At 40.7% G+C, this 60999-nt stretch overlaps 2 protein-coding genes across 4 annotated transcripts; one reads left to right on the top strand and one right to left on the bottom strand.

The window, feature by feature from the left end:
* Positions 1-9396: 9396 nt before the first annotated feature.
* gmip.S (GEM interacting protein S homeolog) lies at positions 9397-41042 on the top strand. 3 transcript variants are annotated; one of them, XM_041588836.1, is made up of 22 exons: positions 9397-12321; positions 12905-13042; positions 23471-23564; positions 23674-23743; positions 26462-26507; positions 27251-27376; positions 28765-28829; positions 29662-29772; positions 31006-31086; positions 31512-31694; positions 32521-32658; positions 33435-33625; positions 34598-34707; positions 37294-37395; positions 37488-37583; positions 37672-37835; positions 38129-38317; positions 38575-38712; positions 39234-39418; positions 39598-39938; positions 40053-40089; positions 40854-40945. In XM_041588836.1, exons 1-22 carry the CDS (start codon positions 12126-12128, stop codon positions 40858-40860), a joined length of 2808 nt encoding a protein of 935 aa, XP_041444770.1. In that variant the 5' UTR covers positions 9397-12125; the 3' UTR covers positions 40861-40945. The 3 variants fall into 3 exon arrangements, with proteins under 3 accessions (XP_041444770.1, XP_041444769.1, XP_041444771.1); XM_041588835.1 differs by having other exon boundaries at positions 11104-12321; positions 39598-39871; positions 40854-41042; XM_041588837.1 differs by lacking the exons at positions 9397-12321; positions 12905-13042 and adding an exon at positions 14302-14415 and having other exon boundaries at positions 39598-39871; positions 40854-41042.
* A 7826-nt stretch (positions 41043-48868) lies between these two features.
* LOC108705160 (zinc finger protein 2) lies at positions 48869-50120 on the bottom strand. Its single transcript, XM_018241967.2, has one exon. The coding sequence runs from the start codon at positions 50116-50118 to the stop codon at positions 49204-49206; it is 915 nt and encodes a 304-aa protein (XP_018097456.1). The 5' UTR covers positions 50119-50120; the 3' UTR covers positions 48869-49203.
* Positions 50121-60999: the final 10879 nt, after the last annotated feature.

The raw sequence follows: 60999 nt of genomic DNA, 5'->3' as shown, positions 1-60999 counted from the left end.
ATCTTCTCCACCCAAATGGCATTATTTCTATTGCAAACATCCCCTCCGTTTGCAAGCACCATTACATTTCCCTAAAACAAATAGCAGCTTTCTCCCAGGGCCAAACAACACATATGCGATGTAAAGTTCATGCAATTAAAGAATGCAGGCTAACACATGCAGAATTTACTATGATGACTAGTCCTGCTTGGATTGAGCACTGTAATGGTTACTCTGAGCTCAGGAGAGGGGGTTAGGATTTAATAATAGGATCAGACAGCTAGTGCAGAGTTTCTATGGGAACCAGTAATGCTAGCTCTTCACTGGCTATTAGACTAGAGGGTGTGTTTAGTAATCTGAGTTGAGAAGAACTGAGCATGCTCATGAGCCAACGGAAATTCCAGAGGGAGGGGGCTGAGTGGGTTAGAGGAGCAAAAGGAATCCTAAGTGATTAAGGGGATACTGCAGCCTTACTCTTAACCTTTGAACAACCAAAGTTGCTGGTATTTAGAGATTTCAAAGAGGCTCCTTGGTGATTACATTTTTTGCATGGTGGTTTACATGTCCTTTAACTTTTCTAAATTGATACATTTAGTTGATACATTTGTTATCTTTGTTGTATGTATCTAATTCATGTGATTTAGTTGTATAAAAACATTTACTTTACAGCGCTGCGAAATATGCTAGCGCTATATAAATACATGTTAATAATAATAATAAAATCTTTGTCCCTCCTGAGCAGAATCCCTGAGTTTCATTAAAGGCAGCTGTTAGAATTGATACAATAGTTGCTAATACTCCAAAGATGCTGCTGAGCAATGTATCAACATATGGGGTACTAATGCAAAAAACAATAAAATCCGAATTTTTAGTAGAGAAAAAAACTAGAATTTTTCGAGATTTATTATACCCTGAGGCTGCTAAAAGTCAGAATTGGAAAATACTAAAAAAAATACTTCAACCTGTCGAGGTCCTGTAGAAGTCAATGGCAGAAGTCCTATTCGCAATTTGAAGATATTATGGTCTGTGCTAGGTTTCTTACGATAATCCAATTATTTCTGGCTTTTCTGCTGATACCTTAGATTTCACGAAAAATTCTGACCTTTCAGGTGTCAAATCCGAAAAAATTTTGATATTCCACTCGACAATCCGAAAAAGTCATGCTTTTTCCCGATCTGGGTTTTTTTTCTGTTTTTAATGATAAAATATCAGAAGAATTTGGATTTTGATAAATGACCCCCTAAATGTACCTATTAATGTAGCAAACTGTAACAGTTCAGAATGCTCCTGGATCACTGAGCTGCCAGACTGACACTGAAACCCCAGAGACAAGAACATTAAACGTTAAACTTGAATTTTGGGAAAATGGTAAAAAAAGAAAGCAATTGAAAAAGTCTTTGTTTATGGTAAACAATCTAAAAACAACTCAACTGAAAAAAGTGTTTGGAAGGGAACAGCCCCTTTAACCACATTCTTATTTTTTTTTCCAAATCTCTGTTTATTGAAGTTTTCAAAAGAGAGGGGGGGAAGTGGGGATACAGAAAGAAAGAAAGAAGGGGGGGGGGACAATAAAAATTCACATTTACACTTCCATAATAATAATGAGTACAGGGTTATTAACAAGTCATTTCTCCAGTACAACGAGTCTGTTACAACAATGAAATCCTAGACTGGGAATAGTGAGCACAGTATAGCTATTGGGGAACATCCTTAGCAGGGTAAGACCAAGGAGATTTTCAGATCAAGTTGTTAAATTCTAACCAAGGTAACCAGGTCATCCTATATCGGTTCAGGGAGTCTTGTACCAACCCAGTAATCTCTTCCAGTTTCCTAGTCTCCTCTACTAAATTGGTCCATTCCCGAGTAGTGGGAGGGTCTTGTGACTTCCAATTCTTGGGGATAAGGGATATAGCTGCCCTTAGTAGGTGTTGAGAGAGGATATCTGGAATTAAACTATTGGATTTCCTGTCTAAGTGAAATAATAATAGAGTGTGGTCATCATGGCCGTATTTGTAGCCTGTAATATTGTAGATAAGGGTACAGATTTGCTCCCAATACTTAGTTATTTTTGGGCAGGAAAACCATATGTGTTTAAACGTCCCTACACCTGTCCCACACCGCCAACACTTATCCGTAGAGGAGGGAAAGATGCTGTGTAGCTTGGCCGGTACATAATACCATCTTGTTATGAGTTTATACTTCATTTCCCTTATCCTAGAAGCTCTAGATGACTTATGTACATTCGTCATTATTTTATGTCTAATAGTGTCAGGCAGGTTAATATTCAAATCACGTTCCCAATGATCAAAAAACGCGAGACTAGTAGACGCTTTATTGTGTTGTAATAATTTGTACGTCTGAGATAAAGGTCTCAAAAATGGAAGCTTAAGTTCCAAAAAGTTTTCCCAGACAGTAGGTTGTAATGGGTGTAGTCTATGATAGTTTTTATAGAGGAAGTTGTGTAGCTGATTATAACACCAGACGTCTCTCGGGTGGCACCCCCATTTCTTCTGAATGTCACCCAAGGGAACGACTTTCCCATTCTTGTAGAAATCTGAGAGTCTGGTTACCCTATTTCCGGATAAACCCCATCTGTCAAATGCTCTAGGCTCTAGGCTAGGAGGAAAATCAGGGTTGCTTAACAAGGGTTGTAAGGAAGGAAAGGGGCGTACCGACTGATAGATCTTACTGTATTTGTGCCATATCTCCAGGGTAGGCCGAACCGTAGGATGGGAGCAGACATCTTTGGGAAAGGTCCGATTTAGAGACCAAAGTAAATTACCTAACGGTATGTTAGTTAAAGCTTGTTCTATCTGTAGCCAAATTTTGTCTGTTTGGTTTAGGTACCAAAAGGAGGTGCGCACCAAGTGAACCGAGATATAATATAGGAAGACATCAGGCATGGCTAGACCACCTCTATCTTTCGGTAAAGTAAGTAAATCCTGTTTAAGTCTTGGTGTTTTATTATCCCAAATAAACTGGTTAAATAGAGATTTAACTTGCGAGAAAAATGACCTAGGAATCTTAATAGGTATTGTCTGCAGTAAATAGAGAATCTGAGGCATGATGGACATCTTGATGGCTTGGACTTTGCCAAACCAAGATAGGCCCAGGGTCTTCCATGAGGTCAATTGAGAAGTCAACTTACTCAGCAATGGGGGGAAGTTCGCCTGATAGAGATCGGACAAATTAGCAGTGATCTGTACCCCCAAGTACTTTATTTTCGTCGGGGCCCATTTAAAAGGAATGTTCTGTGAAATTGTCGACATTACTGAGTCAGATAAATTAATGTTTAGCGCTTCCGATTTACCTAGGTTGACTTTGAAGTTGGATAATTTACCAAATTTTGACAATAGGGGCATGACATTTGGGAGAGTAAGGATGGGTTTGGTTATGAATAACAGAAGGTCATCAGCAAAGGCTGCTATCTTATGTTCCGAACCACCAACGGTGAGACCTGCTATGTCTCTATTGTGTCTTATGTGGGCCAGGAGAGTCTCCATCACTAAAACGAAGAGTATAGGGGAAAGGGGGCACCCTTGTCTAGTGCCATTTCGAATCAGTATCGGGGGGGACAAAATATTATTAACTCTGACTCTGGCGGTGGGGTCTTGGTACAAAGCTGAAATTCTCCTAATTAAAATTTCTCCTAATCCTCAGAGTCTGATAAAGGAAGTTCCAAGATACTCGGTCGAAGGCCTTTTCGGCGTCGGTCGTCAAAAGCATTGAGGGAATATGATGCTGCTTAGCATAGTGGATCATCGAGATAACTTTATAGGTGTTGTCCTTACCCTCTCTGCCCCGGGTGAAGCCTGCTTGGTCCACATGAATCAGTTGGGGTAAAATATTTTTTAATCTATTAGCAATAATTTTAGCATATATTTTGATATCCACATTAATTAGGGAAATTGGCCGGTAGCTAGCACAATTCAGGGGGTCTTTGCCTTGTTTGGGAATAATCGTAATGTGAGCCTCCTTAGCTTGGTCAGGAAATTGATTATGATCATCAATAGACTGAAAGTAAGTCAACAAGTGAGGAGCCAGCTCAGTAGAATATGTTTTATAGTATAAAGAGCTGAAGCCGTCGGGGCCAGGGCACTTATTTGTGGGTAGAGAGTGAATAGTATCCAGAAGTTCTGCTTGGGTGAATGGGTCCTCAAGCTGTTGGTATTGTGATTGGGACAGAGAGGGAAGGTTAGCTTCTCTGATAAAGTTATCAATCTCCTGTCTGGACTTGGTGGGCAAAGTGGGGTCATCTAAACCATAGAGATCCTGGTAAAATTGTTGGAAACACTTAGCGATCTGAGGTGTCAAATGGCAAATTGATTGATTTTTATCTTTAATGGCAGGAATAAATGTGTTGGGTTGTAGTCTTTTAAGGATAGTGGCGAAATGTTTTGTGCTCTTATCTCCCAGATCATATGTTTTCTGTTTACATTTCAGGTATGCTTTGTAAGAGTATTGGTCTAAAAGTGTTTTTAACTGAATTCGTTTCTCCTCTAATAATTTAAAAGTGTTAACCGCTATTGATCGTTTGTGAGCCTGTTCCAAAGAAGCTATGTCTTCCAAAAAGTCCCTGACTTTCAATTCTCCGGCTTTCTTAATTCTAGAGCATAAAGCAATCAATTGGCCCCGGAGAACACATTTGTGGGATTCCCACAATATTGCTGGATTGGTGCCAGGTAAGTCATTTTCTTTAAAGTATAATTCTATCATTTTACGAATTGCCTCTTTGTTCTCTTCTCTGAGAAATAATGAGTTGTTTAATCTCCAGTTGAACTCTGGTTTACAAGAATTAGGAAAAGTAAAAGTTGCTGTGACCGGGGAGTGGTCAGATAAGGTCGCCTGCGAAATAGAAGCTTCTTTACAATACTGAAGCCAGCTGTGGGATACAAACACATAGTCTATTCTGGAATAGCACGAGTGGGTTTTTGAGTAATGGGAAAAATCCAGAGTGTGAGGATTCAAGCATCTCCACACATCTGCCAGTCTAGCTTCGTTGAAAGCCTTCTTAACCTTTTTCAAAACTTTGTAGGGTATATTGCACTTCTTAGTGGATGTGTCAAGTAGAGGGTTTAAAGGTAAATTAAGGTCGCCTCCCAAAATAATTACACCCTCAGCAAATCCCATTAAGGTATTCAGAAATTTACATAAAAATTGGATCTGATCAGAATTGGGGGAGTACACATTTGCTATCGTAACGGTGGCATCTGCAATTTTACCTTTCAGAATCAAATATCTCCCTTCTTGATCTTTCAATTGGTCCTTTAGAACAAAGGGTAAATCTCTATGAATCAACGTCATGACTCCAGTGCTTTTTTTGTTCGGATTATTGCTCGTAGCAATAATGGGAAAGTGCTTAAATTTTAAGTAAGGGAGTTTGCCCTCTTGGAAATGAGTTTCCTGAATTAAAGCAATCTTTGCCTTCAACCTGACACATTCAGTAATAATCTGTGACCGCTTTACCGGATTGTTTAATCCATTGACATTGTAGCTTATAGTTTTACACTCCATAATAAAACCTTTACAGAATGGTTTGCTAAAATATACCAGGGAAGCCCAGTCATAGAAACCTCTTTCAAGCTAGGACCACTCATTAAAACCCTTGTCCTAGGGAGGGGGAGGGTAGGGAGGGTGAGGTAGAGGAGAAAAAAAGGAAGGGGCAACAAAATCAAGGCCAAGCCAGAGATAGCAAGGAAGGAACTTCCCATCTGGCTAACACAAAAAGTGGCCGTAGCAATGTGGGGGAGAGATTGCCAGCCGAGGGACGGCGGAGCCGGTAGGAGCAAAGAGAGATAACCATGTCTGCACCGGGGGCTGAAATCTGATTCGCCTGTGGGAAAACATGTGCGACATGAATGCCAGGGACATAAACACATGCAAAACAATATAACGTATAACCAAGCAAGAGCAATATTAGAAATACTTTACGTATCCAATGAGCGAGCGATGTCATGGAATAAAGTGTCCAGAAATAACAGTCAAACCAAACTTCGGCTAACCAGGCCAAAAGTGAACTTCAGCAAGGAGCTATACATCTGCTGCATCTTGGGACTCACTTGACCCCTCCAACTGGTGAAGCGAATCTGTCCCTAGAGTTCGTAGGTCTTGGGGTTCTCGGAGTGCGTTTGGGTGTACACTGAGTTGACCAGTGCCCTTGTAGTTCAAAGTCCATGTTGTGCTGTGGGCTGGGTTCAGGCACCCATCCTGGAAGAGGCATCAGTGCAATCTGCAATTTCCGTAAAAATGGAATAGTATCATCAGGTTGTCTGAGAATTGCTTGTCCTCCATCTTTGTTGACGATAAGAGCAAATGGGAAACCCCATCTGTAGGGGATATTTTTTTCCCGTAGGATGTCAGTAATAGGTTTAAGTGATTTTCTTTTCAATAAAGTTGTTCGTGAGACATCTTGAAACAGCTTTATGGTGCATTCAGCAAAAGAGATAGTGGGCAGGTCCTTTGCCTTAAAGGGATACTGTCATGGGAAAAAAAATTTTTTCCAAAATGAATCAGTTAATAGTGCTGCTCCAGCAGAATTCTGCACTGAAATCCATTTCTCAAAAGAGCAAACAGATTTTTTTATATTCAATTTTGAAATCTGACATGGGGCTAGACATTTTGTCAATTTCCCAGCTGCCCCATGTCATGTGACTTGTTCTCTGATAAACTTCAATCACTCTTTACTGCTGTACTGCAAGTTGGAGTGATATCACACCCTCCCTTTCCCCCCCCAGCAGCCAAACAAAAGAACAATGGGAAGGTAACCAGATAACAGCTCCCTAACACAAGATAACAGCTGCCTGGTAGATCTAAGAACAACACTCAATAGTAAAAACCCATGTCCCACTGGGACACATTCAGTTACATTGAGAAGGAAAAACAGCAGCCTGCCAGAAAGCATTTCTCTCCTGAAGTGCAGGCACAAGTCACATGACTGGGGCAGCTGGGAAATGGACAAAATGTCTAGCCCCATGTCAGATTTCAAAATTGAATATAAAAAAATCTGTTTGCTCTTTTGAGAAATGGATTTCAATGCAGAATTCTGCTGGAGCAGCACTATTAACTGATTCATTTTGAAAAAAAAATTTTTTCCCATGACAGTATCCCTTTAAGGAGAATCTCTTCTTTGAGCCTGAAACGATTAAGACAGCAAAGCACATCTCTAGGGGCATTCAGAGGGGCCGCTTTTGGCTTCTGCACCCTATGTGCTCTTTCAATTTCCATTGTGGCATCTGGGTCTTTGCCTAGTATGCTGTTAAATATATGTAGCAGGGCAGGAAAGATTTCATCCGAAGAGACCGTCTCAGGTAGGCCTCTCACCCTGATATTATTCCTCCTCCCTCTATTTTCCATATCTTCCAGCTGCCGCTGGAGGTCTGAAATTGTGCGGGCCTGAGTGGAGACTTGGGAGTGGAGAGAGAGGTCATTTTGGACGAGTTTTTGTTGGTTAGATTCCAAATCATCAGTGCGCCTTGCCATGTGTGACATGTCCCTTTTGATATCTTGCAGCTCACCTGTAAGTGACGCAGTCATATTCTGCAACATCTCTTTGATATCCGCTCGGGAGGGGAGGTTAGCAAGGTAAGTGTGTATGTTTACCTCTTCATCTCCTTCCCCCTCACTCTCCGGATCCGAGGAGTCGCGCGCCATTTCTGCAAACTGTTCTCTGTCCGCATTAGCAGGCGCCATCTTGGAAAGTGCGCGATCTGCCTTTTTCCGCACAAACAGCGGTGCAAGTTCTTGTTGGGACAAAGTCTGGCGCCTGGAAGGTGCTTTCTCCTTTTCTGGTTTACTTTTACCGGTTTTCCCCATCTTCAACGGTCGGTTATAGCCCTCTTACAGTGCAGAACATACGGAGCTCTTCACAGACACAGCCGCATCACTCGGTGGCAAGCCACGCCCCCCCTTTAACCACATTCATAGTGAACAGATTTCTTTTGATAATTTGCCCACCCTTTGATTTCACGTTTCACCATCCACAGCTGTATAATAAGAATCCCATCAAAGGACTCAATACTGACAACAGGGAGCAGAATCTTTCCTCATTAATATTTTTCTCTTCCCTACAGGCACGGTCCATATTCCTACCATGAAAAGGAAGATTGTACACTCAAATGCAAAAAATATATCTATTTTATTACATCAAAAGTCTACAAAGTAAAAGACACTAGCCCTACACGGTTTGACCACAAGTGGTCTTCATCAGACTGGACAGTCATTCTGCTTTTCTTTTTTCTGTTTTTAAAATTTTTCCCTTGATGAAAACCAATTAAGGTTGAAACGCGTAGGACTAGTGTCTTTTACATTATCTTAATTGGAATTACTACAAGCCTTGGCGACTTTAATAGGGAGTCCCCTTTGGATTAGCAACACATATTTGCTTGATTTTGGTGTGCGCCTTCTAACTATTTTTTCATACATATTCCTACCATCAGCTAGGATATAAGGGACTGAAATTGTCAGTATTAATGATCCCTACCACTGTGTATCTGACCTACTTGCAGATACACAATGGTGGGGATCATTAATACTGTCAATTACTGACAATGCAACACTTTGACCTGCAATTCCAGCTTGATTGTGGGCAGTTGCACCCAATGCATCAATAAGAACATAGTAGCAAATTGAATGCAAGCTCAAGGTAACATTCTTACACGAAGCAGGGTTTTATATATGACCTGTTTTATGCAATATATTTTTATATAAACCTACATTGTTCAGGGGGTATAGATTTCCTTTAATTAGTTTAAAGGACCAGTAACATCAATTTTTTTATTTAAAATTCGTTAGTAAAAAATGAAAAAAAAAACACAAAGACAAATGAAACGTTTAAATCACTACGTCTTTATTAAGAAATAACCTAACAAAACTCGCTTGCGCTCTTTTTCAGAAAAGACGTCACGGGGATGATCCATCATGTGACGCTCGATTTCTCCTCCCTGGCTATCTCCTATAAGCAGTGTCGGACTGGGCCGGCGGGACACCGGGAAAAACCCCGGTGGGCCCCGGGCTCTTGTGGGCCCCGCCGGCCCAGATCCGCTACTTAGTGGGGCGGCGCGACCCCACTTTGTATGGGGTCGCGGTAGAATAGAATGGCTGCGCATGCGCACAAAGGTAGCGCTGCGCGCATGCGCACAAACGCGGCACCGCGCGCATGCGCACTAACCCCCTGCAGCACTCCGGAGCGGCAGCGGCGGCTGGAGGGGGGCCCTGGGGCAGTAGCCCCGGTGGGCCCCATGCCTCCCAGTCCGACCCTGCCTATAAGGATGGCAGGGAGGAGAAATCGAGCGATGCACGATGGATAGCCAGATCACCTTTTCTGAAGAGGAGCGCAAGCGAGTTTCGGTAAGTTATTTCTAAATAAAGACTTAACGATTTAAAAGTTTCATTTGTCTTTGTGCGTTTTTTTTTTTGTTCTATATTAACGAATTTTAAAAAAAAAATGATGTTACTGGTCCTTTAACTGAAGCCTGGTTCAGTGCATATTTTTGCCTTCTCCTTTGAATAGTCATGTAATAGATATTTACTCCAACCCATACGGCCGTGCCACTAGGTGTGTCGCTGAGCACAAATAAGGGAGGCGATGCTTACTTATTTATTTCGAAGCTCACTGGCCCCACCCACGATATTAAACCTTGATGATGTCATGAGAAAAGAATTAATTGCACCACTTAATAGTAGAAATAAATGCAGGCAGTTTGCTAAAGACATCTGTATTTGCAATAGCATAACAATATGTCATCCAAGCACAGCTTATTGCTTTCACCGAACAAGCAGAAAAGCAGGAGGGCAATATGTATTGTACCCTGCAAGGAATGTTCATTATCTGCATATGTTTTAATATTGAGTACAAAAATAATCATAAACATTATGATTGTTGCCTATAGAAAACATTTATTCATAGGATGTTCAGATTAATAGTAACAGACCAGGAAAAGAACAGACTGGGGTTGATAAAAGCAGTCCTTGGGGAGGGGCAGGGTTATGTAGTTAATTAACTGCCCTCTGCGGTTTTCCTCATTTTTCCTGCTGAGCAGGTTGCTTGCGATCACTTGGATAATACGAAACCAAGCCTGTTCTGGGAATGTTACTCTTTACTCTGAATATTAAAATAGGTGTGTATAAAAACAATAGGGGTCATTCAGGACCACAAGCACAGTTGCAGGCCTGCAAATTTCCCACAATCAGTTGCAAATAAAAGGATATTAAAGATACTTGCATCAACATGCACTCCTTATACTTGGCACCAGTAGAATAACTGTAGGGAAGCAGATCTGCAGTCACAAGGCAGCCTGGGGAACAGGGGGGTCCAGACTGCGGGGTCTGCTTCCTCTATAGCTAATAAAAAACCTCCTCCCCAGCCACTCTCTTACCTGTGGCGAGGAAGGTGGATGCAAATTTGGCAGGGTGGGGAGTGGGTCGGTGGTGGTGGTACATGGGCAGAGCAGAGACGGGAGGATGGGGATCAGAGTGCGCCGGGCCAATCTGAAGATTTTTTTGCAGGGGGGCCTGGCACACTCTAGTTACACCACTGCTTGGCACTACTACCTCCTGTTCCATATCAAGCGTTGCTATACGTATTGATGCAGGGCACCCCTGGAGCTACCGCCACCAACCAAATGGTAGCTCCCACAGCACCCTGCATAAATAGGCACAGCACAAACCTGCCAAAGATCTGAAGCACATGCGTCACTCTTGTGCCGGAAATGTAGTCAATCAGGCTTAGAAAACTTTCAGCACAATTGCGTTGAAGTGCAAGCCCAAGTGTGTTCATTTTGACACATCCAACACAACTCCGTCAGGCACAAAATGCTACATTGTGGAAAAAAGCCTTCTGCATGAGTATTCTCAAGGCCCCCATACACGGGCCCATAACAGCTACTGACAGACTGAGTCGGCAGTTTATCGACCCGTGTATGGGGCCATCCAACGGGTGTCCCCGATTGATATCTGGCTGAAAGTCCGGCAGATGTTAATTGGGCAGGGTAAAAAATCCAACTGTTCGATGCAGTGCCGCATTCCTACCGCACATATGACCTCCATTCTGATCCGATTCTTGGGCTCTAGGGCCAACGATCTGGTCAGCCCGATATCGCCCACCTCAATGTGGGCATATCGGGGAGAGATCCTCTCGTTTGGTGACCGCCAAACTAGCAGATCTCCCTGTGTATGGCCACATTTAGTGCTATTGAACTTCCAATATAAACTGTCATATTTGCAGTGTGGTCACTGACCAAAATTGTGCTAATTGTCCACTTATTTTAAAAGAATGGAACAAGGTACAAATGAATATTTCTAAGGGACTGGAGACCTTTGGTCAATCTGTTACTCCAATATTTATACATAATCTGAAATCTGCTTTTCGGTGAATTTAGTACTGCCACAATTCCATCCGTTCTATTGAAGTCTAAAATAATTTTATTGGCAGGAAATATTTTTACACAATACCACTTGTAAATATCCTGTATATATCCTTGTTTAAAGGGCTAGTTATGTAATACCAGCTATTGCTCTGCTCACCTCATTAATTATTTGGATTTTTAGACACAGCAGTGAGAGAGTTATTAGGGCGTCATTCCCTTCTCACACACCTTGCTTTGTTCTCCACCACCTCCCAAATCCAGAATCTGCCGGGTAGATCCCAGGATACAATACAAGATGTCGACAGACAGAGAGACGATGCATCAAGCCTTTTAGACTGAAGGCGAAAGGAAACTATGCAGGAATCATTGCAGATAAAGAAGGGGTTGGGAATAAGTTCTACATCTAAAAATGGGGTGTCTCTGAGAATTAATGTAAATAGTAGGGACACTAGAAGGGATCATCTCTGTAGTTCATTGCACGTATAGCACGTCGGTTGCTAGGTAGACCACATAACAAGTAAACTGTGACCTCTATTATCTGCCTGGGAATATAGAGGCAGGATAGATAATGCATAGGTAGAGAATATACATTCATAGAAGAACAAAAATAACATTTGTATCTAATTTGTGTTCTAAATTGTAAAGAAAGTCAGGATACATATAGACAGAAACTTTTTCTTGGGAATAGCAACGGTGCAGAAAAAGATCGTTCACAGATAGTCTCAGTGTCAGGGAACATCAAAGACCAGTGATTAAGTGACAACTCTTCCTGAACCCTTCAACATGAGCCGTTCTTCAGAGGCTTGGGATGCTCCACACAGTTGTGTAGGTGAGTGCTTTCTTTCAGCGCTCTGCCACTCATCATGGAGGGGAGGTCCTGGCCCACCAATGAATGCCAATGAATTGTTCCTCTTCTGCTCGCGACTCAGGACAGTAGACCAGAAGCTCAAGGAGATGAGAAGCATCTATAAGGGGCCAGGTGAGCTGGTTAACAATACAGATTGTGGATGGAGAAATGAATGGGATCATCAGTAATACTGATACATCAGTAGAATATCCATACGGAATCAAAGCAGGCAATAGTTGATGAAGCCTTTAAAATGTAAATGTAAGAAGCTGACTCTAGAGAGGGGGGACAAGCAGTTTAATCATGAGCAGGTTTAGAATTTGGACTCATAACTGTTAGAAATGTGTTTAGAAATAATAAAGTAGTAGAATATTGTAGAACAATGTGAAGTCATTGTCCTCACCTAATGTCATTACTTCTTTTCCGTATTCTTCTAAATCACCATTATTCTTTCTTTTTCCACCTTGAATTGTGCTGCATTCCCAACAGCAGTTAGGTAGCTTATAAATAGATATTAAACATTTAACTTTATGAATGTGTCTTTTTACAATCCAATTTACTACGGCAGATACTGATGTCTTTCATTCTTCTTTGCCTTGGCTCTTGTCCAGCTCACTAGTGTTCTACCACACCTTCCATACATTTCCTCACTGATCCCTGTCCTTTCATGTTGGACTTTTCATCCTAAACCCTCTTTTATCTCTCTTGCTCCCAGGTTTCCCCTCTTCTGACCAAGCCGAGGTGAAGTTATCTGAGTTACTCCAATCTGTTGTGTTCCTCCTCTACAAATATCCAGCTCTCAACTCCCATTGTGTACAAGAGGCCATGACTACCCTTATACACAGAGTGCGAGGTAAAGGGCTCTCTGTATTACAAGACAATATGATATCACTTGTGTTATGTATTTATTTATACAAGTGCCTGATTGCTTTCTTTTCATTCATGCTCTTACTCGTGATCCCTTTAGTGGCAAGAGAACTGCTTGCTGAACCCTGTGCTGCTAGGGTTGCCACCTGGCCAGTATTTTACCAGCCTGGCCGGTAAAATTATGGTTGATCCCAATGTTAATAGGGAAAAAAGATAAATATATAGGAAGGCCGGTATTTTTTTCCGGGAAATGTGGCAACTCTATGTGCTGCATAGTAGAACTTGGATTTACATTTACATTTGGAGGATCAAAATACAGGCACCTGCATTTCCAATTTGCTGCCCCTCCAAGGCCCGCTGATCATATTGATTAGTGGCTTTCTTCAGATGAGCAAAATAAGAAAAACAAGCAAAAAGTACATTCCCCTTTAATAGCTACATCATTTATTCAGTGTAGCAGCCAATTCAAGGAGTCCTGTTAGAGAGGTGTGGTTGGGTGGATCTGGGTGGCTTCAGTTTGATCAGAAATGGCCCAGATGGACATATATGGCCCATGAGTCCTCTTGCCTTCAACCCTGCCTAGAGCAGAGACACAACCGGTTCTGTGTATAATGTGCATGCTCTGTAAATAGTATTGATACAACCTCTGGCCTGTGTATATTAAAGGTATGCCTCCTTCTCTGTGTATAATATACATACACTCAAGCACTGTGTATACTGCAAATACATTCCCTGCTCTTTGGATAATGCTGAGACGCCTTCTCCAAGGTTCAACTTGGAAGGTGGGAAAATACTCCCTATCCCCATGGACCATTGCCTGCTTGGGATTGGGGCAGGGGGATCAGTTTGCTATGGTCATGGGGGTGGGTGATTGGGCAAAGGAGATGGGGGGTTGGGTAAAGGGAGGAGATGGGGGCCTCTGTTTCTGGTGTGGTGGGGGCCTTGAGGTCACAGGCCTGGACACCCCAATCAGACGAGGTGCATCCTCTGTGTATAATGCAGAGACACCTCCTCCTCTGTGTATAATACACCCTGTGTACTATAACGTATAATACAGGAAGAACTCAGACGTTTGTGTATAATACAGATATACATCCCGTGCATAATACTCATAAGTAAGATCATTGCTCTGTGTATAACACACATACCCCCGTTTTTTGGATCTAGTGCCCATGCTGTGTATAGTAGAGAGTGTGCTTGGCGGCTGCAGACTTATAAGGGTGAGTGCAATGCTCAGCACTCTCACTCTGCACTTCCTGATCTTCTCTCTCAGGAAGCTGTGGGTCTCTGCAACTTTTCATATGCAGACTTGGCTTCTCCAGCCTGGCCTGTGAATAATGGCTTCAAGTTTAGGAGGAGGTAAGATACCATGAAACCCGTTCCCTGTTAGTAAGTCCCTGCGTTTATGCAGTCTTTTTTTTATTTATTTATCTCTAAATCTTGATTTCATATTTAAATGAAAGTGTATCATGGGCAGTTGTGTGCTTAAATGAACTGATGGGTATGGTAATGTAGGCGTTTGTAGGTCTCTGAGTAACATGTCTCTATATTTTACACGGTGTAGCTCGTCTGAAGTATATACAGAATAATTTGTACCTAAATGGGTAGGACTTATATATATGGATATTAAACTGAGCATTGTTCCTTGGTGCAATGTGTAACGTATATCTGTATTATGCACAGAGTATTTACTGTTACAGGTAACAGATTCATTATTCAGAAACCCTTTATCCAGAAAGCTCCGAATTACAGAAACAGGGTTGGACTGGCCCGATGGGACACCGGGAAAAACTCGGTGGGCCCTGACCCTCATGGGCCCCCCAGTCCAACCCTGTACAGAGAGGTCATCTCCCATAGACTTAATTTTATCCAAATAATCCAAATTTTTAAAAAATGATTTCCTTTTTCTCTGTAAAAATAATACAGTACCTTGTTCTTGATCCAACTGAGATATAATTAATCCTTATTGGAAGCAAAATCAGCCTATTGGGTTTATGTAATGTTTACATGATTTTATAGTAGACTTAAGGTATGAAGATCCAAATTACGGAAAGATCCATTATCCGGAAGACCCCAAGATTTCTGGATAACAAGTCCCATACCTGTATACAAATCACTGTGCATAGTTATGTGTAACTAGTGTATCTGAAGAGTGAGATTTAGTACTTATAATAATGTATATCACACTGAGTAATATAAATGTGTATCTGTATTACAGCAGCACTTACCTTTTTGTCACAAATAATAAAGTGTGTTATTTAGTGAATAAAGTATCCCCTATTGTAAAATAAAAGGATATTATGTGACAGAGGAGTTCCATATAAAAGCACGATACAGAAGGAACTCCAAGATAATTTTCTTAATAGCCTCACATTTTCCAACGAGGGGTACTTTATTTATTTTAATACACAAATTTTAGTCAGTCATGTGAGAAAAATGACATCGCTAAGCTCTGTTTATAACTGATTACATCACTAAGAGCCGTTTATAAGGATATAATTTGCAGGATATTCATGATTTTTGTGTATTATATAACTATAATGGTACTGGTGTACTGTGTGTAGAGAATGGTGTGCCAAAGCATTACAAAAGTAGTATGTCTTATTGTGCAAGGTGTACCTTGATATACAGTAATGCACTTTTCTGAGTAGTGTGTTATAGGCGTGCATTAGAGTGACCACATTCCTGAGTAGTGTGTAAAAGATGTGCTTTAAGTATCCTGTGTGATACAACTTGTGTTCATTAGAGTGACCATGCCTTAAACAGTGTGTAATTTGTGTATTTTAAAATTTCCAGGATTCAGGTCAACGCAGTAATACAAAATAGGCCCTGACATTTCAAGTATACAAATGCCGTCCCACCAGACCAAAATATAGTGACTGTCTATGGCAATTTACAGTAGTCCGTGAAAACTAGGGATGCACCGAATCCAGGATTCGGTTCGGGATTCGGCCAGGATTCGGCCTTTTCAGCAAGATTCGGATTCGGCCGAATCCTTCTGCCCAGCTGAACCGAATCCGAATCCTAATTTGCATATGCAAACTAGGGACGGGGAGGGAAATTACATGACTTTTTGTCAGAAAACAAGGAAGTAAAAAATGTTTTCCCCTTCCCACCCCTAATTTGCATATGCAAATTAGGGTTCGGATTCGGTTCGGTATTCGCGAAGGATTCGGGGGTTCGGCCGAATCCAAAAAAAGTGGATTCGGTGCATCCCTAGTAGCAACAGAGTTCTTTCTTTTTACAACTTACAGTAGTCCCTCAGAGCCCACTGATTGCCAGTCCAACCCTGGGATTTCTGGTGGGCATTAGATTACCAAGGATCCTGGGTAGTGTGTAACTGGTGCACATTAGAATAACAAAGATTATTAGTTGTGTGTAAATCTTGGGAATAAGAGTTCCAAGGATATTGAGTGGTGCATAATTGGTGGACATTCAAGTGCCAAGGACCATAAGCATTGTGTAACTACTGGGAAACACAGTACCAATGATTATAAGTAGTGTGTAACTGTGGGCAATAGAGGACAAAGGATCATGAGTAGTTTGCAACTGGTGGGCATCAGAGTACCAAGGATCATAAAAAGTGTGTAACTGGTGTGCATTAGTGTGCCAATGATCCTCTGTAGTGTGTAATTGGTGGGCATTGAAGTGCCAAGGACCATAAGCAGGGTGTAAATGCTGGGAAATATAGTACCAATGATTATAAGTAGTGTGTAACTGTGGGCACTAGTGGACCAATGATCATGACATGAGTAGTTTGCAACTGGTGGGCATCAGAGTACCAAGGATCCTGAGTAGTGTATAATTGGTGGACATTAAAGTGCCTAAGTAGTGTGTAAACAGTGCAGAGGACCATAAGTAGTGTGTAACTGGTGGACACTAGAGTACCAAGCATCCTGAGTAGTGTGTAACTGGTGCTCATTAGAGTGATGGGGGTCATGAGTAATGTGTAACTAGTGGGTATTAGAGTACCAAAGATCCTAGCTAGTGTGTGAGAGCTGTGCATTTGATAAATAAGTATTTTCCTACCTGGGGCTACTCTGTAGAATAAGAATACTAAAAATCCCAGCATAAAGTGTCGGAGAATGCTGGGAGTTGTAGTCGTTAACATGTAAAATGTGACCTAGAACATGTGCATGACACCATTGTTGTTTACAATATGTCACACAGGAAATTTACTGCCTTTTGTATTTGGCTAAAAATAAGCTTTGCAATTTCTTCTGTGGGTATAACAGACCTTGCCCCATGAGAAAGAATAAAACTGTATGTTGATATCTACATGCAGCAACTGTGTAACGCTCTGTGTGGCCCAAGCTAGCCATATAGTGATTGCTCACCTGCCCAGGGTGGCTTTATTCACTGCCCAATGAAGTCCTTGGCCAATTAGGTTTTCATCTTGCCTGATGAGAATGGAGGAAAGGAATGTTTGGGCCCATAAATGGGTGAAACGTGGCTAAGACAGCAACCAATACTGTTTAATGTCTCTTAAAAGGAACAGTAACACCATCAACTGAAATTATAATGTAGTGTTGCCCTGCACTGTTAAAACTGGTGTGTTTGCTCTAGAAAGATAACTATAGTTTATATAAACAAGCTGCAGGATACACAGTAGATAACAGATAAGTACTACTATAGTTTATATAAACAAGCTGCTGTGTAGCCATGGGGGCAGCCATTCAAGCACAGGATACACAGTAGATAACAGATAAGCACTACTATAGTTTATATAAGCAAGCTGCTGTGTAGCCATGGGGGCAGCCATTCAAGCACAGGATAAACAGTAGATAACAGATAAGTACTACTATAGTTTATATAAACAAGCTGCTGTGTAGCCATGGGGGCAGCCATTCAAGCACAGGATACACAGTAGATAACAGATAAGCACTACTATAGTTTATATAAGCAAGCTGCTGTGTAGCCATGGGGGCAGCCATTCAAGCACAGGATACACAGTAGATAACAGATAAGTACTACTATAGTTTATATAAACAAGCTGCTGTGTAGCCATGGGGGCAGCCATTCAAGCACAGGATACACAGTAGATAACAGATAAGCACTACTATAGTTTATATAAGCAAGCTGCTGTGTAGCCATGGGGGCAGCCATTCAAGCACAGGATACACAGTAGATAACAGATAAGTACTACTATAGTTTATATGAACAAGCTGCTGTGTAGCCATGGGGGCAGCCATTCAAGCACAGGATACACAGTAGATAACAGATAAGTACTACTATAGTTTATATAAACAAGCTGCTGTGTAGCCATGGGGGCAGTCATTCAAGCACAGGATACACAGTAGATAACAGATAAGTACTACTATAGTTTATATAAACAATGCGTTTTTTGTGAATTTTGCTGAGTTCCGAAATATTTTTCAGAGTTTCGTGAGTTTCGTGAGTGGGAGAGATTCGCTGCCCCCATGGCTACACAGTAGACTATTTACATAAACTATTTAACTGTGTAACAGAGAACTTTTATAAGTGCAGGGCAACAGTACATTATATTTTAATTACTTTAAAAATACTTTCATTTTTTGGCGTTGCTGTTCCAAGCCATGCAGGGCACTGAGTGTCTTTGCTTAACAATGGTCAGTGTCTGAATAGAAACAGTATAATATTATCAGTGTATGTTTATATACAGTACATGTTTTATATGTGTTGAATGGTTATTACAAATGTATTTGTGTTCTACATGAGCACAGGCTGTTTATACCCAGGGAGGAGCAGCAGTATATGTTGAGATGAGAATATCTTTGTTAATAGTGCTTTACACATCATTGTGCTGAATTCTGACTGTGTTACTAAGAGATGAACTAACCACATCCTGTTTCCAAAAGCAACAAGACAGAATGATTTGTATTCATTGTTGGACAAAATTTTTAATGGGAAACAGAAAAGTTCTTGTACCCAAAATGGTAAAAAATAAATAAATATATACCCTTGATGCCCATTATGACATTTAGGAGGTTATTTATCAAAACCCGAATTTTTCAGATTTTTTTAATTAAAAAAGTCCTGCCAAACTAATTGGTTAATTGGTTCAGAGAAATACCCGGAAAAAAAACGTATGAAAAATCGCATCAGGGTTTTTCCTGAATTTTTTTGATTTTTGCCCAAAAAGTTTGAAATAGACGGATTTTCAGCTAATTTCAAAGAAACTTCAAAATAGGATAGGGACCTCTCTCATTGACTTATATACAACCTCGGCAGGTCTGAGATGCCGGATTTCTGGATTTGGACTTTTTCCATCCTCGGAGTATAATAAATCTAGAAAAATGTGCATTTTTTCACAAAAAATTCTAATTTATAGTAAAAAAAACAAAAATGTTTTCAAATTTTTGTTATTCGGAAAGACTCCACAAATGAACGCAATACAAATTCTGAACGGGCATGAAAACATAGTATGGTAAACCTGTAGCTACAGAGGAGCTAACAGTACCAGTGAAAGAACTAACATTCTGTCCAACAAAAGCAATAGACAAAAAAGAATTCTCCAATGACATGGAGGAATTTTTCTGAATCCCCTAAAATAGGCATCTAAAGAAGGTAAACCAGGGCACCCCATTGTCTCTGCCATAACTTTCTTGACACAACTATTTATGTTAAAGACAGCACCTTACATAACACCATATATATCGGAAACCTACAAGCAAACCAAGCTACCTGATATATGACAGTTTCCACCACACCAAACTAAACAGCCATCATCTATAGCCAGGCCCTCCACTACAAACAAATCTGTTCTAACACCTCTGAAAGGGACCAACACCTTGGAACCCTCATGAAAGACTTTATTAACAGAGGTTCTAACCCAAGGATTGTAGACCACAACATACCCAGAGCCACCAAGGTTACCAGGAAACAATGCTGAAATAGAAATAAAACAGAGACACAAATCAGGTACCACTTGTCACAACCTACAACCCACCGCTAAAGGCCCTTAGGAAAATAGTCAGAGAGCTACAAGGCCCGTTACAAAAAGATGAAGAGCTAAATAATATATTTCCAGATTCACCTCTTCTGGCACAACCTCCAAACCCGAGGAAACTTATTATAAAAAGTTCCCTCTCAGGACACATCAATGATGTTGGAAGGAAGAGATGCAAGACATATCCACACATCCTCTCCTCAGAAAAATTGCCAATTCCTGGCATACTAGAGGAATACAATATCCACAGGCAGACTGGCTCATCCAGCAATATGGTGTAGCGATATAGTAAATTGAGTGGCAACGTGGCTTACCATAATATATATTTGTGCTCCGGATGAGACCCTTTTCTCAGGGGTAAAGCCCTCGCAACGGTGTGGAGGCAGGGTGTTGTGCAACTGTAACAAAGTGCTATGCACAATAATTGGGCGCCGGTGGTTCTTTGGTTTTAAAGGGAAGAGTAAGTAACGAAGGGTAAGTATTGGAGTACAAATGAATGAAAACTCTCCAGAGAAGTGACTGAACCTGGGCCTTAGATTTATGACTAATTATGTGGATTAAGAACTACCAGCACCTGCTTTGGCCGACTAATCTCCGGGAAACTGCCTTCCCACTGTCTAGAATCTAAATCGCTGGCAGGATGGCACTTGGAGCACTTCGGTGACTTCGGAAAACAATTTAGATTCTAGCTGACGGGGAGACAGTTCGGGAGATTAGTTGCCCGAAGAAGAGCCGATTTGTCGCCAGGCGACTTATCTCCCCCCGAATCTCCACGTGTGTCTCTGTCCTAACTGGAGTGTGTAAATGATCATATGACCTCCTGTAAGCCAGTCACAGTATACATCAACGTATTCCACACATTTTTTGTGAGCCTATAACAAAAATTACAGCTAAGAGAGAAAGTATCTGGACCTTTAGAATTATCTGTATTTAGTTGAGCCCTGATCTGATCTTAGTAGGCATCTAGAGGCATGATTTCATTTCCCAGATTAGATGTACTTTTATCTCAAAAACAGAAGAAAAAAAATCAGCTTGCTTTAAGTTCGAATTCAATGGATGATCCAGGTGGGAATTTGAAGATGGCCATTTGAGACTTTTTGGTATAACAAGAAATATCATGTGTAGAGAAACAAAACTCAACACTTAAGCAAAAGAATCTCAAACATGAAGCACGGAAGTGGCCTTGCTTTGTACCTTCCGTACATGGATCAGAATTTTACAGAGAACAATATATTCCAGATTTTACCAGGGAATTCTAAAGCAGTGGTTCCCAAACTGTAGGTGTGTCCTCCCACTGGAGGGGATTGGAACAGTGGGGGGTTTAGCATGAAGCCAGTTAGGGTGGGAATTAGGGAGATTTGCCAAGCCCAAGTCAAAGGTCAATTCGAATGAGATTTGGGGTGAATATGTATTTGCTGTCTGTGATATTCTTGTAACAATGACTGACTCTGCAGAATTTTCCAATTGTACCCAGGGCCAGAATTAGGGGTAAGCAAAAGATGCAGCTGCCTAGGGTGCAATGATAGGGGGTGCTGGGCAGCTACCTCTAAAATTGTCTTCTGCCTACTCCTAGTCCCCACCCCTCAGTCTCACTCCCCTTCCTTCCCCCTGTCACCCACCACTCTGTTGCTGTGCCCTCCCTCCCTTCCGTCTGTGTCCCCTCCCTCCTCTCCCCTCCATTGATGTGCCCTCTGTCGGTCCCCTCCCACCTTTCCCCTCCGTTGCTGACCCCTACGTCGATGTCCCTTCCGTCATTGACCCCTCCCCTCCATCGCTCATCCTTCCCTCCATCTTGTCTCTCCCCTCTCTCCCCTCTCTCTCCATCACGCGGGGGTGGCTGGCTGGCTAGGGTTGCCTAGGGTGCCTGGCTGGCCAGGCCCGGCCCTGATTGTACCCATTTCGCAAGCTTATTGGGGCCCTGACCAAAAGATGGGTATTCATGGGGGCTTGAGTTGAAAAAGCCTGGCAACCATTTTTCCAGAGAATGTCATGGTGTTTGACCGAGTATGAGTTGTAAAGCATGAGTAGTATAACTATGAAGTCTAGGTCATGATATGTCTAGATGTCTCATAAATGCGCTGACATAGTGTAAAATCGTCACTTTTTTAATCCCAAAAAATAACATTAAAATCACACTCACAATGTTGCTGTTAAAATTTTCGCATTAAAACAAAAGTCACCAGTTCGGCATCTGTTGGAGTCACTTAGGCAGCCGGTGTAGATGTTTTTGCCGGCGTCTCGACCGCCTCGTGTATCCCAGTGCGCTCGTGGATGACGTCACATTTTACACTATGTCAGCGCACTGTTTTTAAGCTACAGAGGTTGGAGAGAATTGAGGGGATGACCGTCCAATTATCTTTCTAAACGCCCAAACTTCGTTTAAACGTTCGTGAGTATCCTCACATTAGACTCACCTATTGTGTGAAGTTTAAGCATGGCAAATAGCATATTCTGGAGAAGGCACCTTTTTTAGAAATATTTTAAATCTCACAAAAGGGTGGACTATATCTATGAAAAAATACTACACTATATGAGAATCAATTTCTTGCCCCTTTGTCTGTCTATACCTCGTGCTGGATGAGCGCTGGTTTCCCTTCGTAGCTTTGAATTGGATTCTTGTACAAGTCTGAGGGAGAACAGACATCTTTGGAAACCGGCAGAGGGAGTGAACCACCAAGACCTTTGATATCCTTTATTGTGTTATAGATGTCTCATAAGCTGAATACCTGATATGAAACATCAATTGTAACTGCATTATTATGTGGATTTAATGTAGCAGGATGCTAGGTCCTCTTAGTTAATTTTTAGTTAGAGTATTTTATTAAATAAGCACACATTCAATTTTTTCTAATGGTTTTCATTTTTGGAGGATCAATGCAGTTTGTTAACCAAATCACTCACTAGGGTTCCATTACACACAATGCTGGTCATACAATAAGGCTGGAAAAATTATCTTTATTTGCAGAATGTTAATAAGCTTTAGTCTTTGGGGGTTATGCAATAAACGGCAATAAACTGCGTTCCCCTGCATTGCGCTTTCTTGCGTTCAGCCACAGGGGATCGCAGGAGCAGACACACTCAATTATTGTGAAGGGGGCTGTACTCACACAGACGCATGTATGCACCGAACACAGGTGAAATGCAACATACTGTGTCCCACCTGCGTTTTGTACTTACATGCGCCCTTGTGTAAGCGCCCTTTAACTCAGGTCTTAGAAAAAGATCAGATTAATATTTATGGTAATATTTAATGGTCAGTGGCAGCCGTGGATCACCTGCTTTAAATTAAAGACAGCTTTCCAATGCTCTCAATTAGTCAAATATATGAATTCTATAAAAAAAAAAAAAGGGTTTGACTAGCTGTGTCTTACTCATATTGGCACCTGAAAGAGGGAGAAGCGATTTTCTGCTTCCAAATCTTATATTTCATCCCTTTGTGAAGCTCCAACAAACAACCACTGTAAAGTAACTCGTCCTTTATTTCAGATACCAGCATGCCAGGTGGTTCCACAGAGGGTCGGAAGAGATTCAGTGAAATATTCCGAGCTTTGGATGCACTGGAGATAAGCCTCGGAAATGAGTATGGCTGAGCAGGAGTAAAAAGGGCATGGAGTGGGGCTGGAAGAAGGGTTTAATAGTGTCAATATTGTTTTAACTTTAGTTACTAATTTCAATTATTTTTGGAACAGGACAGTGGATATGTTCTTGAATGATTCAGAGCATTTGGAACCCCATCCAGATGAGGAAGAGGAGTCAATGGTGAGAGAAAGGGCCTGTCGGTTGCTGTGGCAGGAAAAATAGCACTAACTTTGCCCCATTATTTATATATTGTAGGACTAAGCATTCTATGGCTGCTCGATGTTGTTTAAAGGGGATCTCCACCCAAAAACTGTTTTTGCATAATGAAAGAAAATATCATTTGAGGCAATTTTTCGAATTACAGGTATGGGATCTGTTATCCAGAAAGTTCCGAGTTGCGGAAAGGAAAGTCTCCCATAGACTCCATTTTATCCAATCCAAAATCTAATAATCCACATTTTTAAAAATGATTTACTTTTTCTGTGTAATAATAAAACAATACCTTGTACATGATCCAAAAAATATATATAATTAATCCTTATTGGTGGCAAAACCAGCCTATTGGGTTTATTTAATGTTTAAATGATTTTCGAGTAGACTTAAGGTATTAAGATCCAAATTATGGAAAGATCTGTTATCCAGAAAGCCCCAGTACCCGAGCATTCTGGATAACAGGTCCCATACCTGTATTATAAACATAGCTTTCCATAGCAATTCAAGTTCAAACTACTGAAAATATTTAAGTAAAGTTTATTGGAAAGTTGTTTCTTTTTTTTTCATTATACCAAAAAATTAAAAAGAACATCCACTATAAGTACAATTCTCATTAATGCCCCAACAACCAAAGATTTGTCAGGATGGTGATGGCCCTGTGCACTCGCTTGCAATATACAACCAGATCCGCTTGTTTGGGGAGGTCACGAAAAGCCAAATTGGTCTGATCATCGTTGGTGCTATTAGCAATCATCGGATCATCCTTTTGGGGTCTATGGAGACCTGTTGGATGATGCTAATGCTCTCCTGTCCAATTGATATCTGCTTAATTTTCATCCTGATAACAGTCAGGCGGGCCCTTTTGTGACACTTTCGTGATCCCCTTATTGGCCCAATAAGTTGCAGACTCGCTCTAGAGAGACCAATTTATATTTCTGTAAATAGACTTTCCTTTATTTTAATACGACATACTTGGTGCATACAATGGGACTGGTACTTATGAGATTACTCATAAATAATGACATCAGCTTCTGGAGCTACAATAGGGGGCACATTTACTAAGCTCGAGTGAAGGATTCGAATGAAAAAAACTTTGAATTTTGAAGTATTTTTTTGGGTACTTTGACCATCGAATAGGCTACTACGACCTTCGACATCGATTTGAACTAAAAATCGTTTGACTGTTCGACTATCCAACCATTCGTTAGTCGAAGTACTGTCTCTTTAAAAAATACTTTGACTACATACTTCGGCAGTTTAAACCTACCGAGGTACAATGTTAGCCTATGGGGACCTTCCCCATCAGTTTTCTAAGGTTTTTTTGATCAAAGAAAAATCCTTCGATCAATCGATTAAAATCCTTGGATCGATCGTAAAGATTTGCGGTAAATCCTTCGAATTCGATATTCTAGTTCGTAGGATTTTACTTTGAGGGTTGAATTCGAGGGTTTATTAACCCTCGATATTCGACCCTTAGTAAATGTGCCCCTAGCTGTTCCACTTCTACAAACTCCAAGCCTTTTCTGCTAATGCACTTTAGTGATAAAATACCTTACTGTTGGCTACTCACTTCTTCCCCTATATATTATTTTTAAGATATTAATCCCATATTAGGATTTATTATCACATTGATTGAGAGGCAAAGAAACATCTTAAAATTAAACTTTAAAAATGAATATGGATGTAAATGCCTCTCTATAACACTAATGATCCAGGCCTTCAAAGCTGTGCACAGGAGCTGCCAAATTTTGTTAGAAGTGTCAGTGACTCTGCACATGCTCAATGTGCTCTGGGCAGCTGTTAAGAAGTATACATAAACCTGGTTTTCCCTATCTCTAGAATTACTCTAAATAGTGCCCAGAATAACATACCTTTCTCCCTGCATTCAGTTTCATTTCGTTTTTAAATAACAGCAACTGAACTGACGCTCATCTCAGCTACTTTCTAGTCTAGCGTGAAGCTCCACCAATATTCCCTCTAACTCCTTCGCAATATGGTGGGCGCAGGTCAGAATTGATACAAAGTTGTGTGTTTTCAGACAAAATTCTTTGTGCGCACCGCAATTTTGTTGTGTGTTGGCCTCAAACTTTGTGTGTGCACGCAGCTCCGCCATTTTTTGGGAGCTGTCTTTCTCTCTAAGTAAGCATATGCAGTAGACCCCTTTTGGCCAAGTTCAGAATCAAAGAGAGAAGGGGGGCTCAGCAAAGGGGGGGGCAGAGCTTCATGCTAGACTAATAGCTGAGATGAGCTGCAGTTGTACTGCTTGTAATTTAGAAGTTGAATGAGTCTGAATGCAGGAAAAATTGTATGTTATTCTGGGTGCTGTTTTATGGGATTTTTTTAAAGGCTTAATCTTTAAAACCCACATAGCACCTGATTAGTCTTCCCTATTTCTCCAAGTCATTTGCAGGACTTTTAAATAGCTAAAGGGAACCTAAACATGCCAGCTCATACTACTTTATATTGCTGTAATAGAAATATTAATAAACTATTTCTGTCATTGGGCTTTCCCTTCCTTGTTAGACTATGACATACTGGTTACTGATTTGATGGTAAGCATGTAATGTCCCAGCCTTAATTGGGGAATTCTAGCATTGTGCTTTCTGTTCTGTTACACTGTAATATCCATTCACACAACTTTTGTATCTAAAATATGTTTAGTAAGGGTTCATTTTATTTCCGCAGATCAGCACACCGTTGGAGCTATCACGGGCGTCAGTTGATCAAGGAGGTCAGGCTATGTTCAGTAATTACTAAATGTATTATTTTCTAAATACTCATGCTTTACTCCCTATGCAAGTCCAAGGTCATAGTGGCCCTCTCCTATGGCCATAGGCATCCCACCTACCACTCTCTACTCATTCCTAAATTGAAATGGTAAGACAAGGCTGTGTTTTTCATCTACTGCGAGCTGCAGAGTGCAGCCAGATCATGGGCAGAAGTGCTCTCAGAACTAAGAGTTGCTCTCGTACTTCCCTGATTTCTTAGGACAGTGATACGTGACAAGATCAGAAGAGGAGGGAACAGTTTACTCTTATGTGGGCAACTGATCTCTTTCAAATTTTTTCCACTGGCTATAAAATGAATTGGGCAGTGGTAAAACATATGTATCACTTTGTTTTTCCAAAGTCCCCCAAAGTTGACTATAGAGGACACTATAGGGTAGGGGAGATCCCGTACCACATGTGGGGCCCAGTAAAATATATATGTGGGTTGCCTGGCTACTTATTGTTACACCACTAATGGTTACTCTGCTTTTATTTCACCTTGAGAAATAGTGATTGCTAGTAGTAGATCAATCAAAGCCTTTATACACTTGTCTTAGTCTTATCACCTTGTGCTGCTGACCATCTGTAGTTCTGATATAGGAGAGGACTCATTCTGGACCATTCTTAAAAATGTACTCCTATTTTCCATTAAGTAAAAATAAAATTATAAAGGTGGTCATACCTTTAATGTTGCGTTTCTTCACAGTTGAGGAAGCTGATGATATCCTGCTGCACACTGAAGGTGGAGTGGAGTCAGCGCTCAACTATGCAAAGCGTTGGTGCAAATATGTGAGGGAGGTGTTGGGGTATATGGAAAAAAAACTCAACAATGGTATGAACATTTTTAAGATATTTTCTCTCTCTCAAGTACTATTCCCTCCTTCCTCTTTGAAATTTTCACAAACGTATTCACCATTTCAGTCTAGAGCTTCAAAATACTTATTCATTACTGTATAGACATTCCCACCTAGTTTGTGGTCCCCCGTTCACTACTGTATAGCCGTTCCCACCTAGTTTGTGGTCCCCATGTTAAGTCCCCATAGAGAGCATGAGATGTGGATCTGGCATCTTTCTTGGTGATTCTCCCTCTGTGGCATGTCTACAAATGTTCTAAATGTTTTTTGCCCCTCGGTTTGTCCTGTTTCTGCACTCTATTTTTTTATTCGAAATCTCGAATAGAAGCAGGCACTCAAGGGCAAAAACTTCCACCGGGCAGATGTTCCAAAAGTGAAAAAGTTTATTGTGTCAAAACAGCCTGACGCGTTTCGTGTTCCAAACACTTAATCATAGGCCTATGATTAAGTGTTTGGAACATGAAACGCGTCAGGCTGTTTTGACACAATAAACTTTTTCACTTTTGGAACATCTACCTGTGGAAGTTTTTGCCCTTGAGTGCCTGCTTCTATTCGAGATTTCGGTTTATCCGCCCCTTGTGCTGAGGGCCCAGGGCAGTGCACCTTGATGTGGTGAGTAACCATTGTACTACTAAGAGACCCTACTATATAGAAGATTTTGTCTATTTTTTTATTGTTTATTTTGTTGTATTATTATAATTACTACTAATGATTATAATAATAATAGTAGGATACACAGGGAGGCCTTATTTATCAAAGTCCAAAATTTTCTCATTATCTCAATCTAAAAAGTCTGACCAAACTAGAATCCACGATTGGACCTTATTTATTGATAAAAAAAAATCATGATTTAATCGGATCAGGGACAAACACAAAAATGTTTTTCATATGTTTGCCCAAAACATTCTGAAATAGTCTGATTTTCGTTCAGTGCAGACTGAAGAAACCTCAAAATAGGATAGGGACCTCTCCCATTGATTCATATACAACCTCAGCAGGTCTGAGATGCCGGATTTTCCGATTCTAACTTTTTCCATCCTTGGGGTATAATAAAACTCGAAAAATTAAAGTTTTTGTCCGCTAAAAATTCACATTTTATAGTGAAAAAAACCTAAAATTTTTCTAGTTTTTGGCATTATGACTTTAATAAATAACCCCCTGTATGTATGGATACAATGTATGCAATAATTATACAAGCATAGCATATGACAGATTATGAAAAGTCCTTTCTAGCTCTAGTTGGTTTGTTCATTCTCCTGTATGTATTTCTATAAAAATCCAGACTAAATTATATTTTGCTGTTTGTGTAGTATATCATATTGTATCAAATAAATGGCACAGACTCATATCTCATCTCTTTCTCCAGAACTTGAATTTGTTAAGAACACCATTAAACTGGCCGAGTCCACCAGGCTCATCTTCACCCAACAGGTATTTAAGCAGACACCAAAGGGATTGAATTAAGGTGTGGGGGGGGAGGGGTCAATCTACAGAGAATTATGGTTGAAGGAATTTACCATTAATAGCTATAGTTTATCTACATTGTCTATGTTCTAGATAACTTGAGTTTACAAAATATAATATTGTTACTGCAGGCTGGAAGATGTTCTTGTTTGTAGCTGGACACTAAAAGCTGCATCTGTATGTGGAAAGTACATGCTGTAGACATCCAGTGGTCATTTATAAATATTTTAAGATTTCTTTAGACTGAGTTTCTAATTGCTATCCAGTACTCTACCACAAGAGAAAAATCGGCATATTGTGCAAGGCAGAGCTGATCAACTGGAGACCCAGGGTATAGTTCTGGCAGGGATAAGGCACTAGGCCAGGGATCCCCAACCTTTTGAACCTGTGAGCAACATTCAGAAAAAAATAAGTTGGGGAGCAACACTAGCATGAAAAATGTTCTTGCGTTGCCAAGTGCTGTGATTGGCCATTTGGTAGACCCTATGTGGATTGTCAACCTATATTGAGACTCTGCACCTGTTTTTTATACAACCAAAACTTGTTCCTAAGCCAGGAATTAAAAATAAGCTCCTGTATTGAGGCCACTGGGCGCAACAGCCAAGGGGTTGGAGAGCAACATGTTGCTTCGAAGCTACTGGTTGGGGATCACTGCTCTAGGCCATTAGCTGTCCCCAACAGGGCTCTACATATTAGAAAGTCAGGAAAAGTGTGATGAGTATTTTAATTAGCAAAAGCACCTGTCAGCACCCATGCATTATGTTTCCACTCATTGTGTATCTTATTTGGCCTCTCACAGGCATCCATGCCTTTACAATGTGTCCACCTCTTGCTCATGGACCATGAAACCCAGACAGCAAACGCTGCTCATGATACCTTGGCCCAGTTACAGTTGAAGAAATATTGCCAGGTAAAGAGAGAAACCTCTGCATAGGAACCAATCACAGCAGGAAATTTCTATTCAATATTACATTACTATACCTTCCTTTTATGTTGTACTAGTAAACCCACTTAAAGGGCCCTTTTCTAGTCACCGCACTCTTTTTCATGGAGTTTCTTACAACCAAGAGTTTCTCATAAACAAACTATGCAAACGACTTCCCCATAAAACCCTTATTCATTCTACAAAGAGCCTCTTCAAATATTCTTATACACTATACAGGGTCTCTTTATATTATACCCACACATTATGTACAGGGACTTTTTTTCTGGGTGCCATCTATAGTTTGTACATAGTCTCTCATAACCATATACAATAAACACAGGCACAGTAATAAGAGGTGGTCATACAAGGTCCGATAATAGCTTTCCCCGCAGACTGAGTCGGCAGCTTATTGGCCCGTGTATGGGGCCCTCCGATGGGCTTCCCCGATCGATATCTGGCTAAACATCAGCCAGATGTCAATTGGGCAAGACTAAAAATCCCATTGGATCATGGACCACATCTGTTTGTTAATGTGGTCCCGCAATCTGACCACCTGTATGGCCACCTTTACTCAAATCAGTCTACTCAAAATTGGGTAATAGCAACCAATTTGTTTTCATTTGTTCAGAGTCTCTCCATATTATGTTAAGAGACTACCTCATTTGTTCTACATTTAGGGAACGTATACAATAAGCAGAGGCACAGTAACTAAAGGTGGCCATACACGTGCCGATAAAAGCTGCCGACAGACTTAGTCTTAGTCGGCAGCTTATTGGCCCGTGTATGTGACCCTCCAACCATCAGATCGCAGATCGCATCTGTTTGTTGATGCGGTCCCGTGATCCGACCATCCTTACTGCTGCATTATGATCTGATCGTTGGGGCCTAGGGCCCATGATCGGATAGGCCCAATATCGCCCACCTCAGTGTGGGCACATCTGGGAGAGATCTGCTCGTTTGGCGAAATCGATAAATGAGTGGATCTCTACGAGCAGGGCCACCTCCACTCTATTCAGTCTTTCTCAAAATTGGGTAATAGCAAGCAATTTGTTTTCATGTGTACAGAATCTCTCCATATCACTTTAAGGGACTACCTTTTTTGTCCTACATTTAGGGAACTGCAGTAGCACTGCCCACACACACACTAACCCTGTTGGATTCATTTGTCCTTTTACAGTCAAAATTAAAAATCTCTCTTTTTTTTATTTTTCCCACCAGCCACTATCTGCAAAGAAGACAGAAATCGAAAAATGGAGGAAAGAATTTCGGGAGCAGTGGCAGAGAGAGCAGAAACGAATGGTACTAAACTAAATCCTTTGGTAATCTATTGCCTGTGTTCTTAGCCCCTTATATCTTTCTCAAAAAAAATACTTGCATTTTCTTTATAAGCAGGGATAGGTGGTTAGGAAAAGGACATTTGCCCTAGGTAACAACATCAGAGAGAAAAAGACAAAATACATATTATATTGTATATTGTTAGGTATAGGAGAATGTAAACCAGGCACTAATAATTTACTGCTGCTCCCACCATCCAACTGACCCCAATATGGAAGCATTTCGAGCATTTTGTGTTGCAGGAAATCTGTTATTTACATATAAATGTAACTTAAAAACGTTTGGTATATAGAGCTTCTTCAACCTTTTGGTTCCTTTAAACATAATGGGGTAAAATTTAAAAATGCCTCATCCAACTTTTTCCCTATTCTCGCTCTCTCTCTCTCTAGATGGACTCATGTGCAGCACTGCGCAAGTCTCGGCAGCTATATATCCAACGCTGTGAGGACCTAGAAAAGGCAAAGCAACTGAGTGCAAAGATAGAGGAAGAACAGAATGTAAGTGGTCACACAGGAAGTGCAAACAAACTTGTGGAGAAAAGAAGGAAGTCCCGGGACGAGGCCCAGTCCAAGGTGAGTTTAATAATAAAACATTTTGATTAAATATTGGCACATTCAGTATTTTAGAATGAATAAAGGTTGTCTTAAAGGATAACTAAAACTTACACATGTATGTGGCTAAAAATGCCATATTTTATATACTGAACTTATTGCACGAGGCTAAAGTTTCAGCTTGTCAATAGCAGCAATGATCCAGGACTTCAAACTTGTCACAGGGGGTCACCATCTTGGAAAGTGTCTGTGACACTCACATTAGGGTTGCCAAACCGAACAGAAAGAGTGGTCAAATAGATGTGTGTCGCACAGTGTTTTTTAAGCAGTAGTGGTAGAAGAATAAGAAGAGAGTGTAATATTCTTGTTGTGTTTAAGTGCCACGAGAAAGTATTTAAAGGTTTGTGTCATGATTTTTATGGTGTAGTTTTTATTTCTAAATGACACTGTTTACACTGCAAATAATTCACTCTACGATATAAAATGTAATGCATTAAATATAGCACACACTTTAGAATGGAACTGCTTTCTGGCATGCTGTTGTTTTTCCTACTCAATGTAACTGAATATGTTGCAGTGGGACCTGGATTTTACTATTGAGTGTTGTTCTTAGATCTACCAGGCAGCTGTTATCTTGTGTTAGGGAGCTGCTATCTGGTTACCTTCCCATTGTTCTTTTGTTTGGCTGCTGGGGGGGGAAGGGAGGGGGTGATATCACTCCAACTTGCAGTACAGCAGTAAAGAGAGAACATTTATAATTGAAGTCATTTTTTCTAAAATCTCAACTTTCACATATCTGGAATTCTCGAGTGCATAGTCCAGTTTCATTAAGAAATTAATCTTTCAGGCCATAGAAGCGGAGTTGTCATACCGTTCGTGTGTACAGGAGGCCAATGCTCGCTCTCAGCAGCAACAAAAGGTCAAAGAGAGAATTGTATCGCATATTAGGAAGCTGATAACCCAGGGGGACCAAGTACTGAAGGAGGTAAGTGTCCTGGTACAGATAAATACATACATGGGAATTCTACCTGTAAAAAATGTGATAAAGTCACATACATTCATCAATATTTGTGCCATAACATTGTGGTATGTTGTATGTGTGTACTGGCAACAGTCACAGATCAAATGCCCCTGGCACTTAAAGGAAAACTATATCCACAAAATGAACACTTTAGCAACAGATAGTTTACATCATATTAAGTGGCATATTAAATAATCTTATCAAACTGGAATATATATTTAAGTAAATATTGCCCTTTTACATCTCTTGCCTTAAACCACCATTTTGTGATGGTCTGTGTGCTGCCTCAGAGATCACCTGACCAGAAATACTGCAGCTCTGTAACAGGAAGAAGTGTCAAAGCAAAAGACACAACTCTGTCTGTTAATTGGTTCATGTGACCTTTTTTTGTGTGCAATGCGAATCATATAATCCCAGGGGGCGGCCCTTATTTTTTAAAATGGCAGATTTCTATTTATGATTACCCAATGACACATACTACTAAAAAAATGTATATTATTTTGAAAATGTTTTTTTTACATGAAGCAGGGTTTTACATTAGAGCTGTTTATGCAATATCTTTAATAGAGACCTACATTGTTTGAGGGGTATAGTTTTCATTTAAGGGGGGATACATATGGACTTTTTTAGATATAAAAAGAGGGGGTACAGTTCTAAATGAAAATTCTCTGTACCAGGAGATTAGTGAATAAGTAAAATGTCCTCTTGGTGAACACTGTGGTCATCTTTACTATGCACAGGTGACCATGAACCTCTTGCGTATGAAGGAATCCCAGTATGAGGCTATCCCTTGTGGTTATGGAGGTCTGCTGACTACATGTGACCCCTATGAGTCTGGGGCGCGATACCTGCAGTTCATATTGACTCTGCCACGGAAGCACACAGATCCTGAAAAATTCTCTTTCGAAGAGTATATCCCAGCAGGACAAAGGTGACATATCGTAAGAGAGACATACTGTACTATGGACATGTGTGGGGGAAAAAGTTCTCTTGGGCCTAATGGTTTCTTGGATTACTCATGACCCACCAAATTTATGGAAAGGTCTCAAGGAAGAGTAGGCTCTGGAAGAGTTTATCAAGCATTTTGTATACTGTCAATTGGGTGTCAATATCACAGCACTAAATACGTTCTTTGGTGGGTATTGTATGGCATATGAAAGTCTTAATTCCTTCTTTTAAAAGTCTTCCAGACATAATCATAATGTGTCTAAAAAGCCACTTACTCCTTGATGACAACCTTCTTGTTAAATCTAAAAGTCATTCAGGGCACAGTTATCAGTATCTCATACAGGTATGGGAGCTGTTATCCAGAATGCTCAGGACCTGGGGTCTTCCGGATAACAGATCTTTCCGTAATTTGGAAAGTCTACTGGAAAATCCTTTAAACATTAAATAAACCCAATAGGCTGGTTTTGCTTCCAATAAAGATTAATTATATCTTAGTTGGGATCAAGTACAAGGTATTGTTTTATTAGTACAGAGCAAAAGGAAACCAGTTTTTAAAATTTGCATTATTTGGATAAAATGGAGTCTATGAGAGATGGCCATTCTGTAATTCGGCGCCTTCTGGATAACAGGTTTCTGGATAACGGATCCCATACCTGTACTGCCAAACCCCAGTAACATACAGTATTATTTAAAGAATATTATCAGAGGGCACATTTGTACCTAACTATGCTGCCACTGTGAATTATCATGTAGAAAAGTAATACTCGTTATTGGATCAACAGAACACAATTTCCCATGTCAAATAAGGCAACAGAAGTTGAGGGTTATACTATATTATGCACAGATGAAACAGGACTACAGTAATACTCAACCAAATAATAATAATATAAAGTAATCACCAGTCCCTTCTTCCAGGCTAAGATCTGCTATAGCTTTATTGTCTGCCTTTGCTTAGATCACCATCTGTTGGTAGATGGAAGAATGCAGTGCAACTTGTCAGAGTCTCCTCATCTTTGTCTGACCTCAATATAAAGACAGAGGATGGAACATTAAAGGTATCAGCAGGTAAGGTTTGCATTGTCTCTCATTGGATTTTAACGAGAGTACCATGCTTGGTAACTAACACTTAAGGGTTTATTTATCAAAATCTGTTTTTTTTTCTGATTTTTTTTAAAGAAAAAAGTCCAACCAGACTAAAATCCATGATGTGACCTTATTTATTATTTAAAAAGCATGATATAATCAGATCGGGGACAAACCGAATTGTACAAGTTTTTTCCTGAATAGTACCATTTTTTCTGCTTTTTTCCAGATTTTTGGATTTGGACTTTTTCCATTCTTGGGGTATAATAAATCTCGAAAAATTCTTTTTTTTTCCATTTTGCATTTTATAGATTTTTTTTTTGGCATTTGGACTAATAAATAACCCCCTTAATGTATTCAGTGTTGTAGTTCTGTTTCAGTCTTGCACTGGGAGTCCATGTATAGATTCAGATCCTCCCAGACCTCCCAAAGCCACTCACACCTCTAAAAGAAAAGATATTTCTTCTGCCACTGAAAAGAATTGTGTACAGCAGGACAATCAGAGATGTGACATTTTCTCTTTGAAAAGGACATAATGGCAGATACAGTAGTAGCACAGGGCTGTCCTTTGAACTTACCTTGTTCCACTTAGTGGCATATACAATAAACAATATCAAACATATTTTATATTCTTAAATAAAGCAGAGGATTTTCCCAAATCACATTTTGGTCTCCAAGGTTGTTGATAGTAAGGCTATAATTTAAGTGAACAAAAAAAAGGAACAGTAACACTAATAAAATAAAAGTGTTTTAAAGTAATGAAAATATCATGTAGTGTTGCCCTAAATTGGTAAAACTGGTGTGTTTGATTCAGAAACACTACTATAGTTTATATAAATAAGCTGCTGTGTAGCCATTGCAGAACTTGAAATAATACTATATGGCACAGGTTAAATAGTAGATAACTGATTACACAATTATGTTTTACAGAGCTTATCTGATGTGTAACCTGAGCCTTTTCTCCTTTGAATGGCTGCCCCCATGGCTACACAGCAGCTTGTTTATATAAACTATAGTAGTACTTATCTGTTATCTACTGTGTATCCTGTGCTTGAATGGCTGCCCCCATGGCTACACAGCAGCTTGTTTATATAAACTATAGTAGTACTTATCTGTTATCTACTGTGTATCCTGTGCTTGAATGGCTGCCCCCATGGCTACACAGCAGCTTGTTTATATAAACTATAGTAGTACTTATCTGTTATCTACTGTGTATCCTGTGCTTGAATGGCTGCCCCCATGGCTACACAGCAGCTTGTTTATATAAACTATAGTAGTACTTATCTGTTATCTACTGTGTATCCTGTGCTTGAATGGCTGCCCCCATGGCTACACAGCAGCTTGTTTATATAAACTATAGTAGTGTTTCTGAAGCAAACACACCAGTTTTACTAGTGCAGGGCAACACTGCATTATATTTTTATTACTTTAAAACACTTTTATTGTTTGATGTTAAAGGGCTAGTTCCTTTTTAAAACATTTGGTAAAGTGAGTGAAGCTGAAAGTATGGGTCTTCACTGTTAGGGGCAGATTTATCAAGGCTCGAATTTAGAGTTCATGGGAGATTGTAAAAACCAGCCCCCAAGCCCCACCTCAGATCCCGCCCACTCCACACAACAGTTAAAAGACCACACAGACATCAGTGCTAAAAAAAGTAACCCCCCACACACACGTTATAAAAAGCTATTGATGGTCAGGGCCCCCTTATAAGTTAAAAAAAAACTGTGGTGCCAGGGCCCCCTTAAAAGTTTTTTAAAAAATTGGTGGTCAGGGCCCCTCTACAAGTTAAAAAAATAATTGGTGACCAGGGCCACACTATAAGATAAAAAGATAAAAAAAATTGGGCCCCCAAAGAATATTTTTTTTTAAAAAAACATTGGCTCCAGTGCCCCCCTTACAAGTTAAAAAAAATTAGGGCACCAAAAAATATTTTAAAAAAAACATTGGCGCCAGGGCCCCCCTTACAAGTTAAAAAAAATTGGGGCCCCAAAGAATATGTTTTAAAAAAACATTGGTGGCAGGGGCCTATAGAATATGAAAATAATACATTGGTGGCCAGGGGATTAAAAAAAATAAAAAAACACAAATTGGTGTTCAGTAGAATTGAACTCATGGCTTCAGGACTTCAACTTTGCCTCCTTTCGTGACTTTGGGTCTTATTTTCCACTTCAGGAGTTTGGGTTCAGCTATCTTCGTGGTTTTGGCTATTTTTGCCGTTTCGGGAGTTCGGTTTCGGTTGTTTTCATGACTTCGGGTCTTTTCGCTGCTTTTGGAGTTATTCTTCGGCTATTTTCGTGGCTTCGGCTATTTTCGGGACTTCAGTTGTTCGGCTTCTCTGCACTTCCGTATTTCGGCTGTTCAGGACTTCGGAAATTGCCGCAGGCTTCGGCGCTGTCAAGGGGGGCCCGGTTTTTTCGAAAAAGCAGCACTGCTAGGCCCCCCTTCAGGCCCGGGACACTTGTACCCCCTGTCCCCCCCCGATGGCGGCCCTGAATGTATTATATAATATAATATACAGTATTTATATTAATGTTCATAGTTCATAATTTTTTACTTGTCCTTTTTAAGGGGAAAGGGGTTCATGGGGCAGCAAAATTCCCAGCAGTGATTCAGAGAGCATGGGTGCTACCAGCGACTACAGATCCCAAGAGTCTTTAAGCGACAGCCCAGGTAACAGCCTCTCTTCATACCCCTTTGTTAATGCTAAATTAGAATTATCTGCAGCAACCAAGCAGATCTTCTAAATTGTATTAAATCTTAAGGTGACTTTGCTAGAAGAATACCTAAAGCTTCCTCCACTGGTACGATGTCTTCAGATGATCTAGATGAAAGAGATTCTTTCAATGCAGAGGATGTTGGTGAGTATGGTGTCCTTAAAATTCCATCTTGCAGGATCTTCATTAATATTGTATATTGTAACACACTTAATTTTCCATTTTCATTCAGATTCAACAGATGCCAGTTCTGAAAATGGTTTGCCACTGCAGAGTATGGAGAGGCTGGGGGTTCTGTCACTGGCTGCTCAAAGTCACCGTCTTAAGAGGACGAGAGTCCCCAGCAAGTGCAGGGAGTGTGAGAACTTTCTGGTTTCTGGTGTGGAGTGTGAGGAGGTGAGAAAGCATTTAGAGTCTCTGTTCATATAGAATGTGGGTCATTTAATAAAAGACTTATGCACTGGAGATAATGTGTAGGTAAATGTAGGTGTGGGTTGTGGTCCAGTTCTAGTACTGGTCTGGTGTTTGTTCTACTGCTCCTGAATCAGCTTCTCTACTTTCTAACCTTCACAAGCCCTTAAAATCACTTCCCAATTACTTCAGAGCAGGTAGTGGATTGTGTTGTAGGTAAAGTTTTTACAGGTTGATTAGAGCCATGAATGTCTCTTCTTATTGTGTGTTTGTTGCAGTGCTTACTGACATGCCACAGAAAGTGCTTGGAAGGCCTACTTATAAAGTGCGGTCATCGGAAGCTTCCCCCTAAAGTTCCCCTGTTTGGAGTAGACTTCAGCCAATTTCCTCGGTACTTTCCAGAAGAGGTTCCTTTCATCATTGTTAGATGTACTGCAGAAATTGAACAACGGGCACTGGGACAACAGGTAAACAGGCTTGTACTTCAGCTCTCTCATATTTTCTTTGCTCTATACTAGTGTTATTGTGAGTGTTATGTGTCAAGCCAACCTTTATAGTTCAATATTTGGTCAGGATTCCCCCTTTCTACTTCTTCCTCCACCTTTTCGCTGATCCATCCCCAGAATGCATCTTATATCAACCACTTTGTAAGTGTTTCATTGTTATTTACTTTTCTCATTTGTTGATTCCTAACTCCATAACTTCCTATACCCCTATCTTTAAGGGTTTGTATCGTATCAGTGGAGCCAAAGCCCGGGTGGAGAAGCTTCTGCAGGCATTTGAGAATGGGAGAGATCTGGTGGACCTTTCAGGCCATTCACCACATGATATCACAAGCTCACTCAAGCATTTTCTAAAGGAGGTATTCTTTGTTTATCAGAGCACAAGTCACATGACTGGAGGCAACTGGGAAATTGACAATATATCTAGCCCCATGTCAGATTTCAAAATTGAATATAACAAAATCTGTTTGCTCTTTTGAAAAATGGATTTCAGTGCAAAATTCTGCTAGAGCAGTGCTATTAACTGATGCGTTTTGAAAAAAACATGTTTTCCCATGACAGTATCCCTTTAAGGTAAAGCACTGCATATCTTGTTGGCATTATATTAATAAATGATGATGATAAGTAAAAAAAAAAAAACACAAATAATGAAAAATGAAAACCAACTGCAAATTGTCTCAGAATGTCCATCTCTACATCATACTAACAGTTAATACGAAAGTGAGCAACCCCTTTAATTGACATGGATGGTATAAGACTTGGTATATGAATTTTGCTTTCTCTATGGGAATCGTACATGTGGCTGAGAGCTTTGGGAGCACATTTAGTAAGGTAAGACAGAGACAGTAGTTATTAACAAATGTGATTTTAATTCTTTCAGCTCCCAGACTCAGTTGTCCCTTATCAACTTTATGAGCAATTCATGACTTTTTCAAGAGACTACCTGGAAGACACAAAGAAGAATGAAGCTGGCCACGATGCTATTCATCAAATGAAGAATCTTCTATGCAGGATGCCTTACAGTAACTACAACACACTTCGTCATCTCACAGCTCATCTGTACAGGTGAGAGTCAAGAAAGAATAGTTATAAACCCAGTACCATTATACAATAAGTAGGGATTTAGTTCCAGTCGTTGTCCTTACAAGATCTTTATGGGTTAACCAGTTCAGCTCCCTTGAGACATGCCTTACACATTTAGATGATGATCCATCTTTTTCTTTCCTTCCTGTTCTACATTTCAGAGTTTCAGAGAGGTTTGAGGATAACAAGATGAACCCTAATAATCTGGGGATAATCTTTGGACCAACTCTGATTCGTCCATTGCCTGGTCAGGACATATCAGTGAACTGTCTGATTGACACTGGTTACCAATCCCAGGCAGTAGAATTCCTTATAAACAACTATGAGAAGATCTTTGGGATGGATGACTTGCCCTCTGCCAGACCCCAGAATTCAGAGGAGGAAAGAGCAGAAGTGGAAAGAGCAGAAGATTTAAGAGGGTCCTTTGCCATTAAGGTAGCATGTATGTTGGCAGAAACCTACCTGATGTTTCATCTGTACTGCAGTACAGAAATAGCATCAGGTAGGTTTTTGGGCCAATACCACAGCTGATAACTGATAATATATTTATTTGAACCATTTTTCTTCTTCTAGTTTCTTATCAATTGAAGTTTTTTATCTTTGATCTGTCCCTCAGGGTGTAACAGAGACTTCATCAGACAGGCGTGTATCAGGTATGGTTTTTTAATCCCAATAGTTTTATCTTTTGCATAAAAGTAGTGTTGGGCGGATTTGTCCCGTTGTCCCGAAAAATTTCTCGAAACGCATTGAAGTCAATAGGCGCTAAAATTATTTTGACGCACGTCAATTTTCAAGCCCCCGACAATGTTTATACGTGCGCCTATTTTGTCCAAATGCATTAAAGTCAATGGGTGTCCGAATAAATTTGATGCACAACCATTTTTATGCGTGTGACTATTCTGACACGCGGCAGAAATTTTGGATGGGGTGGATTTATCACTTGCGAATTTTCACCGCAGTTTTGCAAATTTAATCAATGGCGGCAAAACACAGTAATTCGCGCCTGCTGAATTTATTTGCCCATCACTGCATACAAGTAAATAAAGTGCTTTGCCTTCAGGGAACCTTTCCAGAACAGTACAGCTCAACAACAGGCAACTGTACTAAAGTATCTGGTTGTTACTGGTCAGCAGTGTTCAATCAAGTCAGTGTTGACCCATTTAGCATTCTAGGCCTTCTGAGTAGGGAGGACAGTAGAAGAGGCAAAACAAGAAAGAAGTAAAATAAAGATTAGGAGGAAAAAAGAATATAATAATGAGATAAGATGCTATGAATGTAGGGGGAGGGAGTTAAATATGTTGGAGAGGGGCTATCCCACTTAACTACTCATGTTCTGTAGCACAAGCTAAGGCAGGTTTTATTCTTTATGTAGGTCCTCCATAGTAGTAATGCATTCCCTTCTCTGATCTCTAATCAGATGGTGACAGATTCCAACAAGAGGTGAAAGAAGACCAAGAAGTAGAAAATTCCATTGCCAGAGAAGCTTATGGAACAGTCCAAGACTAAAGGAGCAGAAACTTGTGGAGAACCTGAGGATGAAGAAGGATAAAGTCCAGGGCCATCCCTGTCTTTAGATTGGGTTGTTTCAACAGACTGGATAGATAATTCTGGGAGATGAAGTTTATCATGCATTGAGGGGTCAATTGCTGGACAGCCCTGCTCTGTATTTAGATGTGTGTATATATCTTCATGAGGGAATTGAGAACAAAACAAGCCCCTTCTATGAATTATAGTTTATTTTTGTAAAGTATCAGAGTTCAGCCCCATGGGAATGCACTATGGAACCAAAGAGATTATTATGATTATGTAATAAAAGGCACTAAATCTGTCCAGTGGCAGTAATCCGTATCAACCAATCAGCAGGTAGCATTTACTAGTCACCTGTTTAAATGCAAGAATCTTATTGGTTGTCATAGGTTACTGCTCCTGGGCAAACTTAGTACCTTATATTACATATGGGGGTATGACTCCTAGCTGTGTGGCTGTTGCACTTATCCAGATTCTCTACAGTATTTTCTCATTTGTAAATCAATGAAAATAATATTGCTATTCTATCTTAAATATATAAATAAAATAATACATGAGTCAGACACCTGCCATGGAATGAAGGATAGGAACAAAGGAAATCTGTCCTAAACAGCCAAGCATAATACATGTATATTTTCCTAACAATGATAATAATTAGTGATGGGCGAATTTGTTTCGCTTCACTGAAAAATCTGCGAATTTACCAAAAAATTTGTCCAAATGCATTAAAGTCAATGGGTGTCCAAATATTTTGACAATTTTGACAATTGTGACGCGCGGCAAATATTTTTTTGTTGTGGACGATTTTTCGCTGCAAATCCATGCCTGGTGAATTTATTCGCCCATCACTAATGGGTAAAAATTCTATATTTAGATTTCCCCTTAGTCTTCAAAGAGATAGTGGCCATGAAATAATGGGTCTCATTTGCAAAGGTCCAGGCTTTGCTCTCCAGCCCCTGATATATTAAAGCTCAGGCATGTGGTTCAGCATTGGTGCTTTAGGTCCAGACTGAGGTTGAAAAAATACCCTGGCGTTTCAACACTTGAGGACCAAATAGGCTTCCATGGTGTCAATAAATATTGGTTTTCTGTGGCGTTATTTTAGCTGCCCCTCTGGCATTTGCTACAATGTACAGTTTGCCAGTCCATATATCATGTAGGCCCATAAGCCAAGTAGCCACTTCATCCCTAAATGCCATACGGAGCGGATATATATGTTCATCAGAAAGCCCACTTCTCATTATATCAGTGCTGCCAAATATTGGGTGCTTGGTTCTTCACACCCATTTTTGTTTGCACTTTATACCCTGCCATGCCTTTGTATATGAGGCCAGAGTGTGTAGATCTGTAGAGGGAGGAATTAAAGCACCAGAATATCAGGCAAGGATTTTGAAGTGTTCACTAAATCCACAAGATGGCATTAAAGATCTTTAGAAAATGTTTAAGGATTCATCAAAAGGACAGAAAGTGCAGAAACAAAGAGGTGCACTGAACTTTGAGAAAAAGATTTTGTATTTTGTCATTGTTATTATTAACTTGTATTTTTTATTTATTAAGCATTAACATATTTTGCAGCGCTTTACAATAGGAAGGTGTATGCACTGAACGTACAGACTTCATATATAAATACAACCAGTAGCTCATGCAAGAGATACAGAGGGCCCTGCCCAACACAGACTCAAGTACTCCAATAATTAAGGCTGTAGATTTGGTGAGAATATTAACAGCCAGAGCCAGTCACTGTCACAATCGAGATTACATGAATGTCTGTAGAAGGAAGGTTGGTTAGTGTTAATTATAATATGGGATGAAGGTGGTTTAGGATCATAGAATTGGTTTTAAACATCTTGGATAGTGGGGGAGGAGAAGTGGTTTGGAGCTGGGGTTTGTGAGGCACCCTTGTTCCTGGTGCTGGCAATGAGACCTCATTTAGCCATACACCAAACCAAATGCCAGGCAGATATATTGTCGGGTGGTTTTGCATTACATTTGCACACAGATAACCACATAGCATTGCTGTAAGACCAATTACCAGGTCCATGGAAAGACCCCTCTCCACTCCAGTTCTGATGAGCATCAGGGTACAAACGTCATTTGCATTCCAAGATGTGGCAATTTTGATGTGCACATGATGGCATGGTATCCTGACATTCGGCAACCTTTCCCCGATACCTTAAAAAGCCCAAAAAACAATGGAGAAGTGCTTGATTATAAAGCCTACGGTGTGTCTGGAGCTCCTAACTGTTTGAAGCTTTTTGTTGTGGCCTGTGCCCAGTAGCACCCCCCCTGAAAAAAAATCTTCAGAGGGGCCCAGCGCACTCCGATCCCCATCCTCCCGCCCACTTCCCACCTCCGCCCACATCCCACCATGACCCTGCCCATTCCCCCCAGACCCCACCCACTCTCCACCTCGTGTCTCTGCTTCCCCCCACAGGTAAGAAAGACGCTCGGAAAGAGGTGGTTTCTTCTTAGCTATAGAGGAAACAGACCCGGCAGTCCAGGACCCCCTTTTCCAGCACCCCCCTGCGACTGTGAGGTCTGCTTCCACTACAATTACGCCACTGCCTGTGCCCGACCTTCATTTGTGAACTTTTGCTGCCTGCCTTTGACCCAGACCTGTTGACTATTTTGCTGCCTCCACACTGGCCTCAGACCTCTCCCCACTGCTGTGTTTTCTGTGCCAAAATTTGGGTAAGCCTCCAGCCAGAGCCGGAACTAGGAGTAGGCACAGTAGGCACATGCCTAGGACACAAAGCTGGGGGGCACCTTCTCTGCCTCCTTCTCCTAGTCCGGTCCACCTCTCATCTGGCCTGGCACTGGCCGGCCTGGCCCAGCACTTCCTCCAGTTATAGCATTTGTTAATTTGTCTGATTGATTGTCCCATCCATTCACAGAGAATGTGCAAATAGAATTTTTCATCTGGACAGACTAGCTGCAGTCCACATCACTGCCGGGTGAGCTGTACCCTTTGGATGGTATACATGCCCATTGGAAAAACCACACAACCAAATCTGTATATATATAGGCCAACTCTAGGTTTAAAGGGGAAGTTGTTTTTCATTAACCAAATAGAACACAGAGAACATATTGGTCTTTACATGCATTTATTCCAACAAAATCTGCTTTTGTTTTTGGATGCTTGGAATTTCTTGTGCAGCTGTTGTATCCAGAGCCCTCAGAAACCTGAGACCGGCAGAAAGTCGTAGGCTGAAATTCTCTTTTATAAGGATAAACACCCAGCTAAAGGAAAAAAGTATAATCTGTAACCAGGGTGCTGAGGTTACCAGTAGAGTTATTAAGAGCCAGACCATCCAGCTGTGGAATGAGACCTATTGTTTGTAAACGGAATGTTATTTATGTGCTTGTACCAGTCAAACAAAATGTGCAGAAGTTCAGAACAGAATTAAAGGGGAAGTATAATCTAAAATAGAATAAGGGTCCCCATAGACGCGACGATTATTGTTTGGTGACGAATGATTTCAGCGCAGTCCGACCAATCTGTCAAATTATCGTGCGGTTAGTGGGATTCGAACAATCATACATCTTACGATCTGTCAGAAAATTGATCGGCCAGGTTTAAAAATCTTTGTCGGTCCCAGTGCAATCTATCTATGTTTGCAGGGCCAAGCAGGCAGCTCCCCTTTGTTTTCCTGGCAATATCGCCTGAAATGGTCTTTTTAGTTGATGGACACTGGTAAACGATCATATCGAGATAATCGTGGTCTCACGATAACGATTGGATCTTTTAAAAATCTTTACATCTATGGCCAGCTTAAGGCTAGAAATGCTGTATTTTGTATACTAAACATAAATATGGACTAACTGCACCACAAGCCTAATCAAACAAATGATTTATGTTTTCAAAGTTGTCCACAGGGGGTCACCATCTTGTAACTTTGTTAAACATCTTTGCAAGACCAAGACTGTGCACATGCTCAGTGTGGTCTGGGCTGCTTAGGGATCGTCATAAATGATCAAAACAACACAAGTCAAATAATATCTGCCAGAAGCCGATACAGCAAGACTGATTAATAACCAGAATATACAGACTGCACTGGGTCCTGGGTTGTCATGTAATCTAATGTGGATTTTATAGTTTTTGTATTATTTAATACAGACTTTCTCCAACTCTCCAGAACCAGTGGCTGCAGCAAAATAATCCTCCAAATAGAAACCCAGTTTATCTGTTTAAATCTGGCTCCATGATCTTTGTCCCTGCAGCTGGAGTTGGAAACAGAAAAGGGGATGTAAAGGCAAAAATAAAATCCAATCTACACAATCACCGACTGCTCTACAGGGAAACAAACAAAGCTGCTGTTCATAAGTATGATTGTCAGTTAGGGACCGTCTGACAATTCCTATAGCAATGAAGGGAGAATTTCACTGCATACAGTCAGGTTTCTTATAAAAACTGTACATTTTTTTACTAAAGTATATTGGAGGTAGGTTTCTTTTTCATTAAAGAAAGTAAAAATGGGATATTTTTTTTTTTTTTGCCTTTACATGCCCTTTAAAGGGCACCTTCCAACATTTTTCACCTTACAACATTTTTTTTAGTTCAGTTCGTTTCAGATGGAAAAATGGTAAAAAATAAAAAATGGAAAGTAATTGAAAATAGTCTTTATTTCTGGGGACCAATCTGAAAACAATTGAACTGAAAAAAGTGATTGGACGGTGAACAACCCCTTTAAGAAATAGTCATAAATATGGGGAGCACCATATCCAGCAAACAGCTTCATCCTCCTACAGGGCACACAGACAAATAGCAATAAAACAGTCCACATAGCACTAGATGTCATGTCACTTTTGTTTATCTTTTACAAACATCAACATGGAAATTTATGGAACCCATGTTTTCTACTTGTCGTGGCTTCATTTCTGATGATGTGGAATGAGGCCAAGAAATGCATACGTAAAGCATAGGTTCCATAGCCCATGATTGTTTTTAAGAGTTACATAAAAGTATATTTATACAGTTAAATAAAATTAGTTTATTTCTACACAAGATACGCTGGTTGTTTTTCTTATCATTTACAGTAGGGGGTATATTATCCCTTATAATACATGAGTGATACTCAGAGTTCCCTGTATAACTCAGCCTGCAGCCTTGTGTCTTTATATGGTCACAGAACAACCCCTCAGTGACTTCTAATATCCTTATCATTTACAGTAGGGGGTACATTATCCCTTATAATACATGAGTGATACTCAGAGTTCCCTGTATAACTCAGCCTGCAGCCTTGTGCCTTTATATGGTCACAGAACAACCCCTCAGTGACTTCTAATATCCTTATCATTTACAGTAGGGGGTACATTATCCCTTATAATACATAAGTGATACTCAGAGTTCCCTGTATAACTCAGCCTGCAGCCTTGTGCCTTTATATGGTCACAGAACAACCCCTCAGTGACTTCTAATATCCTTATCATTTACAGTAGGGGGTACATTATCCCTTATAATACATGAGTGATACTCAGAGTTCCCTGTATAACTCAGCCTGCAGCCTTGTGCCTTTATATGGTCACAGAACAACCCCTCAGTGACTTCTAATATCCTTATCATTTACAGTAGGGGGTACATTATACCTTATAATACATGAGTGATACTCAGAGTTCCCTGTATAACTCAGCCTGCAGCCTTGTGTCTTTATATGGTCACAGAACCCCTCAGTGACTTCTAATATCCTTATCATTTACAGTAGGGGGTACATTATCCCTTATAATACATAAGTGATACTCAGAGTTCCCTGTATAACTCAGCCTTGTGCCTTGTGCCTTTAAAGAACAATAAAAGTGTGACTCACCACATGCAGCTACGGGGTTAAATACCATAATTTGCCCCAACAGCTGGAACATGAATTCTCCTGCCCATTCCCAGGCAATGTTATTATTGGGGCTAAAGTGGCTTCTTGTCCAGTGATATCAGTGAGTCTCTGTATGACACGGAACACTGGTAACTTTACCCAAAGGATCAGATTGTGAGCTGTCAGTTTTGTTAGCAAGGGAAATACAGCCGAGCTGTAGCGGGTTTATACTTCTGGCGCCCCAGCTGTTGTGCATTACAGTCAATTGCAATTCCCAACAACTGGAAGACTAACAGATATATAATAAGGAGGGTATAGGAGAGTGAGAGATCACACGGGCACACAGATATACCCTTACTGGATTCACACTTCTGATATATTACAATGAAATAACTTATAGTGGGAAAGTCGCTGGAATTAATGCCCATAGCCCCCTTCCCCCGATTCTAGCAGTTGTAGGCTGTAACAGATGTTTTGTTTCAACCCCCAGCATCCATTGCCAGTTATAGCTATCAGTGGGATGATGGGATTGCTAGATCAATAGCATCTGAAGGGATTCCCCAATCCCCAAGACTATACCATGATGGAAGCAGCAGCAGATTAAACATGATGTACAGAAAGGAACATAATACCCCCAAAGGAAATGATATGGAGATGCAGTTCTCCAGTCTCCAAGCAAGCTGCCATTATTAATATTGATCCAATGTGCAACATTGATATTCAGCTAAAGGGCGAGAGAAAAATTACAAACCTGTAAGAAAGGAATCATTACATTTCTGAAGAAGTTGTAATTTTAAAGGAGACATATAGGATAAATGAAAAAAAAACAGGGACCAGAGAACATCTATAGGGAGCTCCAATAAAGGGGCTATTTTTAAAGATAATTTTAATTTTTAGCACCATGTAAAAGCAACACCATATATTACTTATAATTGCCTACAAAATTATGTTGTTTTTTTTCAATAATCCTATATGTCTCCTTTAGGTTATTTGTAAATGTAATCACTACTGAAATCAGTATCTGTCTGGTTGTATCTATTCTCTGCACTGCTGGTTCTGACTCCTGAAGTAATGTTGCAAGCCAACTGAATAAAACCTAGATGAATTCGGATTGGCCCAGCCCTAAGAATTCTGATTCCTGTTACATTGTTTTACTCAGACCAAGAGAATAGAAAGGGACTTTCAATAGCATTATAGTGCCATATCAATATGCTGGCACTTTATTAGGGATGCACCGAATCTAGGATTTGGCCTTTTTCAGCAAGATTCGGATTTGGCCAAATCCTTGTGTTTAGCCGAACCGAATCTGAATCCTAATTTGCATATGCAAATTAGGGGCGGAAAGGGAAGGTAGGAAACAGGAAAGTAAAATAATATTCCCTTCCTGGCACTAATTTGTATATGCAAATTAGGATTCCGGTTCAGTTCAGTATTCCGACGAATCATTCACAAAGTATTCGGGATTCGGCCAAATCCAAAATAATGGATTGAGTGAACCCCTACTAGGGTTGCCACCTGGCCGGTATTTTACTTGCCTGGCGGGTAAAAATGATGGCTGATCCCAATGTAATTAATAGGGAAAAAAGATAAATATATAGGAAGGCTGGTATTTTTTTTCCAGAAAAGTTGGCAACCCTAATCCCTATCCTTTATCACTACATGTTAATATTAATAATAATTACATCTACAAATAACTTTAAAGCAATTGCAAATGTTTAATGAATAGCTCTATTAAAAACAAAACACTTTGCTCTAAACAGGACAAACAGAGCAAATAGAAACTTCCTGGTTTTGGGAGCAATAGTGCTGGGAGGAGAAGACGGTAGTTATCAGATAGTTATCAGATTATAAGTGCACAGGTAAACCTCCCCCACAATGGACTTTTGCCAAAACCATATAACAACAAAAGGGGCAATAGAGGGGGTTGTTTATACAGAGTCCATCACCTCTAGTTAAAGTAACACCACCAATTACAGTAGGAGAATCTGTGATTCTGCTTCCTTTCCCAGCCACGATGAGAAACCTGCATTTGCATAAATACCCGCACGTACAAGACATTGAGTGACACACATGCACATTTCTAGCCTGGGCACTCACTTTTTTGTGATACGTGTCCTGAGACTGGGTTCCCGAATGGGGCTATTCTTGAAAAAATATTCTCCTTTCAAGAAGACCCTGGGGCCCCCCTGTTCTCCGGGCCCCCTGCGACTGCGGGGTCAGCTTCCTCTATAGTTACGCCACTGGATACAACTATAAAGCTTTGGTTGAAATAAAGCAATTGGCATCATCCAATGGCATTCAGCTGTAGAAAATACAGGCGGAGTTTAACTAGAAATAATGAATGAATTATTAAATGAATGAATGGTCAGTTCTTTTTCAGTGCTAGAAAATGTGAGAAAGCAAGTCAATCTCGAGTGTGGTTTCTCCTGTGAATTATTAGACTTGATGGATCACTGTGTGTGTTCTCTGGTGTGCCACAAGATGTGAGTTACGGGTGTAGGTGCTGCCACACTCTGTGCACACATAAGGCCTCTCCCCGGTGTGGGTTCTCTGGTGCATGACCAGCAGTGAAATGTGAGTGAAGCTTTTACCGCACTCTTGGCAGCCATGTGGTCTTTTCACCTTATGGTTCTTTTGGTGCCTGGCAAAGGTCAGGTGATTACTGAAACTCTTCCCACAATCTGCGCAAATATACAGCATGTCCTCAGTGTGGAGAACCTGGTGGCTTACCAGCTGAGTCTTACTCTTGAAGCCTTTCCCACATTCTCCACAGACATAAGGTTTCTCTCCGGTGTGAATCCTTTTGTGTATCACCAGACGTGAGCTATGGGCAAAGGCTTTTCCACATTCTGAGCAACTGTAAGGTCTTTCTCCCGTGTGGCTTCTTTGGTGCAAAACAAGATGGGTCCTTTGGATAAAACTCTTGCCACAGTCAGTACACATATATGGTCTTTGCCCTGTGTGGGTCCTCTTGTGAGTTATAAGATTGGAACTCTGGGTGAAACTTTTCCCGCAGTCGGTGCACACGTAGGGCCTCTCTCCTGTGTGGCTTCTCTGGTGAATTGTCAACCTAAAACTATCAGAAAAGGACTTCCCGCAGTCATGACAGAAATATTGTTTTCTGGAAGTTGGGGTTCTGAGCCGTAGAGTGCAAGCTGAGCGTTTAGAGGTTTCGATTGGATCATCATTTACATAATTCCTAGGCACGCACTCTCGCAGATCATACTCAGGTATGGTTGTTGCTTCTACAGTAAAAGCAATAGGACATATTCTCCAAGGGTTCCTCTGTTTTCTGTGGCCACAAGATTTGCTTTCCACTCCTCTATGATAAAGATGTGTATCTTCATTCATTGTCCAGCTCTACTCAAGGCCTTTCACTGTATGGAGCTACTTGGTTCTTAGACACTCTGACAAGGAAATGTCAAAGAAGAAGTTTTTGAATGAACCAATTGACTCAGCAGTACACATTCTAGATATTTGTTTGGATACAACCTTAATCCACTTGTAAAATGGTGACACATGGGCACGAATGACAAACCCACCCCATAAAAAAAGTGCAAACTGCTTTTTCTGTCTGTGCATCTAAGAGGAATTTAAGAAGAGCAGTTGCTCCTCACAAGATGAGCCAATAAGCTGCTGAGCTGTGTATAGGGGCACCCCAATGTGTCTGCCTGTCCGATATCTGGTCAAAAATCTGCAGATGCCAATCGGAGTGTCTTGAAAATCCCATCGGATGAGGATCATATTGGTGCATTGATTAAGGCCTCATCCAATGGGCTTCTATGTTTGTGTGTGGGTTAGGTTTCCTCCTCAAATACAGAATAATATTATGAATATGTATATAACAATAGGGTATATATTTCCTGTGTGCAAATTTTCCTAAGTGTGAGTGTGCAGGAGAACTCCCGGTGAGCCCAGGTGTCAGTGGGCCCTTTTGCTTCTAACTATGTGGCCAATTTCATGGTCATTCCTTATTTCTTAATTGGAAAAAATGCTTAATAATGGAAGAATAGACTAAGTAAATATATAGACTAGGAGATTAAAGAGGATGAGTGAGGAGAGGATAAATAACAGTTTGGAAAGTGGGCCCACAGTCTAAGATGGAAGTCCTGTGTGGGCGGAGTTATAATATGCCTGTAAATATTTAATATAATACAAATCTGTTAAGAAATAAGTGCAATTTTCAGCAGGAATGACAATTAATGGGGTTGTTCACCTTCCAACACTTTTTTCAGTTCAGTTGGTATCAGATAGTTTACAGGACATAAAGGCTTCTTCTATGTGTGACTTTTTTTTAATATTGAATAGGGATGGGCGAATTTGACCCGTTTCGATTCGCCAAAAATTTGCCTCCGGCGAAATGTCGCAGACGCCCATTACAGTCTATGGGCGGCGAAATTGTTTTGACGTGCGTCTATTAATTTTGACTCACAACACCATACAAGTCTATGGGTGTAATTTTTTTGGCAAAACAAGACGAAAAAATTCACCCATCCCTAATATTGAAGTGTAACGTGTCATTTCTCACCTTCTGAAGCAGCTCCTGTAAACTGTTCAAAATTGATACATTTAGTTGATATATTTCTTATATTTGTCCCTACTGAGCAGAATCTCTGAGTTTCGTTACAGGCAGCTGTTGGAATTGATACAATAGTTGCTAATACTCCAGAGATGATGCTGAGAAATGGATCAACTAAATGTTGCAAAATTGTAACAGTTTAGAGTCTGCACCTGAATTACTGAGCTGCCAGACTCAAACACCAGAGACAGGAACATTCAACTTTAAACTTAGATTTTGGGGAAAATTGTAAAAAATAAAAAAATGGAAAGTAATTGAAAAAAGTTTTTATTTTTGGCAAACAATCTGAAAAGTGTTTGGAAGGTGGAAAGATCCATTATCCAGAAAACCTCAGGTTCCAAGCATTCTGGATAACAGATCCCATACCTGTACTAGGATTCTCGCAATAGCTGTATAAATGGCAGGTTCCTCTATCTAATGACAGAACTGATGATTGGAAGACACTGCTTTAAAGGGGTTGCTCACCATTAAATAATGTTTAGTATGATGTAAAGAGTGATAGTCTGAGACAATTTGCAGTTGGTATTCATTGTGGTTTTTGTGTTATTTAGCTTTTTATACCACCACTTTCCGGTTTGCAATTTCAGACATGTGTTTGGTAGGGTCCAAATTCCCCTAGTACCAATGCATTGCTTTGTACAAGAGACTGGGATATGAATAGGAGAGGCCTGAATAGAAGGAGGAGTAATACGATGTAGCAATAAAAATGCAGGTTTAGCTTTACAGAGCATTTGTTTTTAGATGGGGTCAGTTGAAAGATTGTAAGAGTCTGAAGAAGTAGGCAAATAAGTAAAAAACTATAACAAAAGGGCAATTGAAAAGTTGCTTAAAATAAGCCATTCTATAACATATATAAAAGTTAACTTAAAAGTGAACCGCCCTTTTAACTCAGCTTTAAGCAGCAGATGAGCTTTATATATGAAATAAAAACAGACATGAAAGTGCTGTGTGTGTGTATGGATGGCACAGAGTATTAAAGGCTTCCAGTGCATAAATAAATGGAATGTTGTGTACAAGTCAGAGCTGTATATACACAGTGTAGCCACTTGGGCACATCAGCAGCGGCAGAAATACACACAATGACATATACTTACACAGCTCACAGTCTATACAGATGTCCACAGACAAAGGGGCTGGGCGTGTACCCCAAACATCATCTGCCTTGTCATTGGCTGCAGTGTGTAATGCGGCAGGGCATGCTGGGAGTTTTAGTTCATTTGGACCCTACAACATTGCCCAATATGTTCACTTAGAACTACAAATCCCAACAGGCTGATGGAGCCCTACTGCTTTTAAACCTCAGAATAATACTCCTATCATAGAAATCCGCACATAAACCTCAGCGTGGTATACTTCCCCTTTCTATAAGCCGTACTGTCATTTGTAAAACAGATCTCTGTGATCTAATTCAGGGTTTCAGGATATAATATTGCCCTGTGTTATCCTGCTCATACTCACTGTCACTGAAGGGTTAACATGACCGCTGAGCTCAGGAATAAGAGGAACAAGTACAGGGAAAGGTACTGGAGACAATGTTTTGCTTTCTGAACCCAATCAGCGCTGGAATGTCAGCAGAGAGGATTATGGGTATGCAGAACAAAGAAACAGTTTAATTGATTGTTACAGAATATTTTCATAATGTATTGAATTTGTCATCCTACCTATTAATCCCTTTCAGTGCCACAAAACTCAAAAATTTTTAGTTTTTTTTACTATAAAATCCAATTTTTTGTAGGAAAAAAACCCCTCAAATTTTTCATTATTTATTATACCCCGAGAATGGAAAAACGCAGAATCCAAAAATCTGGCATCTCAAAGCTGCCGAGGTTGTGTATAAGTCAATGGGAGAGGTCCCTATCCTATTTGGAAGTTTCTGTGGTCTGCGCTGGAATTAGCCTGAAAATCCAACTATTTCCGGCAAAAATCCTAAAAATTTGAACTTTTTGGGAAAAAGCCTGAAAAAATTGAAAGATTCGGGAAAGAAATCAGGAAAAATCATACGATTCGGGTTTTTGCTTGATTTTATAGTTTTTCCCCCCGATCCAATTACATTGTGCTTTTTAAATAATAAATAAGGTCAAATCGTGGATTCTAATTTGGTTGGACTTTTTAAAAATAAAATATCAGAAACATTTGTATTTTGATTTATAACCCCCCAAGTCTTGTGGTGTTTTCTGCCGACTCGTGACTTGTAGATTTCACAAAGCTACATTTGTACACCACTGAAGCACAACATCTGAAACCACCATACTTTACATTGCAAGACAAAAAATGCTGATAACATAAAGCCATGTATTTTGTAAAGTACATAATCTGAATAACTACATAACAGCTAAATATATACATGGGACTTGTTACCCAGAATGCTCGGGACCTGGGATTCTCTGGATAAGGGGTCTTTCCATAATTTGGCTTTCCATACTTTACGTTTACTAGGAAACCATTAATGGGATGGTTCACCTTTAAGTTAACTTTTAGGGGCCCATTTACTTAGCTCGAGTGAAGGAATAGAATAAAAAAAAACTTCGAATTTCAAATGATTTTTTTGGCTACTTCGACCATCAAATTGGCTACTTCAACCTTCGACTTCTATTTGCGGTAAATCCTTCGACTTCGATATTCAAAGTCGAAGGATTTACATTCGGCAGTCCAATATTAATTAACCCTCGATATTCAACCCTATGTAAATCTGCCCCTTAGTATGTGATAAAATAGCCAATTCGAAGCAGCTTTTCCATTTGTCTTCATTATTTATTTTTTACCATTTCTGAATTATTTGCCTTTTTCTTCAGAAGCTTTCAAATGGGGGTCATGGACCCCACCTACAAAACAAATGCTCTGTAAGGCTACACATGTATTGTTATTGCTACTTTTTATTCCTCATCTTTCTATACAGGCCTCAAATCAATGCATGGTTGTTAGGGTAATTCGCCCCTAGCAACTAGATTGCTGAAATTACAAACTGCAGAGCTGCTGAATAAAAAGCAATTTCTCAAAAACCACAAATAATAAAAAATGAAGACCAATTGCAAATTGTCTCAGAATATCACTTTCTACATCATACTAACAGTTAATTAAACTGACACTTCAAACACTTTTTTCAGTTCAGTTGTGTGTCATATAGTTCACCAGAAACAAAGACTTTTTTCATTGACTTTCTATTTGTGACCGTTTTTCTAATACTGATTTACTGAAGTGTAACGTTTAATTTTTCACCTTTAAATTGATACATTTATTTGATACATTTGTCATCTTTAGTCCTACAGAGCTGAATCCCTGAGTTTTTAGAAATGAACTGTTAGAACTGGTACAAGTCATCGGGGCAAATTTACTAAAGGGCAAAGTGACTAATGTGAGCGAAACTTCGCCAGCGTGACGTCATTTTGGTTCTTCGCCGATTTACTAATGGTCACTGGCATTCCTTCGATAGCAAAGGAGATAGACTCTAGCGGTACTTCGCTCCCTAACACCTGGCGAATTTGCGCTCTGGCAAATGGACGTAACTACGCAAATTCACTAAGATGCGGATTTTACTGAACGTTACCTCTTGCACCAGACTTGCAATACATAGGACTTCCTAAATTTTTTTAGGGTGATAGGCTGAAAAAGAGCGTCAATTTTTTTTGGGGTAACCGGTTTCCCCCCTACATTTCCTAACATATGACACATAAACAATACACTGGGCTCATGTGTAGGGCAATATAACAACTCTATTTTATTCTATTAAGGTTCCCTGGGCTTGTGTAATGTAATGTATGTGCTGCAGCATATACGTCCATTCAACTTTAACTTCCCACCATATGCAAATTAGGCGCTAGCGAAACTTCGCCAGCATTTGCCACCTTGGACACAACTTTGGATTTTCGTGAATTAGCGCTGTCCTGAATCTACGCTACGAAGTGTTGCACTGTGAGCGAAGCCGTCGCTGGTGAATTTTTGGAGGTTAGTGAATTTGCCCCATAGTGTGTGAAATGTTTGCCACTGCATTTGTTTGATAAACAAGCTGTACTTATTTGTTCTTCATGCTCTTTGCTGCTGTACAACTCATGCTCATAATCAGACAAAATTTACATTGTGTAAAATTCCACTACAAGTATCAACCTGTATCTATGTTCAAAGGAAATAGTCTACATTGTTTCTCAAGCTCTTCCATTACAAATCATCATGGTATTGACAGACACTTACTGAATCGTCATCGATACTGAGGTCTCATTACAAGCACAAGTACAAAGTGCACAAAATTGTATATATTCAAGTTCTGATTCTTTTTTAACCACATTGCTGTACCCCAGATTCAGCATAATATCAGGGACTGTGAATTGTGGGGTGATTTTAACTATGGATTCTGATTTCACTTTGGCAAATTGCAAGCAAGTTGCGTTCACAATTTTGTTTTGCTAATTGCGAATTTATTTCACATTTATGCAAGTGGCGCTGAAAATGACATCAGCATACTGTATCCTTGTATGTAAATAATCAGAGCCAGGGTTAGACTGGGCTGGCAGGACCAGGGCAGCCATCAGGGGGCACAGGCAGGCCTGGACTGGGAGTCAAACTAGGCCCTGTCATTCCAAGTACACAGAGGCTCAAACAGCCTCCCATCAGCCCACTATATGGTAACTTTCTATGGAGCCGTACAGCAGCTCCTCTGGCATTTGCCAGAACCCACAGATTGCCAGTCCGGGCCTGGGCACAGGGGGTACAGATGTACCGGGCCTAGGCCAGGACTGTATTTAGGTCCAATCCGGGTCGGACCGGGGGGCCCATGCGGCACGCATGCGTGAACAGCGTCGCGCGACTAGCATGCATTAACGGCGCTGCACAGAGCCGCAACTTGTTCTTTTGTTAGGGCCAGCAATCGGGAGAGGTGTGGGCTGTGGCCCACCGGGTTGTTTCCCGGTGTCCCGGCGGCCCAGTCCGACCCTGGGTCCGATGCTGCCTTAGTGTCGTGACGTCATGTGAATGGATGCCGCTGAAGTGACGTCACTCCGCCAACCAGCCAGCCCGCTACCCCTCGCCCCCCCAGTTCTTTCACCGGATTTCCTACAGAAATCCATGGAAGAGGCTGGGCAATTCTTTTTTTTAGATTTAAAAAATATATTTATAGGGCCACCCCCCAAAACCTGCTGCCCTAGGCACAGGCCCTTAATATAAATATGGCCCTGGCCTAGGCCTAAAAAAAAAAAGCTGGCTGTGCTGCTTTTTCAGAATTAGCCGAGCCCCCTCGACAGAGCACAAGCTGAACCCAAAGTCTCAAAGTACGGATGTACCGAGGTCCCGAAAACCTGAAGACACAAAAAGAACTGAGGCCACAAAATTAAACCGAAGAAGCTGTCATCCCAAGGACAAGGAAGACAAGGAAGAACCTAGGTAACTTCCACTGAACATCAATGTGGGTTTTAAAAAAAAAAATATTAAACCGCTGGCCACCAATGTATTATTTTAATATTCTATTGCACTCTGGCCACCAATGTTTATTTAAAATATTTGATGGGACCCCTGGCCACCAGTTTTTTTTAAATTTTGTATGGGGGCCATGGCGCCCCTGATCACCTATGTTTTTTGTAGGGTGGGGGGGCTGACCACCAATGTATTTTTTACCTTGACCCTGGCCACCAATTTTTTTTTATTTGTAGGGGGGACCCTGGCCACCAATGGGTTTTTAGTGAACATGTTTGTGTGGCTTTTTTACTGTGGTATGGGGGTGTGCAGGATCTAGGTTGGGGGCTGTGGCAGTGGGCAGGGCCAAGAATTTTTTGTCAAACGGGCTTGGTGATTTCATATGTCAGCCATGGGCACGACACAAGGTAAAAACCCAACTGGGCCCCACTGACCCATACCCACACCCATCTACTGTCTGCACGGCATGCACTAGCCCCTGATATTTCCCTCCCCCCGGGGCCTGATCCATGGCCACAACACATGGGGTGCCTGGAGTGGGGGGTTTGCAGCTGGGTGCAGGGGGCCTGGAGTAGGGTTTTGAATGGGGCAGGGGGGCCTGAAAGGTAGTTGGGATCCCTGTGGTGGAAGCCCTGGTGGGCCTCAGATCCTCCAGTCCAACGATAATCAAAGTAGCCTGAAGGGGAGCACTGGGACTTGCCACAAGTGGTAAGGAGCATGTATAATTACAAGTACCTTTTTGATTAGCATCAGTGCATATTCAGTTTTGCATCTATATGTTTGCTTAGCAATTCACTCATTTGTAAATGAGCCTTAAAGGAGTTGTTCACCTTTCAGATAACTTTTAGTATGATGTAGAGAGTGATATTCTGAGACAATTTGCAATTGGATTTCATTTTTTATTATTTGAGGTTTTTGAGTTATTTATCTCTTTATTCAGCTTGCATTTTTTATTTTTTTTAAGAAAAGGGACTCCAATGTATTGAAAAAGTTGCTGCAAAAAACGAAGTCACAGTGGACTGTAAAAAGTCACCATGAAAAAGCGCCTGTTGACTTCAATGCATGTTGTAATTTTTGGCATTTCGCTGTTTTTTTTCACGGAAAAAAAAAATTGACTTGCATTGATTTTAATGCGTTTCACAAAATTTTCACAGTTTCACAAATTTTTTCAAGGTTTCGCAAATTTTTTTTGGCAAAGTGAACTGAGACAGATTAGCCCATCACTAATCCTTATATTAGATAGTGGGGGGGGGGGCACTATCCCCTACACATGTTATGACACAGCCTCTGGACTGAATTTCAACCTGCTGAAAAACACTGGCAGAGAATCAGCCGCCATCCAAAAATTATTCTCTTACCTCACCATGGTTTCAGGTGCAGGCAATGAATGGGGCTAATTGCTGCCTAGGGGCTGATTCTCTGCCTGTGTTTTTCAGCAGGTTGTGTTTCAGTCCAGTGGGGCATTAGCCTTCTTGACTGCATTTATCAAACAGTTTGTATGGCTGCCCTCAGGCACACTCTCCGGAATGGCTCAGCAATGATAATCCATTTTACTGACTTTACTTACAGCAACCACAATGGGTGGGAAGGGCAAAAACAAGAGTCCGCTGCACTCAACCCATTATCAATATATTTAAGACATAGACATTTTGTGCATACTGCTACTGAAAAATGCCTTACGCTTTAAACAAAACAGGGATTGTTTGTCCCTATATTGCAATATATTTAAGCTGGCCAACTATGTCAAAGTCATCCCATATCTGGCCAGTCCTACGCTTAATTTTCATCTGATTCATTAAGAATTCTATGGGTGGGAAGGGGATATGTTCCAGACTCAAAAATCTAAAACCAGAACTACTCTTGGGATTTAAAGTTCTGACCATTCCTGGTTCCAGTGGAGTAACTATAGAGGAAGCAGACCCCGCAGTGACAGGGGCGTCTGGGGGAACAGGGGGTCTGGACTGTGGGGTCTGCTTTCTCTATAGCTAATAGAAAAAACCCTCCTCCCCAAGCGGAGTTGGGGCGGGGAGTGGGCAGGCAAAGATGGGACATGGGCAGGGTGGAGGCAGGACAGGAAGTGGGCGGGAGGATGGGGATCAGAGAGCAAAAAAAAATTTTTGCTGGGGGGGCCCATGGCACTCTAGTTATGCCACTGCCTGGTTCCATGCCAGTAGTCACACCTCCCACAATGGCACAGCAGAATTATTCTTGGTGCATACCTGACTCCCCACCTTTGGGCACACCTATCTCAGTGTCTGGGCACTAGAATCTGTCTGCTATACCTGCTGGCATGGGTGAGAGAATAACAGACGGCTGCTGATAGGGTCACATTGGGTGTTTGAGTGAGGATGGCATTAAAAAGTAATCCTTTAACAGAGATGACATTATAAAATGGCTTCTAACTGATGTGTGCCTTTGATGTTTGTTTGTCAGACAGCTTCATGCTGCCTAGAGGGACAGGATAATCAGAATGCACAGCAGGCCCCGCTCCAAAGAAACTACAGGTCTCTTTAAATAACAGCCGATCCAGCTAGCGGATCCACTTGTTCTCATTTAACTCTGTGGGGCTGATTATTAACACATAGATGCTGAAAGCCTACATACAATACATATGAGTTTTGCCTACACAGTGAGATATATATCTGTTGCACTCTGATGCCGGAGAGTGACAAATATTAGGGTTTGTTTAATTATTGTGAGGGCAGAAACAAATGCTATTTGTTTTCCGAAGACGCCTAAAGTTTCCTCGTGAGGCAACTTCGGGCGACTTTGGAAAACGAACGGCGCTCAGAGTGCCATCCAGCTGGCGATTTACATTCTAGCGGGCGGGAAGGCTGTTCGGGGAGAGGTGATTTGTCGCTGGGGGAATAAATCCCCCTAATCTCCACGTGTGTCTCTGCCCTAAGAATCCTTTAATTTTAATAAAGAGCAGCATAACTTGCTGGTGCTATACAAATAAATTATTATTGTATAAGACTACTAAAAGTTACCCATCCACAAAGGCTCCAGGCTCTCCTATCCGAGCCCACAACTTGCTTAATCCATAGCTGAACTGTAGCTCCCAGAACTGTCTATAGCGCAAGCTCTCCGAATTAAGTTGCTTCAGAGCCTCCTGGTCTAGCTCCCAGGCACGGGGCTGCCACACACAAGCCTCAGAGGCCTCCTGCCTCTACATCTTTGCTGGTAAAATCACTCCGTCCTCAGTGAAGTAGTATCAGGGGCGTAACTACAGAGGAAGCAGACCCTGCGGCTGCAGGGGGGCCCAGGAGGTACAGGGGGGCCCATGAGGCTCTCATTGATGAGCAATTTGAACATATATTAAAACAGGACAAACACTGGATATGTTGGGGGCCCTAAAATGAATTTGCTGTGGGGCCCAGCAACATCTAGTTACGCCACTGAGTAGTATCCAACAGTAAGACAGTAAGATCAGTAATCAGTAAGGGCTGTGTGAGCACATGGCTCTCCTATCTCCTATCAAGTGGTGCAGCAGCAACACCTAGTGACATCCTCTGGTATCAGCCATGCTGCACAGACACAAGGGCTCCTGCCCCTGCCAGAAACTTAGGAGAACCCATAGCTCAAGTTCAAACAGGGGATTTCCACACCATGTGGTTTAGACCATAGGGAATTAACCTTACGGGTCCCTACACTTGCAAACTTAATCCAGGCGATTTTTAGCACTGGGTAAGTCCAGAAATATCCCGGAAGGCATTGTATGCCCTATAGTGACATATAAACAACACTGATTTGCCATTTTTATCAATAAAAAAACTTGAAAAAATCAGATCGAGAAAAAAACATGACTTTTTCGGATTGTTGCTCAAAAAACTAGAATTTTTCAACTTTGACGCCCGAAGACGACGAAAAATTTCACACCCGAAAACCAGAAAAAAAACACAACTTTTTCTGAATGAAAAACTCAATTTTTTTTGATGCCTGAAAACCGCAAGAAAAATTTGAGTTTGACACCCAAAACCCATTAAAACTGCCATTGACTTTTTAATGAACTCGGCAGGAGTATTTTCTGATTCGGACTTGGAACAGATTCAGGGCATAATAAATCAAGAACAAATCAGGTATTTCCCCCCCCCCCCCGCAACGTTTTCAGCGTGTCATAAATTCTAGGAGAAAAAATGTATTAGCAAGAGGAAGTGAAAAGCAGCATTGCATGATAAAAAAAAGGTAAATATGGCAATATTATAAAATATAATATACGACAATGTCCCTGTAAATGACCTCTACATTGGCGG

This window comes from Xenopus laevis, chromosome 3S (assembly GCF_017654675.1).
Source record: "Xenopus laevis strain J_2021 chromosome 3S, Xenopus_laevis_v10.1, whole genome shotgun sequence".
NCBI lineage: Eukaryota > Metazoa > Chordata > Amphibia > Anura > Pipidae > Xenopus > Xenopus laevis.
This window is presented reverse-complemented; position numbering and strand designations above follow the sequence as displayed.

Coding starts and splice junctions, on each gene's coding strand:
- gmip.S (XM_041588835.1), top strand. CDS start 12,126: ATGAGCCGTTCTTCAGAGGCTTGGGATGCTCCACACAGTTGTGTAGGT. Junction 23,565..23,673: donor GAGATAAGCCTCGGAAATGA/GTATGGCTGAGC, acceptor TTTTTGGAACAG/GACAGTGGATATGTTCTTGA. Junction 31,087..31,511: donor AGAGAGAGCAGAAACGAATG/GTACTAAACTAA, acceptor CTCTCTCTCTAG/ATGGACTCATGTGCAGCACT.
- LOC108705160 (XM_018241967.2), bottom strand. CDS start 50,118: ATGAATGAAGATACACATCTTTATCATAGAGGAGTGGAAAGCAAATCT.